Source organism: Magnolia sinica, chromosome 1 (assembly GCF_029962835.1).
Source record: "Magnolia sinica isolate HGM2019 chromosome 1, MsV1, whole genome shotgun sequence".
In the NCBI taxonomy this organism is placed as follows: Eukaryota; Viridiplantae; Streptophyta; class Magnoliopsida; order Magnoliales; family Magnoliaceae; genus Magnolia; species Magnolia sinica.
In genome coordinates, this window is record NC_080573.1 from 110,994,836 (window position 1) to 111,063,721 (window position 68,886).

A 68,886-nucleotide genomic window follows, 5' to 3' on the forward strand; every position below is an offset into this window, starting at 1 on the left:
CCGATTCTCATCGTAGAGTGCAAGAATTTCAAGAAGGAGACTATGTAATGGTGCGAATAAGGCCAGAGCGATTCTCTCAAGGATCTGCAAAGAAATTACAAGCGCGTAGTGCTGGACCATTCAAGATATTACAAAAGGTTGGGTCCAACGCGTATCAGGTTGACCTTCCATCTGAAATGAGCATTAATCCAACTTTTAATGTGGAAGATCTAGTCCGTGCCCATACTCCCATTGTTGATACATCGTCCCTTTCATGGCTTTTTTCTGAGTTTGCTACCCAACCCCTTCCACCCCCTCCTCCACCCATTACCCATAAAGAAGCAATTGAGGAAATCTTGGATGACGAGATAGTATCCACGAGAGATGGGGGTTTCCAAAGGTATCTTGTCAAGTGGAAGAACAAACCATCGTCTGAATCTACGTGGCTGTCGGGCGACGCATTGCAGGATATTGATCCAGATCTACTTGAGTGCTACAAAAGTTTCAACTCGTCGGGGTCGAGTTTTTCTCACCCGAGGAGAATTGATGCGGACACAGGTGCATTCAAGGTGTACCAACGAAGAAAGCGCCAACCACAAGTGCCGTCCTTGTGGATAGGCGAATATTGAGGAGCTGAAGACCTTTCACATGTGATTGGACATATAGAAGACCCCACTTAGGGAAGACACATGTGAAGGAAGATTGGAGAAAGAGGACCGAGCGCCCAAACTTTCCCATACTTATGTTATTTGCACATTTTTTAACTTAGTTAGCGGTCATTTAGTAATCTTATATCTTTATTTGCTTATCCTAGGGGTATTTTAGTAATTTTATGTCTTTATGTGCTTATTTAAGTGGGGTAAAGCCCTAAACACGAATTTCAACGATTGATGAATGAAAAGCAAACCCTTTGGTTGCCTCCTTCCTCTCTTCTCTCTAATGGTGCTTCTTCTCTCCCCTTGATCTTCTTCTTCTAATTTCTTCTTGTGCCCCTCTAACTTCCTCAAAGTAATAACTTTTTTTCTTCTATTTTTTTGTTTTGGCTAATTCCTCTTTGATCAAAATCTTGAGAACCGATCTAAACCCTAAATTCCCAAATTCTCAAATCCCTAATCCGAGAAACTTCTTGGTTCTTCGGACTAGTGATCTTCATTGATCGATTGGGTGTGACCATGCAAGATCGGGAGGTCTCATCCCTCGCCGGATCCAACCTAAGTAGTAATTGAATTCCATACTCCATGGTTGTAGTGATGGCCCGCTCCATTGCATGTTTCCTTTATGATTTTCTCAGTTATGATGATTATTGTTAGAATTTTAGATCATTTATTCCTTTTATTTCCGCTGTTTAATTATCTCCATGAGCATGCATCATAATTAGGGCTGTCCTGCGTCATACATTCTCTGGATAACATCCTACACTTGTAAACATGAATACTCTCAGTCTTCTTCGAGCAAGTAGGTTGTATATTACACCTTCTGTAGGAATCGCAAGGCAATACCTGTATTCACCAAATCACTCACAAGAATTTGTGGACGGAAGGAGGACAAATGAATGGAAGCTTCAGAGATTTTCGACGATTGTTATGTGAATTATTGACCACATACGCTGGTGGAGGTCTCTGGATAATTGTACTGCAGAACGATCTTCAACATCCGAGGCTGTGAGAAACAGGAGAAAACCATGCTGCAGAGAAGAGAGAGTAGAGCTGTGAAATGATCTGCTAAACCACGCTGCTGAAAAGGAGTTTTTTTTATTTTTTACTCCTCTCTGTTGTGGCGGTGCAGTACAATAAAAGCACTGCATTGCGGCCTGCATTGTGCGCTGACATATGAGACGTGTGGAGTAAGAAAAATGGTTCGGTGACGTAGTCGGCCCGCCAACGTACCACATGTTGATGTTTGGATAGACATGCAGTGAAATATATATTTTATTAAAATATACAATGTTGTACCATCTAGACTCGACATCCAAACACGCCCTATACTCACATGTCGTAAATCATGTGTGGATGCACAATTCAACCTCCAACAGCACCGTATGTACCAATGTTTTGCCAAAAGTAGAAACTTCATTCATTGACGTGCTGACAATCCGAACAAGCTAGCAAACTTCTCGTCATCTCAACCATCCATCCCGACAGATCTCAGTCTTCCACCCTTAGACTTAGTGCTTCTCCCCACTGTAAGTAAGAAAGCGAGGGAATCTTTCCGTTTTCACGCTGGTGCGATCCCAGCCTTACCTCGCTTTCTAAAAACCTCCGATTATTCATTTAAGGCGTCGTCTTTAGGGAATCTCTCACCCACAATTGTTCAGGGTGAGAACTCATGCAAGATCTCGCTGCCCGTTGAGAAAATAGAATCGATATGAAAAATCCTGCACATCTCAAGTATACAAATCGTAAGCCATCGATTGGTGATCCCCACAGTGATCATTGGACACATCCATACCATCCACCTGTTGTGGTTCATAAGATTAAAGCATTTCTCCATTAATAGTAGGGTTATCTTCTTCATTTAGCTGGAAAAACCCATCTTCTTGGATGGGTCCCATTTTGCTGATCGAAGACGTTCAAATGGTGGGCCGAGTGATCAGAAATTCATCCAAGTAGTTTGTTCATGTCCATACATGTAGGTTTCATTAATGCAAGCAATTATTACATAATGAAGGCTTAACTTTAATCGGATTAACCCCTAACCTCTGTAATTAAACCGTGATTGGTTGCCGGTCCTTCTAGACGTCTAAGAGGCTATAAATAACTCTCTTTCCTTTTAAGTTACCTCATCTCAAAGATAAAAAGAGAGAAATAGTGAGTTAAGTGTGAGTCAGTATGTCAGTGCCGTACCATATTGACTCTGTCAAGTAGCGGCTCGAGTTTGGGCCGAGTCCAGAGTTCCATATGGTCTTTCTAACGAAAAGAGGGAGAAGAAGAAGATAGAGGAGAGGGAGAGATAGAAAGATGGGTGGTGTTGCACTCCTATTTGAGTTTGTGTCGAGTCAGTTAACCAAGTTTGACTCACTGCTAAGTCAGGAGTGTTGATCTGAGTTGGGTTGCAGGACTATTTGAGTCCAGACCCTCTCTAGTCATGAGAGAGAGAGAGAAAGAGAGAAAGAAAGTAAAAGAAGAAACGAGAAGAAGAGAAGAGAGAAAGAGAGTTGGCTGATGCCGAGTCGGGTCTTGTTATTCGAGTTGAAGTGACTCTCTGAGTTATGGAATTTTTCTGATCCTAAACTAGCTCCATTGTTCAGTGTTAATCTACAAACAGAATTAGAAAGGTGATAATAAAACAAGTAAAATGATAAAGATAACGAAGATGGTAGTAGGAAGAAGAAGAAGAGCGAAAAGTCAATAAGTCGACTTGGTTCAAAACCGAGTCAAGTCGCGGACTTACTATTTGGTTACGTCCAGAAACCCTGCTAGACGAGTTTCAGAGAAGTGGAAAGAAATGAAGAAGATAAGAGGTAAAGAGAGAGAGGTTGGGAAGACGATCGAGTGACTCAATCAAGTTGACTCACCGAGTCCATTCTGAGTTGGGCTTAATTTTTGAGTTGTATTGTTGCCATGACGAATCGTCAAGTTGCACCGGGCCTTTGATTTCACTTGTTGAGACCAATTGGTAATATGCTTTTGTCCAGCCATTGTTTCCTTTTTAATCTATGAGTTGATCTCGATTAAATGAGTTTAGGCAGTTGTTGTGCATTTATGTCAATGAGTTATTAACTCAGTACCTTATGATAATTATTTTGGAATGTTTAGAGTAAAGTTGGATTCTTCATAAGTCTACTAATCAAATTGCTACAACAATGAACTTGTATCATATTGAGTTAGGCTTAGGAGGCTAGCTAGTTATCGAGTTAGCCCAAATATTCATGTTTAGTTAATATAATTGGTTAACTAATAATAGTCATTAATTCTACAACATAACAATTGGTATTATGGTGCATTGATCGGCTAGGTTAGTACCAAGTCAATCCACATAGGTTGGGTAATTAGGGTTAAGACTCGATCAAATACTCACACCCTAAATCACTTTTAAACGAAAATTCAACTGAAAAGGTGAGGTTTTCCCCTTTAAGCTTTCCACTTAAGTTCGTTAATATTGTTATAAATGATATTTTAATTTATTGTATTTATAACTTTTTGAGTTACTTGAATAATAATTTTCTTGTCTCACTACACGAATATGTTAATCTTTTGTGTCAATGATTCTTGAGTGGAATAATTGACATGCCTCTTTAATTATAGTAAGAATTAATGATTTGATTGTCACATGTTATCTCAAGTTGAAAATTGATTGATTAATCAAATGGTTGTCACTGTGATTAAGATTTTAAATTGTTAGATTTAGCTAATTCTCGAATTCTATTACATGAGGTTGTGATATTGAATGCTCTTATATATATATATATATACATATATATATATATATACATATATATATATATATATGTATAAATATATATATATATATATATAATATATCATTGTGAATAATTATTTAGCTTAATGAATCAATTGTAAAACAATATTTAAGGATGAACTATATTAAGATGAGTACTGGAGTTTGGGGATGAATTAAAGTACTTTGTAATATGTGATAAATTTGTATAAATTGTTCCTTTGAAGATTGATTTTGAATGGTACGGATTATTATTTGATCTCATAGTGAGTTATATGAAAATTTGTTGATTTCCTAGTCATTGAGTAGAGATCTTTATGATTTCCGGATGATGTCGGAGTTCACGTGTTAATTTTCTGTTCACCTTAGAGAGTTCACTTGTATTGTGATTTCCGGATGAAACTAAAGTCCACTTGTTGATTTTTTAGTCATCTTGTAGAATTCTATATGATTTTTGGTTACCACTGAAGTTTGCTTGTTAGTTTATAGTCATCTTGTGGAATTCACATACAATGTGATTTATGGGTGAAGCTAAAGGTCACATGTTAATTATCTGATTATCTTGATATGTTCACTTGTATTGCGGTTTCTACCATATTTTTTATATGGTGGAATTATGTTAGTTGAATATATCATTTTTTATGTTTTGCAAATTATACTTGATTATGAATGTTGAGTGTATAATCTTGAAGGGTATTCCTCACAGCAATAGCCATTGACGCTATCGAAATATATCGGTTGATGTAGGTATAGAGTGATTTGACGCCGTTCACCTGGTTATTGGAAAGGATCAGGTAGTTGAGGAGCTAGATGAGGTCTCAATAAGGCATATTAAGCTTCATCATTAGTTAATAGATTTTCATTTTAGATTAGGGTACTTTTGATATTTGATTTGTATAAGTTATTTATGGGCACTGCATTTGATTTTTTTTGTTATAAATGGAAAACCCTTACTCAATGCACGGTTTACTCCACTAGTAATTGTTGTTAACTATAAATATTGATAAGATTGTTTGAATTTAGACTTTGAATTTTAAGGTTAACACTTGAAATTTCAGAAATTAGTTGTATACTCATATTACGAAAACTAAGGTGTTACATAAATTATAATGGAAATAAGGTTTGTATCAATGAAGCTCTGCTTAATTCAAAGACTAATAAAGCTCGTATAGTAGAACTGAATATCCTCATCACCTTGATAATAGTTTGCAATTCTTCACATCATTTATCTGTTAATGACCTTATTGAGATAATTCCACATGATTTAATATTAATATAAGGACACACTCTCGAGGCAGTCATGGCTTCCATAGAGTTCAAAATCTCCATAATAAATTTGAAATATTGGCTTTCCGAAGCCCAATTTCCTTTCACATTATCAAGCATTTCAATAGTACTATCGACCACTTGACGTAAAATTGTTATATTTAATGAATTCTAAAATTGAAATTGCCACGAGACATAATTCTTATATTGAATATAGGTAAGAAGATTTTATTTTTTGAAATTATTATACTAACTAAAAAAATAACTAAGAATATACATGATTAAATTTTGCTACTTTTGGCGCAACAACATGCATAAATTTGTTAAAAATTATGTTTATGTTAATAGTGTTGTTGATGGTGTCAAAGAAAATAATCTTGTTATATTTCTGGTGCAACTTTTAGATGATAGTAGGAAATGTAATATAAATTATCATGCTCTAAGGAACAAGTAGGGTTGTCACTGGGTCGGGTTGACTCGATGGGCTTTTGGACCTAACCTGGCTCGAACCAAAAGCCCTTAGAGCAAAAATGTGATATAAATATATTGATTATTAAAAGTTTTCATAAATAGAGTGTATAGTCAAATGGTAAGAAAATAGATTTTTGTTTCTGCAATAAGGGTTCAAATCTCCTCAAGGACGGTGTCGTACCATCAATGCTAGCGCATATAGCTGCTTGGGCGCTTTATTAGGCGCACTTAGTACATGCATATCGTCGCATGGCATGATTGATTGAGAATGACTATGACATGATTGTGCATGTGGCACCATGCCACCTATCACTCAGGTGGCAATAATTAAGATGATTAGGTCATGTGACTATAGTTTTATATTGTTGGACAATTGTTTCTGTCTGAAAGGGTACATAAATAATCGCCATATGACAAATGGTGATATTATTTCATGGAATAAAATTATTTATTGTGAATGGGTATGAATGTCTTGAAGAGTCACATGAGCATATCTTTAGGAAGAACTCCATGAACCTTCAATTACTGCAAATCAAGGACACTATAATCCAGAGTAAAGACTTTTCATTTTTTAGATAAAAATCATCTTTTATGCAGTACTCCCGAATCTGACCTATTGCTATGTTTTTTCTAAACATCTTAAGAGCATGTTGGTGTCAAAACTATACATTTGATCAACAAGTAAATGTGTAAAATTTTGGGTTGAAATTTGGATTAAAAGTTCATTGTATCCTGAAGATAATTTGCAGATTTCCTTCATTTGCACTTGCTGGAACTACAAGAAAAAACGGCAACAAATTTGTCTTGAGAAATTGACCATTCAAGTTGAGCCTTGAACCCGATAGATCTGATTGTCTCATTATCATTTTTCTCTATCCTCCATTGTGTACAAGATTCATCATTTTTTCAATATTCGAGATAATTTTAAATTATAGTCACAATAGACGCAATTCATTTAATTCAAGTCACAAACAAAGAATTTGTACGACTGTATTGTTTTGACGGTCAATCCTTCTAAAGATGGCAACAGAAGATGTTTTTCTTTATTACAACTCTTAAGTTATCCTATATCCTGGACAATGAGCTGCCTTCTCCGCCCAATCCAATAGATGACGACTCGAAACAAGTGAAGGCAGAACGGAATAAAAGGAGGAGGATGATTTTTTATGCAAATGTCATATCCTAAACGTCCTCTCTTATTCCATATATAACTTGTATCGTAAAATATCCCCTGTCAAAGACCTGTGGACAAAATTAGATTAAAAAAATATATAAAAATGAAGAGATTAACACTCAGAAATCTCTTGTCGACAATTATGTCTACTTCGAGTTTAAAAAATGATCAGTCAATTCTCTCGCAAGTAATCAAACTACAGAACTTGGTTGATGAATTGAAGATTAGTGGTATAGATCTTCGTGAATAATTCTTGGTTGGTGTAGTAATTATAAAATTACCTTCATCGTAATTTGATTATATAAAAAAATTGAAACATGATGAGAAGAAGTACACTCTTGAAGGGATTCAACGACATATTTATATAAAAGAAGAATCCAGAAACCGAGACCAGAGAGAAGATACTTCAGAAAATCATTCCAAAGCAAATATACTAGAAGATGACAAGTCAAAAATTCATAACTCCAAATCCATTCTCTCAAAGAATGATACAGTTTAAGAAAAAAAGGCAAGTGTTACTTCTGCAAAAAGCCAGGATACTACATAAAGGAATGTTGACACACGAAAAAGTAATTGAAAGCTCAAATTAACATGGCAAAATACCAACTTATAGCAATGGTTACTGAAGCCAATACAGTAATATCCGATGGTGGATAGTGGCTAGATACTGATGTAACCATTCACATATCAAATAACCAAAACATTTTCAAGACCTATGAAGGTGTTGGAAATGAACAAGAAATGAAGATGGCTCATAACGTTCATGCGAATGTTATCGGGAAAGGAACAATGGAGCTTTAATTTACATCGGGCAAAAGACTGACACTGACAAATGTATTACATGTACCTGATATGTCTAAAAATCTACTTTCAAGCAATATTCTCAATAAGAGAGGATTCAAGATACTGTTTGAGTTTGATAAGTTGGTTATCACCAATAATGGTATGTTTGTGGGCAAAGGATATTTATATAACGATATAATTAAACTAAATATCAATAATAAATATGATGTTTCCGTTTATATAGTGAATTTTGTATCTTTATAGCATGCTAACTAGGTAATGTTAATTATTATTCAATAAAAAGAATAATGATCTTATGACTTATACCAAAACATGAAATAGAATAAAAAGGGAAATATGATGTGTGTATCCAGTCTAGAATAACTAGAAAATCCTCTGCGAGTGGCATGAAAAAAACACAACCCTTAGAGTTAATTTATTCTGATATCTGTGATTTAAATAATACATTAACTCATGGTGGAAAAATGTATTTTATCATATTTATCGATGACTTTGGTAAATTTTTCTATGCATACTTGAGAAAATCTAAAGATGAAGCTTTTAAAATGTTTAAGCTTTATAAGGACAAAGTGGAAAATGGTATAATATATGAATTTATGACTCTTTACACACCTCAACAAAAAAAAAAAAAAGACATTAATTGATATGATCAACTATATGGTATTAAATTTTGAATTACTGCTGAATTTGTAGGGGGTGGGAGAAGCATTATTAAAATCAAACTGTATTCCAAATATTATCTAAAAAAAATTTGAATATCTCAGCATATGAATTGTTGAAAAAGAAGAAACTCAATCTTCATTACTACAAAGTACAGGAAAGTATAGCAGAAGTCAGGATAATTGATTCTAAAATAGCAAAGTTAGGTCCTAAATGAATTAAGTGTTCCTTTGTGGGTTATGAGATTTATAGTCCCGTATATACGTTTTTGGTTCTATAACAATTTACTTTCGCTGATAAAAATATGATTATAGAATCTATAGATGCTATATTTTTTGAAAATATGATATACAAGGAATATATGAATGATCATACAAAATGACATATTAATGAAAATAAAGTATAGTCAATGGATAAAAAAATCTAGCAGCATTCATGATAACACTCATTCTGATTGTCTCATTATTTATTTCCTCTATCATCTGTTATGTAGAAGATTCATCATTTTTCTAACATGCATGACAGTGGCTTGCTTCTCGAGGTCATTGCTTTTGTTCTCCAATGGATGCTTTTGGAACTCGAAGGTTTTTCGGTTTGCAGCTCCTTTAATACATCCGAATTCAGTAATCCGTAGTGTTATTAACGATCCACTATACACATCAACAATCAATAGTGAATACGATGCACATTGGTGATCCACAATGAACATCAACGATCCACAATAAATATCAACAATCCATACTGTCTGGCCTTTAAAAATAAACCCACTATAAAAATTATATCCACCTTCCATAAAGGGGCATGACTACAATCTCCTCTCATTCCCATACACCCACTATTCATATCCAATTAAAAAACTCCTTCTATATTGGAGTGTGTGATAAAAAATGTTAAAAAACCTTATTAAAAGAGAAAAAGTCTACCACGTATCGCTCTAACATCGGCAATTCACAATCAATAATGGGGACCAATTTGATTCGAGGGACATATTTTATCACACACGCTCTAACATTTGTCGGTGTGTCTCATTGGCTAATATAAGGGACTGGGTACACCGATTCCAATAATCTCCATTGTGCATTTTTTACATGATCCCCATCGAACTTAGTCCAAGGATCTCATAAGTTTTTTATAAGATCACCGTTGAGCTTAGCCCAATGATCTTTGTTGTGCATTTCTAACAGGATCCCTAATGAGCTCGGTCCATGAATCTCTATTGTGCATTTTCAACATGACATTGTATGAGTGTTGTGTATTTTTTTTAACAATGTTAATATAATTATTTTTTTATTCTTTTATAATAGTTCTTACATTTTGATGGGTGTTGAATGAATTTTGATGAAAGTCTCGCATCATAAGTGTATGTGCGATCCATGCCATGATGAACTTTACTACTTTTGAACTATTAAATGTTGACCAAATGAGATGATTTTAAATCTATTTGAAAGTTTATCAAATTATCTTTCCAACTAGCATAAGATCACCCAATCGGGTATGTAACGAGGGAGTTATGACCATTTTCATGAGATTAATGACCCACAACCATATAAACTTTAGGCCCACTTTTAAGTTATCAATTTTTGTCTAAATGAGATGATTCAATTTCATTTAAAAGTTCATCAAATTATCTTTATAATGAACATAAGATCACTATAATCAGACATGTAATGAAGGAGTAATGACTGTTTTCGTGAGATTGGAGACTAATAGTGATTATCAATGTTCTAAAGTGAGTATCGGTGATCCAAGGTGAATGTCGGCGATCTACAGTACAACATTTGTCCATTACAATATTATTTCATCTCAACATTTATCTATTATACCATTCTTTATCACGGTATTCTTTCATTACAAAAATTCATCCATACATTCATCACAGTAATCCATTATAACATTTTTTTTCATTATAAAATTCATCAATTACAACATTATTCCATTATAAAAATTCATCCATTACATCATTCTTCCACACCCTCATCCATTTCATAAACTCTTACCATTCACACCTAAAAAAAAAAGAAGAAGAAAAACACCTACAAAGGGAACCACCACCCCCTCCATTTCATAAAATCCGACCATTGATAACCATCTTTAAAAAATAAACATAACACATAAAAGAACGTACCTTTAATAGACATAGTTTTTATGTCAAAGTGTATGACCGAAAAACTTTCAAAAAATCATCAACTTCAACTTAGAGAGTGTATTGAGCTCCACTAGAACTTCAAAGGAGTTTCAATGGAGATTGTTGTGGTCTCCTAAAAAGTTGTGGCGATCTATATAACTACTAACCATCTAAGAAACTTTAACTCTTGGTATGGTACCTTGCCATAAAAGAAAAATGAATAAGAAAAACAAAAACAGTCAAATGGTCTTCCCGTGACAAGGTCCCATCATAAGAATCAATCACATATTTTATATGGGGCACATTGGCTTGTCATGAAGCAAATCCAACTCTTTCATATAAAAGGAGTTTTAATTTCATGTCACTAGTTAAAATTTTAAAACAAAACTCATTTAAGATAGACTGCATCGAAGGAAACAATTTAAAATTAATAAACAATATCAATGCCATTATGGGTCACAGAGAACTTCTCTTTGAAAACTGAAAAACACTCTTTAATAGTTTATGGCCATCTAATTAAATTGAATGGATGAGATCGAATAAGGAATGGAGCCCATTCATAATTTAACCGGACCCAGAGGATGGAACAACTTATATGATGGCATTTTGGTGATATAAAAAAATAAAAGGTGCCATAAAAGCAATAAAATTAGTGTTTAGAGAGAGAAAGCTGAAGCCATTATAATAAAAAAGCAGAACGTCCACACGTATGTACAACTCAGTTCATGCACACGCTACCATGTATGCCAACGTGGCAGACACGTGCAATATCCAGCCATCCATCAAAAAGATCCACTAGTTCAGTAGGCCACAATTAGTAGAAAAAATAAAAATAAAAATCTACGTTGTGAAAAATTGACCAACCTACTGAGGGAACCACCTTTATCTTTCGGCAGTAGCACGGCAGGGTAAGGTCCACATGATGGATGGCTAGGATATCTCACCAGTGTGCCATGCTGTCATAGGTGGTAGCGTGTGCATTAGCTGGCTGTACGGCTTTTGAGGAATGCTCCAATGATCTCAGAGCACTATAAGCTGTAGTACTCCTAGCTGTATTGGGACTCTTCAACAGCCCAATCAATTGATCTAGACCGTCCACTAGGTTCAACACATATTTCATGGGACACCATGTAAATATCACGTTGACTTGACATTCATAATCATATGATCTCTCACCTTTAATATGGACGGTCAAGATCGTTTCAAAAAACCCCATCGGCAATTCGATCCATCCATTCATAGATTGCTTATGACTAGGAAGAACCTCTTTGAACCAATCCATCCATGGCTTGCTAAAAGGCTGGCTACGAAAAGTAAAACCAACCAAGGGTAGATTGGATTCCAATCGGTGATCTTTTTTCCAAGGCATGCCATGGAATGTATTTTGGACTGAATGGACAGTTCAGATCGTTTGATTGGACCGTGCAACTGACCCTATGCAAATAAGAGCAATATATCTTACGGTGCTCTGAGAGCACAGGAGCATTTCTCTATTGTTTTTAGGATCCGTTGGGCATATAGCCGTTGGATCTAGGATCATCTTAGACCATCCAAACCATTGATCTAAAGAGATGCACAAAAGAAGGTGGATACCTCGAAAATCTTTAAAATCGGAAGATTCTAGTTAGATCAGTGGCCCACAAAACAGAAGTTAAAGAGAAGGCCATATTCAAATGAAAATTCAAAGTGTGAAAATATTCCAATGTGGGTTTTCCTTGTTGGTTATCCACCATCCACACAAAGGCCCATCATGTAAACGGTTTCGATCGTCCAACCGGACCCAGATCCAACCGCTACAGTCCACAATCAACATGTTATCTCATCCCAATACCTGGGAATGTATTGTAGGCTCTGGCAAACCTCTTTTGGCTAAACTACGCCTACTCATCGCGTGTGCGTTTGGACGAACCTCAAATCAGAAATGATATCAATTTAGAAAAATGCCATTGTAGGGTGTGGATAGGTGTAGGTGTAAACTACAAATTTTGGCAGAGGATGACCAGAGGAGAGAAAATCACAAGCGGTAGGAATTCCTCTGTTGGTCCCAGGTGGGGCCCACCTATGATCAATCACGGCCATTGGATAGGAGGGTTCAACAGTGGATTGAACTTGGACACAGAATCACCATGATCGGACGATCTAAGCCATCAAACCAAGGACACCCAAATTGGGCAATAATAGTAGAAAATTTCCTACCGTCCGTTTTGCAGGCCCTTAATTGGGTAATTCAGACCATCTGATCTGGGCGATTTTTGGGTCATGTTTGTGGAACCCTCCTATCAGATGGTCTGGAATGATCATAGGTGGGCCCACCTCGAACCCATAGTGGAATTTGCATCTGAATAAGTTAAGAAGGATCATGTCTCGTTTCAATGTCTTCAAATAAAAAATGTCACTGAAAATTCCAATTGCTTAATTATTTAGAACTGATCGATTATCAAATAAGAGGTTTTCAAGAATACATTCACATGTATGCACATGAAGACTTTAACCACTAGATTCGAGGTCATCTTTCAATGATCAAAGCCGTTTACATGATGGGCCTCACCTTTTAAGGGGGTATCCAAAAGATAATCTCTTTGATTGGAATATCTCAACCCTTTGATTGTTTGGCTCTTTTCTTTTGAAAAAAGTCAAACAATCATGAGAATGTATTCTAACAAACCTCCCTCAAATAAAATACTCTACTGAGTTTTTTAATTACTTAGATAATAAATAATTAAGTGAGCCAATAGAGATTTTTAGTGTTATATTGTATTTGATGACATTCAGACTAGCTATGACATGGGACAAATTCCTTTTAGCTTATTACTGCATGAATTCTTATACAGTTCCCAAGTGGGCCCATCTATGATCATGATGGACCATCAGATAGGAGTCAGAAACAGGCAGTACATGGACCAAAAATCACCATGATTAGATGATCACATCCATACAATTGAGGAATGCAGATTGGTGGCAAGAGAGAATATGATCTTACAATCCATTTTGCAGGTTCTTATTCGAATGCTGGTAATCATCCGGTCGGGATGATTTTGAGGTGGCATGCAATCCATGAAAGACCCATCATGTCCAATGATCCATAAAACCATAGGTGGGCCACTTGGGCCCACGGAATTTTGGATAAGGTAAGGAGAACCAGTCCAACTACCTGTAATGGAAGAGAACAAAACTGCCTCAGGTCATTTTCCTCCTTGTCCCATTCCCTCTAAATACAAGCACTAATAAAAGCTTTCTAGTAGGATTTAAATCCATGACCATGACCCAACAACTTCTTCTCCATCCCTTCCTTTTGAAAATGTCCCCATCATCCCCTCCATCATATACCATCATATGGTCATCATCATCCCTCTTGTGGTAGAACATGAGCAGGAGCATGGCCGGCCCCTTCGACGATGTTTGTGACTATCTATTTAAGTCTGTGCTGGTCGGCGACAGCGCTGTTGGTAAGTCAAACCTCCTCTCAAGGTTCGCTCAAAATGAATTCCGCTTCGATTCTAAACCAACCATTGGGGTTGAATTTGCTTACCGGAACATGAGCGTCGGTGATAAGACCATCAAGATACAGATATGGGATACTGCCGGCCAAGAACGGTAAGCCTTCTGTCTTAACTTAGTGATACCATTAACTAGGGAAATTTGATGTATGGGCATTTCATGTACTTGCTGGCCTTTTTTTTCAGTTCCTCTAAATCCTTTGATGATTATAAAAGAAAAGGAGAGAGCGACAGGTCACATTAATTTGATTAAGAAAGAACAATGGACCTGATTAATGCTAATCTTACAAACACATCTCTACATGTCAGAGCACGTGTGATCGGGACACGTTTGGATGGAACCACTCATCAGGAGGGTGCCACTATTTGTCTTGGTGAGGAATTTTTTTTAAAAAGGGAGTTGGACAATCCTAATTTTTGGACTTGAGCAAAAAATGGATGATTAAAAGGAGTTGATTTAATGGTCATTTAATGATCCAATTCAATGCTAGGACTTGGGCCCACGTTTTGGACAAGGTCGCTACAATGATGAGGTCCACCTAATGCACAGCTCGGATTGCATACATGTGCCTTATTTGTGGGGATGTTGCATGTAAGTTTGGTTTGTAGGGACGGACATCAAGATAAGCATTCTGATCCAATGAGAATCAACCACAACAAAATTCAGCATGAGTCAATGTCACAACTGCCTGATCCCAATCAAGTAGTTGCCAGTTGTGGGCCCTCCCACCAGATTACATCACGTAATCACGGAGCTCATCCCGGCAATTTCATAATGGCTGCAGTTTCTAAGCCCTAGAATCACACAAAATTTGCATGGGCATTTGGATCTTTTTCAATCACTGATTATCAAATACCTCTAAGGGAATTTTTGTTTGTACAAATGCATTCTTTCCACAGATTTAGAGCAGTCACCAGCTCTTACTACAGAGGCGCTCTCGGCGCCTTGCTAGTCTATGACATAACACGGCGTGTGACGTTCGATAATATGAAGAAATGGTTAGAAGAGGTAAGGAATTTCGGCCACTCCGACATGGTGATTGTGCTCGTTGGGAACAAATCAGATTTGGGTCACATGAGGAATGTTGGTGAAAGAGAAGGGCAGGATTTCGCAGAGCAAGAAGGGCTTTGTTTCCTGGAGACATCAGCATTGGAAAATATAAATGTCGAAGAGGCTTTTGTGCAGCTGATCACAAAAATTCATAACATCAAAACCCAAAAGAGCATCGAAGCAAAGACTAGTGAGGCAACAGCACCTCGTGCCGGCCAAACAATACTCAACAGCCAAACAGAATTACTCAACATAGACAAAGCATCAGCAACTAAACGGGTAGGGTGTTGTTTTCAGTAAGCCACGTAAAGGCAACATTTGAAGACGAAAACAATGGAATCAAACAACATGAAGTATTGATGGTATTGTATGCTCTTTTTTTTGAAAGGTCTGAGAAATGTACGATAGTCACATGAAGTTGGGGTGGATATCTTCTTCCACTCTTTGATCATTGAACTGGCTCTGTAAAACACCTTCGCCGTTCCATGAATTGTAAGGATTTGGGGAACCTTTCTCTATTTCGAACATCTTGTCGTTCTCTGTTTCCAAGTAATCACTCCATTTGCATGCCTGTTTAGCCATTTTCTTTGGGCATTTGTTCGACTCATGGTTGTCTGCCAAAATCAAGTTACAGCATTACACAAATATAATGGCCATGGAGGGTTACTGTTATGTAAACAGCAAAAGGAACCATAACAAAATGTAAAAAGAAAGAAAAACATGAAAACATTATACTGCCCTTGTGAAATTTCAATGGCTGATACCTTACACACACACACACACACACACACACAAATCGCTATGGAAAGAAATGGCTCTTAGCAAAATCTTGGAAAGCAATGCTAGAGATGGTTGATTTTTTCATCTTTAGCATCTCCACTGTGCACATGGTAGAGTTGTCTAGCATAAGGAGATACAGAGAGATCTGTGGACCACCACATGCACAAGCCATAGCACAAAAATCATGGGCCACTAGACTATCTTAGCCATCAGATCAACAGCATGCAAATGGCCAGATTAAGGGGTTGCCACTTCTTGATGAATCATAGCCCAAAAATGGTGCAGGTTGGGGTTTATAACTCTCTGATCCATCATCTGCAAAAGTTAGAGCAACATGAAAAGATTGTAGGTGTAGATACAATCATTTAAAACATCCAATTACTGTAACTTTTGTCCATGGGCCCATCGATAAAGTGACCAACAATCGGTCCGTCCTGATTGGTTCCATGGGCAGTGGATGCAGCATCTTGTTTAGGTCAAAGAAACTTTTATTTACAGTGATACAGTGATTAGATAGGCCCTGGAGGATGACATGTTCCTTGGCCCAAGTATGAGATTTGGGCCATTCATCAGGGCGCACTGTGAGGATGCCCTAGCCCAAAAAATAGACAAATCTAGTCATCAAGCAGGCCATGCGGCCCAAGACTGTATGACATGAGAAAAATGCACAGCTAGAGAAATGGCCAACAGTCCATCTTCAACACAGATTGATCCTAACTGGATGATTATGAATACAGAGTGCAGATATCTAAATTTCACCCGATCCGATTGGATCCATTGGAATAAATTATACACATGTTGCCCGCCTGATATGTGGATCAACCTGATTTTCGGGTGAGGGAATTCTTTGAGTGCGCCCTACCAGATGAATCGCATGGACCTTGCTCGAGTTCACCATGTGAACATGTGTGCTGCCTGCTGCATAACATCTACATCATCTCTCACTTCATTGACCTAACTTAGATTTTGGGCTCTGGGATTTTTCAGGAACGGCACATCATTGTGGGCTCCATAAGATCAATGGCTGGAATTACTAAACTGCAGGCCCCATCAGTAGGAACTAAATGACTGGTGATACTTACCTACAGGTATCCTCGAGATGGAGGATTCCATAATTCCAGGCCGTCCATCAAGTGGGCCATTCATATGGGGAAAGAAAACGGTTGGTCAAAAATAATCATCAATTGGCCACATTCAGCATACAGATATGGGGTGTGACCTGAGTGACAACCAGAGCTGATACATGGGGAGGCCCACCTGATAAACAGCTAGGATTCTGCTCTCACAAGCGACACTGTCACGTATCTTGAGAAGGAAATAGTCGTCATTCAGCTATTCCCCTACTAGATTACAGAGAAGGTGTAAACAAATACAACCTCAACAAATAATGAGGGCATTCTATCACTTTCTTGCATGGTTGTAAGAGTAGAGGTAAATCTGTTGTGAAATATGTTGGAGACACCGAAAAATAAAAACAATTAAAGAAAAGTTATTTCTTTGTTATCACCAGGCTGTCCTTAAAGCGTGATTCGCCCCCTTATGAATTGCTGATGGGTTACTTTTAAAAAATGTTCCTTACCGTTGATAATAAATTTGGGCCATTTCAGATCGTTGGATCGAAATATCTTACCATTGGATCATCATTGCCCGTCCATTTTTGGAACGTGGCTTTTAAGGCTGCTAGCCATTCTCAAAACGGGTGACCGTTTCGGATCAATAATCCGACCATTCTCTGTAGCCTATAAAACCCAGGCTTATCTCATACCACTCACACCCTCTCGCAACAGTTCACATGAGGTCGCGAGAAAGTGACACGCTGCGCACGTGCGCCACTATAGCCACATTGCGCACGTTACGCAACCCGAGCTTCTCAACCTCCAAGACTCCAAGTAAGGATACTACACACACCACGCATAAACCACAAAACTTATTTTCCCCATTTCCGATGTGGGACTAAAGAAAACCACAGTTTTCTTTTGAAAAATTTCAACATCATTTTGGCGGCAAAATGAAATTTACGAATTTTTTATTTTTTCAAAACCAAAATTTCAACAAAATCAGGAAGAAGAAGAGGAATTTACCTTGCAGTTGGAGCACAGGCCTTTGTTTTCTCTTCCTGAAAACCGGCTTCAAAAGCTGCTTCATCTCCTTCGGCAATTCCGTCACAATCTCAATCTCAGATTCAAAACCAAACCCTAAAATTTCAAAATATGATATTAAAAAAACCCAAATCAATATTAATCAAAACTAACCCAAGATTAGCCTCTTTATCGATCAGATAATACCTTCTTCTTCTTGGAAGCTGTGCTCTTCGTGGCCCAGATACTCGGCCCAGTCGCTTCTCTTCTTCTTCTGGAAGCTTCCAGAAGGAGATGAATCAGAGCCGATTCGGGATTCTGAAGAAGGGGCTGTTAGGGTTTCTTCTCCGTTTTGGCGGGAAAGGTTGAAGGACTGAACGAATTTGCGGACATCCCTGGCGAGGAATCCACGCGCGAACACCTTGCGCACGGACTGCTTCTCGTTGCAGATGACGCAGGTCCATTTGTTGCTGCTCTTCTTCTGCTGCTTCACCTGCAAGGAGTAGGACGGGATGCACGTGAGGAGCACGTGAGGATAGAGAGAAAGGGAAGGAGAGAGGGGCGGTGATGTAATTTTCCTGCATGGTAGAGCATTGGTAGCATTGGACGGCGATGAAGATCGTCGACATTGATCGAACGGTAGAAGAGATTCTCCGCAGGCTGGCGCCTTCGTTTTTGAATGAGAGGGAAAGCGAAAGAGTGATATGATGCTCCGACTGCGTAGGAACGCTCTATATCCAGGCACTTGAAATGGTTGACGTGGCGTGTATTAATTAGAACAAACCGACTAAATTGTGCGACGCACTGTCTCTAAGCTATACTCTGAAAATGATATTTTTTGGATAATTATATCATCTGATTCGTGGACACTTATTGTTTTGAAATTAGACCATTGGATGACCGCCCAATAAATGTCCTTAAGTCCTATAATTACATAACCAGATTAGAGTAATTTTTGGTTCACGATGCATGGAGGCGGCTACCTACGGTTGGACAGTTTATTTTAAGTTATTTGTTTGCCACGTGTGCATCATCCATCACTTTATATGAGCAGGAAAAAAGTGTCCCCTGTTCAAATGGCCATGTAAACCCAGTATTATTGAGCTCGAGTTATTTTAGCCCGTTCGGGTCTAACCCTACTTGACGTATACTTACAGAAAATTTATATTTTCCCAGTAGAGTGATTGGTCCGGTCACCCACTAATGTTATCAGTACTGGTGTAGATACGTGTTGTGTGACAACCAGAACCATCTTCCGAGTTGTACTAACTGTTCAAATTAGATTAAAGTTGCCACGCGATGATGTATTTATTATATTCATGCTGTTCATCCATTTTAAAAGATCATTATAAGGCATTAGACCAAAATTGAAACATATCCACCGTAAGAAAATTTGCAAGGCCCACCATGACATTTATTTCCATCCAATCCGTTAATAAGGTGAAAAACACATGAATGAAGAAAAAAAGCAAATTTCATATTGATACGAAAACTTCTATAACCCCAAAAGAGTTTCAATGGTAGATGTTCAATCTCTCATTGTTGTTTGCAGTGTGGTTCACTTGATCTTTAGATCTGTCTTATTTTTTGGCTCAAGCCTTAAGACTAGCTCAGAAAATGGATGAACGGTTTGGATTTAACACATACTTATGATGGGACCGACGGAACTGGCTAACGCCAATACACCAGCCAATCCGCTTCCATCAGCGTGTGATGATTAGACCCGATCATATCACGACAAAAAGCATTCTCTCACCTGTGGCAAAGAACGGATCCGAACATGTCCACGTGACATTGCCCCGTCATGCATAAGTGAATTGTATGATAGGTAGCTCACTGCCCACTTCCATGGTAAAATGATGCGGTGAGATTCGACCCAGAGGTGTACACTGTCGAAGATGAGCCAGGACAGGGCTCAGCTGAAAATCAAAAAAAAAAAAGAGAACAAGAAAAGAACTCACTAACGCTATCAATCAAATCTCATCACATTATCTCACCACCAAAGTATTAGCGTAGCCATTTATTGTACCCTAAACTTGGCTCGAGGAGTGGGCCTACGTTTTGAAATCCAGGCCAGGTGCTTAAGCCCAGCTGGGTCACCCAACCTAAAAAAGCCAATGTCATAGTGGCTTCAATACGAGAGAGGCAATGCGCCAACCACCCTAGCTGTTAACCGCCAGTGCTTAGACCTTAGAGCTAAATTCCAAGGGGGTGTTTGGATTCACGTTTGCGGTATATAATATTGTATTCGGGTATTGTTCACAAATACGTTAGGTGATTTTCAGAATACATCTATCACAAATATGCCTCAACTCAATGTTTAGATAGGAAGTATTGTCCAAGCATGTATACAGAATGTACAATACAATGTTTGGAAAGGACGTATAATGGACATTCATTGTATACACATTTAAATATGGGTAGGCTGTGTAGTACTGTCATAATTTGTAAGTCTCATACATTCTATCCCAGGCGGGGCCCAATGTGGTTGTTGTGATTAATCTTATCCATGTATCATATTATAATTGAACAATTATGATCGTTAATCCATTGTAAAACATGGAATGATGACGTCATTAACGGTGTTGATGTAAAAAGAAACTTGTAAAATCGTCCAATAATGTAGCACCTCATGTAAACAACAGAATACTTTGTCCCTCAACCCGAATACTTTGTCCAATAATTTTTGTCGCCTTAGATGAATACTTTGTCCCTCAACCTGAATATTTTATAAATTGTCCAATAAGATTGCCCCACCATTGCCCCTATACGTATAGAGATGGGAAATAGGGTGTATACGCCTGACCGTATAAAGATAGAATCTGATCTTGATAAAGGTCGTTGGATGAATTCAAACCGATTTTCATATAATGGAGGATCACACCCGAAGCAAGTGCACTGCACAGTTGGACTGAGAAGCACAAACAGCCGGTTTGCAAAAAGGAATGTGGCAGCAAGGTACTGGAATAATCTCAGTTCATCTTCGACATGCAGGGTAAGGGAGGTGATCTATAGAGAAGGAGTATAGTATCGCCCGTTCTCTCAACATCTACCTTGAAATGGAAAGTTTTCGACGTCTATCTCTCTTCAATACGATACAGCGAAGAGATAGGACCGGATGCTACATAGTCGTCACCAAATACTCTACATCGATGAGGAAAATTGGTTCCACATAGTATTCGCGCACATAGAATGCGTCGCCTAACCGTTCGAAAACAAACAAAGGACATGTCTCATCAAGGTGATTAATACAATACTATACACTTGCAAACGTGAATCCAAACACGCCCTAAGTTTGATGATTGGGTTGAGTTAGCATAGGCTGGTGACTGATACCTAAGTCGGCCCCACCAAACCCTGCCCTTATGTCCTATTATATATAGGATGTAATATATGAGAGTTCAGTTCTTTTGTTCGTCACAAATAGAAATTTATATTTTCTATATTGTGATTGGTCCGCATCATCATTGAGGTTGTTAGTACTACTACAATAAATGCATATTGTGATGATAAGGCTCAATCACATCATAACAATTTTATTATTATTTTTCTCTCTAGTCATGGCAGGTATGGAATTCAAATTCAATACATAAACTAGTGATATTTCGGCCGTGTGGTAGCTAATACACAAATATGAGCACAGGGATAATATATTCAATCGAACAAGATAAACACAAGATATTTGAAATGGGCCTTCATCCTTTTCCATGAGTATCCATGATAAAATAATAAATCAATTTATTTTTGGATGTTTGGAATGGGCCTTGAGCCTTCTCACCGTTGACAAGCTCCTTTTCCAAATCACATATATTAAGATGTAATTATTCAAATTAGACTTATTAAATTATGGACCTCAATTTAGATATGTTATAAAGAAGTTACACATGTTATCAGCTAATTATATAATTGTCGGGTGTCTATTGGACAGTTAAATATGAAGAGATTCTAATTAATTTGACTAAATTCACCTTGAAGATCCCACACTACATTTTACTGTGAATCTGCATTGCATTGCATTGCGTGTCTTTTAGCCCTCACATGAGCCACAAGTACACAGCCCATCGTCAAGGCCTGCACGTGCATCACAATGGCCAGCCGAAAATTGGTAAGTGGTTCACACGTGCCGCCTTTAAGCGCCCAAAAGATGGACACCATCTGAGCCTCCTGGAAGAGTTCCGTGATGGGACCCCATCCAAACGGTTCTGAGGGCATTTTGGTAAATTAAGTCAATATCAGCATCACCTAAATATCTGTTACCTATTTGCAGGCTTGCAGCAGCAGCAGCCGCAACAATCGAAAAGGGAAGCCATGGGAGGAAGAACACTCCCCAACCTCTCCTTCTCCTCAAAAACCTTCCTCTCTCAATCTCTCTTCTCTTCCTCCAAATCATACTTCACCTACAAGCTACCATCATCACCATTCAAATCCATGCCCCTCCTATCATCATCACCGTTCAAATCTTCACCCCTCATAGCATTTACACCCCGTTGCTTCTCCACGACAACCACCACCACCACACTCGACCCAGACCTCCAGCTCCAGCCCATGCGCCACTCTCTACTACTTGAAAAGCTCAGGATCAGACACCTCCGAGATTCTGCTAAAAACCCACAGCCCCATCGAACAACTGCTTCCGCTCCCGTCGGCAGGGAGAAAAACGATGCAGATAAGAAGAAGAAGGGCGCGGCGATGGTCTTCTCCAGCTTCGGGGAGCTGGGTCTTGAGGATGAGGTGATGGGGGCCGTCGAGGAGATGGGCATTTCCGTCCCCACCGAGATTCAGGGCATCGGAATTCCCGCCGTTCTAGAAGGGAAGAGTATCGTGTTGGGGTCTCACACCGGCTCTGGGAAGACTCTTGCTTACATGTTGCCTCTTGTCCAGGTTTATACTACTACTACAGTATTGGAATTTGGGATTTTTTGATAGAATACGGGGCTTCTGCTTCACAGCTACTTAGACTATGAAACATGTCCGGGACCAAGAAACTATGCTGGTCTGCTGATCACGAAGATCGCACTTGTATGCGGAAATGGATGGTTTTGAAAAAAAAAAAAAAACCAGTCCAAATTCAACATACATGTGTGGCTCACTTGACGAGTGCAATGCCTGATTTCTTATGTTTGGTGTATTTTTTTCTCAAATGTTTGAAGATAACTAAAAGATGCATTAATCAAAGATGTAGAATGGAATCCCCTGAAAAAAGGAGATGGTGAGATGCCCCTTCCTCAGCTAGAACAAGCACAACTCAGACCAGCAACACTAGCTGACAGAGCAAAAGAAATGTTTGGCTCAGTGGCTAAGGCCCTGAGTTCCTGAAAAATAACTGAAAAAGAAAAAAAAAGAAAAAAGAAAAAGCAAGGGGAGCAGGCGTTCCCCAAAACCCAATTTATAAAATCAGAGTTGAGGCCGTCAATCTTGATCTTGTTTTGCTGAAAATGATTGTGAATTACTGTGATGACTTCCCCGAGGGCCACTGCATTGGAATGAGGCGTAGAGTTTTCTTTGATTTGCCTGAGAACACGTAGGTGATCTTCTCTTCATTATTATATAGGATCCCCAGAATAGCAGACTTCTCATTGGGCCTGCTGAAGTATCCTGCAAAGAGGAAATGCCACGCCTCTGGAGCTTTAGAAGTTCTGTTGCCCACATTGCTGCTTCTAACCATCTTAGGATGTATGCCACTTAACAAACACCTTTTGAAAGTGTTGTGATTAAGATCCCATAAACAAAGAGAGGCTCTGATTCTTTCGGTCAGTTCCACATCATTAAAATTTTTTCTGCTGGGCTTGAGCCATAGATCCCAGCACAGAGCGAGCAGCAATATTTTCATCTTTCCTCTGCATCTAAATGGAGCACTTTCCAACTTTGGAGAATTTCTAACATCTTCCCTCCAATAGGCCAAACAAGATCAAACGATCTTAAAACATCCGTACCGCAGGGCACTGCCAAAGGGTGTGTTGACAGTGTGCACTTCTGAAGGAATGGTCCATATCCATCACACGTGTGTCACCCAGCGGTGGGGACGAGCCCCACACTTGCTTTCCATCAAAACCCCGTAATTTGTTAGGAGTTTGTTTTGCTTATAACATGACTCGGGATCATCAACATGTGTTGCCCCTTTTGGGCCAGTGTGCAGAGATGATCGGAACCTGTCCATGTTTTGGATGCTATACTAGACGACATATTAGTGAAGAATTTACAGTAAAGAGATGATTCTGACCATTGATATGTGGAGCTGAATGTGGACCATTGACCAGTGGATACAAACAGTCGCTAAAAGGCAAAAGTTAGCAATGGCTGACAACTAGTGAGAAAAGGTCTGGGGAAAGTTCCATTTACTGGATGGTTGGGGTAGTCAAATGAATAAAAAATTTCACCAGTGACCAATCAATGGCGGAGCCCACATACTGCTTGGTTCTAATTGCCATACCCATGCATGGCTTGTATGATACATGCATATGGTACCCAATCTGGAGGCACAATATTGTTGTGCCACCAGAGGTTGTGGATAAGCTGCCGTTGTTAAAAAAATATAACTATTTTTTGAAACGCATATAAACAAATAACTGCACTAACAATCATCTACCATCCAGTTTTGAAAAAAGAAGAACTAGAAGAGAACAACGACAACAAGAAGAAGTAAATACAGATAAAAAGGGCATGGATTCAATGCACCTATCAAGCACTGAGAGTCTGTGCGGCATGTTTTCTTTCGCCACTAAATGACAGTTGATTGGAGTCTATAAAATGTTTTCATTTTCTAATGAGCATTTCAAAATGCCCGCCAAGATCCCTGTTCACTGTAATTGGTTGGCGTGGGAGAAGTGTGCACATTGACTTTTGATGCACACCACATCCCACAAAAATTTCCCACCTTTTAACCTATATTTCTATTGGTGTATGGTAGATGATTGTTTGCCCAGCAATTTCGTTTGTATTTTTTTTGGATTTGGTTGTTTATTCCTGTCCATCTCTCCCCATCTTTGTTTCTTTAGAATTTTAGGTGCTAGATGTTTGCTTAGCATTCTTTCTGCCTTAAAATTTTTTCCTATGTCAGGGAAAAACAATGACTAAAGACCTAGTGAACATAAAAAAAAAAATACTAAGGGCCCGTTTGGATACCACCAAATAAGTTACTTTTTCTACTTACAGCTGTAGATAAGTAACTTATTTCAGATAAGTAAGTTTGGTTTATGATTAGTTATAAGTAGTTTTTTTTTACTTAAAAATTACTTGATCACTTCAGTTAATTTTTTAAGCTTTTCTACTTTTCAGAAGTTGCTGAAGAGAGGCGTTGGGAGATACGGAAGAGAGGAGAAGCTGATAAGTATGTTGTTTACCAAACATACTTATCTGCTTAATAAGTAGAAACTAAGATAAGCTACTTGAAGCATAAGTAGCTTATCTTAAGTAACTTACGATCCAAACGCCACATAAATGATTTCCATACTGAAAGTGGATTAGCATTGCTATACATAAAAAAAGGCAAAAAAGAAAAACACTAAGTGATCTTCATACTGAATGTTGTTGCAATAATTTGCTTGGGTATCACAGCTGAGAACAGAGAAATCACTCCTACACTGCCACAAAATCTCTCCGAAGCATTAAAAAACCCAAATTCTTCAATTAACAACCATCAAAGGGACTCTCAGTACACATGCATTTTCCTAAGTAGCTAAACTCCAATGTAGCCTTTACTACCCATGGAATCTTATCCTAGCCCATAGAAAAACTCATGCAAAAGAGAGTCCCTTAATCAAAATATTTCCATTTTCTAAAATGGAAATAAAACCCAACAAAATACCTTTTAAATCTACCAAACAACCCACTACAGTAACCTCACACCTTATATTCCCATAATCTTGCAGTATAATCACCATTTCAATAGTTTATGGCTCAAGGCATGTCGGAGTTGCATGATCTGAGGCTTGTTTGAAAGTTAATCAATAGGCTTTTGTATGGGACCAGCTTTTTTTTCACTCTGATGTTGTCTGGCACCTGAAAGTGGTCCACAACATGTGCACAAAATCTAGGCCTGGCAATGGGCGTGCCTCGGGCCTGGCTATTGAACTGTTCAGACTGGGCCTATTGAAAATATTGACTTTGCCTGGCCCAGGCCTGGCTACTGCACATTGACCCCTGACTCTGCACTTCTTAGGTGCTCTCACATCATTCTCTCCTACTCATCCTCAAGTTGAGAGCCTGTAGGATGCCTTCCTTTTCCATTGGTACTCTGATGTCTTTTCTTGGAGAGTAGTCATCTTCACTTTTGTTTGTGTTTAGTAGAGCAGCAGGGCTGCACTTTTTTTTCTTATTTCTAAAATGATCTTCATGTTCGTACTGCAACTTTTGCACTTGCATCAATTGGATTTCATGATTTAGCCAAACATTTATTGTACTATATATTCTCTCAGTTTCCATACTAGGAAAGTAATTCTCAAATGAAAAGAAGATCCCCGTTTTGGCTTAGTCATATTGCAATCACTTGCAGACCAATACTTTTAATTGGATTGTTGCCAGAAGATACTTACACAGTGCTGTTTGTTTGTAGTTATTGAGACAGGACGAAGCATTTTCTGGCATGCTGATGAAACCCAGGCACCCTCGAGCTGTTGTATTGTGTCCTACAAGGGAGCTGTGTGAGCAGGTCTAGATTCATTTTCTTAAGTAGACTCTGAATTGAATTGCTGTTATCAGAAATGCTCTTTTTGTAACTGTTTATCATGGACTATCCTTGTAGGTGTTTCGTGTAGCGAAGTCTATAAGTCATCATGCACGATTTCGTTCTACCATGGTAAGTGGAGGTGGTCGCTTACGACCTCAAGAGGATTCATTGAATGTCCCAGTTGACATGGTGGTTGGGACTCCAGGGAGGGTTCTTCAACATATCGAAGAGGGGAACATGGTTTATGGTGACATAAAGTACTTGGTGAGTCCTGATCTTCAAGCCATTAAGTGTGCCGGTTTCAAGAACCCTGGGATTGGCATCTTGTGCACTGTCCTTATCTGGCGTACTAGATGACAGTATTTTTTTCCCCTTTCTTAGGTGTTGGATGAGGCAGACACCATGTTTGATCGTGGCTTTGGTCCCGACATTCGCAAGTTTCTAAGCCCATTAAAGAACCGTGCACTGAAACCTGATGATGAGGGATTTCAGACTATTTTGGTCTCTGCGACCATGACAAAGGTATGCTGACTTTCATTTTCCTTGTGGAAAAATTAAGTTGTGCAGTGGCGAAGGTTGTTCACGGAGGATGGGAACTTGCTTGAAATTCAGTTATTTATAGCTAGCTACTCTTGTTCTGGACCATCTTTTTTGATATTCAGAGCTTTGCTATTCTAATTCACAACTCTTGCATTCACCTCCACAGATGTGCACCACATCTGCAAAGGTCTAAGCTGCTCACCAGGTGGGTCCCACCATGTAGATTATCTGGTTAAAAAAGTGGGCCAGTGCGCTTATCAGGTGGGACACATTTGAAAGTGTCTCAGACTCCCAGTTGATAATTGGATTGGCCTGATATCAGGCAGATGGTCAGGTCATCTACATGTTTACTGGTGTCTATATCCTAGTTGATAGTGTGCCACTTTCCTGACTGCATAACCCGGGATCAATTCCTACCATGGGTGTTTGGTTATGCGGTGGCCATGAGGCCTTTTCATTATTGCAAATAAGATAAAAAAACAGGTCCTATGAGCCTTGACGAGCCAGGTTCAGGCATGGACTCCTAGGCGCATGAGAAATGCTCACACACAACTGGTTGGATGTCCAATTAGTTGCCTAATTTAATTACTAATTAATGTTAATAAATGCTGCCGAAAGAAAAGTTATTCAAAAAAGGAAAAAGAGTTTATTGCTTGGGTGGGCCCCACAATGGTGTTAATGTGAAATCCACCCCAACCATCAGGTGAGTCACCTCATGATAGACCTAGGGCCCAAAAATGATTCCTATCCGTGTTTTAGGTGGACCACAAAATTGGAAACTGTTTACATAGAAAGCTCACCCTCCAAACTGTTTCCCTTGGTGTGGCTCGCTTGAACCACGTATGGGCCTAATTTTTGTGTCTCAAGCCTAGATTTTGGTGTGGCATCTTATGGTTGGAATAGATTTCACATGCTCATCACGGTGGGCCTTGTAAAAATCAAGGGTGGATGTCTTTTCCAACTGTTTCCATTGGTATGGCCCACTTAGGATTATGCATCTAATGGTCAGACTGGATCTAACATACACATCATGGTGGGCCCCATAAAAAATGGTGGGTGGGCATCTGTCTTGCACATGTTCGTTTTCAGAATAGTGATAACGGATGAGGTGTTAACCAGGTAACACCGAAGTGGGTGTTTCTCTGACTGTGGGCCCACCTTGATGTATGTATTGTATATCCATGCCGTCCATCAGTTTTTCCTTCTCACTTTAGGGCATGGTCCCAAAAATGAAGTAGATCCAAATCTCAAGTGGACCACACCATAGGAAACAATGGTAATTGGCCATTAAAAGCTTGTTGGGGGCTACAAAAGTTTTGGATAAAGCTGATTTTTGTGTTTTTCCTTCATCCAGGTTTGTGTGACCTTATCAATATGTTGGGTGGAAAATAAACATTATGGTGGGCCGTAGTAAGATTTTAATGGTGGGTGTTCAATGTCCACTGTTTCCTGGAGTGTGGTCCCCTTGAGATTTGGATATGCTTCATTCTTGGGATCATGTACTAAAATGATATTTAAAAACTGATGAACGGTGTGGATATACAACACACACACATCAAGTTGGGCCCCATGGTCAGGGAAATATACCCACGACAGTGTTACCTGGTAATAATTGATATGCTCCCTATTGTTCTCAGGACTCGGATTGCTTATGGTAGAACACATCACTGAGGTCGGTTCATGTTGACCTGACAAAGTTATTTGGGCCCCGCCATGACTTATGTGTTATATCCACACCGTCCATCCATTTTGCAAGATCAGTTTAGGGCATGGGCCAAAAAGTGAAGTAGATAAAAAGCTCAAGTGGACCACACCAGAGGGAAGAGTGGGAACTGAACTTCGACCACTGAAAACTTCTTGGGGGCTATCAAAGTTTTGGATCAAGCTGATATTTGTGCTTTCCCTTCTTCCAGGACTTTGTGATCTTATGAACAGGTTGGATGACAAATAAACATCATGGTGGGCGCTCTATTAAAAGAGAAAAGCACAAAGGCCATTTTTGATAATTTACAACATGTTATGTTGACAAGCACACTAAGAGGCTTGAACGGAGAGGGATGGCACATACTAGAGGACTGTTTTGATAATATAAGAAATGATGGTGGGGCAAAAGGAAACGAACCTTTAGATCAAGCAATCTAAATTCCTTGTGAGGAGCATGGTGTGCTGTAAAGGCCGTTACGTGAAGGTAACACTCGCAACAGTCACATGTTATGCGGTCGTAAAGGCTATAATGGGCATTACGGAAAAAATGACCTATAAAGGCCGTTACAGCCCCCATAACTGCCCATTATGCCCCTCATAAAGGCCGTAATGGTCCATTAGGGGCCCGATATAGGTTTTTTCGGATTTTTTTCAATAAAAAAAGAGACCGGGTTTTTTTAATAAATAAAAAAATAAAAAAGAGAGACCGTAACAGCCGTTATGCCTCGTATTGTAAAGGTAATGGTGGTGGCCATTACGGCCATCATTACCGTTACGGAACACCTTGTTTGGAATGTATAATTTTTTGTGGGAACTAACTATAGTGAGATGGGCGTACCCTTCATTTTTTTAACAGAGCCTCATGAGGTGAAGGTGAGATCCACTCTGATCAATAGACATGTAATCCCATGCTGGGCCCAGAGCCAAAAAATTTGGTTGAGTGATTCAAGTGGGCCATACCAATGGAAATAGTTGGGAGAGACTTTTGCCCTTAATTTTTACGGGCCCGCCGTGATGAGAATGTGAAATCCATTCCAACAATCAGATGTCATACCAAAATCTTGGCCTGAGGCCCAAAAAACAAGCCCATACGTAATTCAAGTGGGCCACACCAAGGGAAACAAATTGGAGGGTGAGCTTTCCATGTATATTGTCTCCAATTGTGTGGTCCACATGAATCATGGATGAGGGTCATTTTTGGGGCCCCGTGTCTAGCATGGGGTGACTCACTTGATGGGTGGGGTAGATTTCACATTAACACCACTATGGGGCCCACCGAAGCCGAAAGCTCCTTTTCCTCTTTGGAATAACTTTTCTTCGGGGCAAAATTTATTAACATTAGTTAGTAATTAAATTAGGAAACATATATATAAATACACACACACACACACACACAATGTTCGAAATATTAGTATCGCTGCAAGTTTCATTGGTCGGGGATACGGAAACAATATCGATATCATCGATAATATCGCTGATAACCAGAAATGCGAGAAAACATGGGAAAATGGTAGAATTTTCAGTGAAACTTCAGGAGATGCTAAAATACACATATTTGCGTATTTAGGAATAAAAATTTGGAAAAAGAATGTATACACAATACGTTTCCATTTAATGGGGGCTTAAAAACATGTGTGTCGTCGTAAGAACCATTTGCGGGCTTTACTAACCATCCCATCCATCTGACCTTCCATCCAAATATCCATTGATATTGTAGAATATCAACAACTCATGATATTTTGCAAAGAAATCATCAACAACAGGAAAGAAACAAAAGATTGTGGTCTTGATATCACGCATGTTGCGATAATGATAATATTGAGATATTATCAATATTAGCAATGACAAATTGAAAACTGCATATAAAAATGAATTCATAAAAGAATTTGAAATAGATTTTTTTTTTTTTTAATAAACACACTTTCTATGATATCTCTACGTTGGCGATACTATTGAAATATCGCCAATGCACTTGTGATACAAGCATCACCTAGAATTTATACAATTGAAAATATCGACGATACATTGGCAATATCAATACATTAGTAATACAAACGATGCTTGGAATTTAGACGGTTGAAAATATTGGCGATATAGATTCGTTAGCGGTACTTAGCAATACATTGTTGATGCGTGGAATTTCTAATACTACCGGTGTTATCGGTATCGCCAATATATATATATATATATATATATATATATATATATATATATATATATATATATATATATATATATATATATATATATAGCCCACCCAGCAAGCTTCGCCAAAGGACCCAGCTCAGAGGTCAAGCCATTGCCCTCTGCCTTGTGGGTGGGAACCCCAACGCCAGTGGTAGGCTGGGCTCCCTCCTCCGCCCTGCGGACCGGAGCTCCAACATTAGGAGCAGAGCGAGCTTCCTCCTTAGGGGCAACTGGGATCGCCCCCTCAGGCCCCTGAGTAGGGGCTTCCTCCACTAGCACACGATCTAGTTGTGGAGCAGCAGAGGCAACTTCCTCCTCGAGCCAATCAGCTAGTAGAGGGATGCCGGGCGGAGGCTGAACTATGGCCGGGGCTAGCCCCTTAGCCTTGTGAGGGACTACGCCCTCCTTCATCCTATTCCTGAGCCGATCTACCTCAGTAGGAGGAAGAAGCTTCATCTTCTTGGAAGGGCGAGGATTAGCCGACATGCCTACAAAGATGAAAGCATCAACAAACAGATAAACCGGAGCTCGACACCAAAAAGAAAAAAGAAAAAAGAAAAGAAAAAGCATAACTACATACCTTGCGGCCTAGGAGCGACTTGGGCAATCCCGGGCTGAAACAAAGTTAGAGGAGTGATCGCACCTTCCAACTCCGATCAGGAGCCTTCACCAGCCGTGCACGGGCGATGTGGTAAAGCTGAGAAGAGGAGAGCTCAGGTTGAACGTGAGAAGAGCCAACTGCATAAAGGAAAAAGATCAGCAACAAATCCGAACTCCATTCAACTTAACTACAACTCAACGATTCCCGACCTGGAGTCATGAACTCAGCGGGAACTCCGATCGCTGGGTCTGCCCACTCCCTGTATACGAAGAACCACTTATCTTTCCACCTTTTGTTAGACGAAGGGTTGCCGGTGATGAGCGCCTTACCTTGATTGGCGCAGGCGGAAAAATAGTACAACCCCAGGTTCGATGGTTGACCTTAACTTTACAAATACAAAAATTCGGTTATAGACAACTCAGGAAAGCCGAGCTGCTGCCAAAGAACACAAGTCCCGACTAAGGCCCTCCATGTGTTTGGGATCAACTGACTAGGGGCCAACCTCACATGAGCAAGGACCCTTTAGATCATGGGGTGTAAGGGTAAACGAAGACCACACCGTAGAGCCATGACATAGACGGCCAACTCGCCTGCACGAGGTTGGCCAGGCACCTCCTCCAACTCCGGAGCTCGAAGTACGATCGACTTGGGGATTTGGTAATCCCCCCGGACCCGAATTAGGTCGGCCTTAGTCATAGTGGAGCAAAAAGTACCAACCTCTATAACTTCAACATTAGGACCCCCTGGTCCTGGCTAGACTCCCTCGTCACTCAAACCCTGGAACCCGATCTCTTCATCCCCCATGTCCAAAGAAGAGGGGACAACTCTATTCAGTCGAGTGTCCTCGAGGGAATAATACGAGTTGTTGTTGAAGGCCCCCAACACCGACCTAACTCTAGACTAGTCTGACATCCTGATTGAACAAGAAAAGAAAAAAGCACGCCGGAAAGAGGAAAAAAGGAAGCTGGAGAAAGGAAAACCGCTGGAAAGAGGGAAAGAGAGAGGATTTCCGACTTACCGAAAATCGCCTGGTCCGGTGAAGAGCAAAGGGAGAAGAGGAGAAGTGAGGAGCTCTGAGCGTACCACCCCCTCTGATGCACAGCCAGCCTGCGCATTAATGAGACCCAATCAATACCTGAGCACGAGGAGCTGTAGCGTCGCACAAGAACGCCTTCTCCACAGGGCACGTGTCATGTAGCGACCTAGGGTGCTGAGCCACAGACAGCTGGCACTCGACCGTACGTCCGAAGACCAAGCGATGCCGTCATCCGAAGATATGTCGTCATCATTACTCTTACCTCGAGCTCTGCATCCACCGCCCCCTATCATCCATTGCGGCAAACGGACAACCTGTCCTCCTTGACTTCCCGACCTGCTCAGCAGTATAGCTCGGTTCGATTTCAAGTTCGATTTAAGATTGTCTAACCTGGCCAAATTCATACTTATCAAGTCCACTACGCAAACTAGTAAGTAGGGGAGACTTACTGTTATGGGGAAAATAGACCGACCTACTATTAACAGGCCAGGTCAGCAATTCAAATAGCAACTGGTGCGATCCAGTGGTCCGACCTCCGTCTCCTTGACCAAGTATGGAGAAAGGCCGAGCTCTACGTCCTTGACTAAGTACGGAGAAAGGCAGGCCGAACTCGACCTCTAGGCATAAGGTCGAGACAATTATTAATCAATTACGATATGAAGGAAGTGAGCTAACTCACCTCAGGTCGGCAAGACCCGTCTTTAGACGAACACAATACTGACCTTGGTTGTGAACTAGGTCGGACTACTTCAGGATAGCTGAACCCGCCCTCTATGTGATCTGACCTGACCTCAATCAGGTCTGTTCGCATTCTCAGCCGAAGATTGTGGAAACCGATTCCCACATGGATCACCCTGAGGTTCTAGCCAAGGATCTAAAAAGATCCACCGTGCAAGGAGTCCGAATCCTACGATAATCAGTTCCTACCAAACAGGGATAGGTGCCCTCTAGAACACCGCCTCTCCTCACCTATAAATTCCCTTACCCCCAAAGGTGAAAGGTATGCACAATCTCTAGCCCTAAACCCTCAATATACAACTAGACTCAAATTCCTTTCCTGACTTAGGCATTAGAGGGTCCCTTGCATGAGCCAGGGTCTTCCTTGTTTGTCCTTTGTGCAGGTTCACAAGCCCAGGGAGGGCTAACTAGATTTCTGCATCAACAGAAAATATCGGCGATATCAATACATTAGTAATGCAAGCAATGCTTGGAATTTCTAATACTACCGGTGTTATCGGTATCGCCAAGCTGGAGATAACGATAATATCAAAGATAATTCAAACAATATACATATATATATATATATATATATATATATATATATATATATAGAGAGAGAGAGAGAGAGAGAGAGAGAGAGAGAGAGAGAGAGAGAGAGAGAGTCATGCTCACCTGCGCACCTGCGCACGTGCGCACCTTTGCACACGTGTCATGGGTGTCTAATCTGAACGGTCCATGTGATGTGGAATCCCATGAAACCCCATGTGACAAATTTTCACCCTGATCTAAAATTCTGGTGGGCCATAGCAAAGAGAAATGCAAATCAAGGGAGGAAATTGTTTTCATTTTTCTTGGCCCATCAAAGTTTTAGATCAAAGTAAAACTTGAGCCTCGGGGGTTTCATGAGGTTCTGCTTCACATGAACAGTTCAGATTTTGGATCCACATCACGTATGATGGGTTCTCAAAAAATTTCGTATGTAGTACGTACGAACTTTTCCCTATATAATATATATATATATATATATATATATATATATATATATATATATATGTATATATAGGGGCACTCTCAAGTCCAACAAGGTTGGAATTGGGGCAGCAGTTAATGGTGTAATTAATGGTAAGAAATAAGTTAATAAATACAAAGGAAAGAAGTAACAGGGGTGGCGGATTAGGTGAGCTCCACCACGGTGTTTATGTGAAATCCACCTTGATCATCATGTGCGTCACTCCATGTTAGGCACAGGACCCAAAAATCGACCTCATTTGCGATTGAGGTGGACCACACAATTAGAAACAATGTACAAGTTAAAGCTAACCCTTCAAGCTGTTTCCCTTGATGTGGCCAGATTTTGGGGCCCCAACACTATATTTTAGTTTGACATCTAATATTTGGAGTGGATTCAATATAATAATCACAGTGGACCCTGTAAAAATTGAGGGTGGACGTCTTTCTCCCAACAGTTTCCATTGTTTATGACCCACTTGAATCACAGGTTAGCATGAGTTATTACACATCTAGTGGTTGGTATGGATTTGACATACACGTCACGGTGGACCCTGTCAACAATCATTGGAAGGCATCCATAAACTCACTGTGGAGGTAATGAGGAGGTTTAAGGTCCAACTAGTTGGAGCATAGCCTAAGGTCCAACCAGATATAACTTTCATCCTTTCTTGTACATGCAACATCCAACCCACATAATGGGTTGACCTTATCATGATCATCATCTTTTGAAAAACTTAGTAGCAGCCACTCATTTAGTGGACCACACTTACGTTTTGCTATTTACCAATGTCTAGACGATGCTTTATATGGTGTGGCCCAATTAACGTGTAGATAGGAATGACAATTGCACTAGGCGATCCTCGTGGTGGGGGAAAGGGCTGGATGTCACATGCACTTAATACTTTTGAAATTATCACATGGGCTTGCCATAGCTTGTGGTCCAGCAGGTTGGACCAAAGAACTACTTTTTTGGCTAATAAATAGTTGTTGCTTGGGAACCAGCCAAGATGGTGGCCCAAACCTTGATTTTTGACGGGGTCCACCATGACATGTATGTGATATCTGTACTGACCATTAGATGTGTAATTCTGTTTTAGACCCAGGTCAGGCTGACATGTATTTCAAGTGGGCCACAACAATGGAAACGGTTAGGAAAGATACATCCACCATTGATTTTTACATGGCCCATCATAATTATTATATTGAATCCACTCCAACCATTGGATGCCACACCACAACAGAGTCTTGGGGCCCAAAAAATCAGGCTCAATAGTGATTAAGGTGAGTGGCACCAAGGGAAACAATTTGGAGGGTGAGCTTTGACTTATACCTTGTTTCTAATTGTGTGGCCCACCTTAATCACAAATGAGGCTGATTTTTAAGTCCCGGGCATAACATGGAGTGACACACATGGTGGTTGGGGTGGATTGCACATAAACATCACGGTGGAGTCCACCCATGCTGGGGAAACATTTTCCTTCTCTTCCTATGCATTCATTAACAGCAGCTAACGTGAATTTCTATGCTGGTTGTCCAACCAGTTGGACTTGAGAGTTGAGAGTGCCTCACACACACATATTACACATCATTGACATGCATTTAGAAATTGCATAATGGACTGGGCTCAAGCTTGACAAACTTATATATCTAATCAGGTTGGGCTTGGGCCTAGGAAACTTTTTGCTTGATTCAGACATGGGTCAAGTTGGGGTCAGGCTGACTTTGCCCGGCCGGGGGCATTCCTCTATGTGGTAGGGCCTACCGGACATGTTGCTTGGATCTCGAATCTGGTACACGTTAGCATGTGCACTTTCATGTGGGGGTTGACTTTAGAGAGGGTACTGTGATTTGTGAGAAGATATTCGACATTTCTAGTTGAATCAAGTTGAATCATCACCCAGATATTTTTTGAGGGCATTATATTGCTCTAATGCTTTGCTGTTGAAGAGATTCAAAATGGAAGAGGTTGGGGTCCACGTGGCATAACTCAACGCTATGATGAATTACTAATTGTTGGAGGTCCATTATTACTGGTATACATGGGCTTATTATTGGTGGGCCATCATATTGTAATGGTTATCTACTCGCTACTCAGTGTCTTGCAGATATGATCTAAGTGGGATCAATATGCATAGTTTCTAGACTATGTGGGACAGTGTTGAGCAATGAGGATGCCATGTGAGCAGATCACAAATGTTGCAAATATGCAAATTTTGAGATGGATGTGTGGAAATACCAGGAAGGATTTAATCATGAATGAGGACATCTTCCTTCAATTTTGTTTCGTTTGGTTTTGTTTCTTTTCTTTTCTTTTCTTTTTTAAGTATCCTAAGAGTAGCTCTAGTAGGGAGATATGATGTGGGGAGCCAATTGAGATGGTTCTGCAAACATGTGCTATGAAAGCCAAAGATGGCCATGATAAGGCGGAGAACTTTGTTGACAGCTAAGGACCTGAAAGGACTAGGCCTGAGATGCTGAGTAGGGTATGAAGGCTTGTATACTTACAGAGTATAGAACCTTAGATGGCAGATGATGTGAAATAGGAGGATCCACAAACCCAACCCAGATAGCTGGGATAAGGCTATGATGATGCGTAGTTGTGGTCAGTGTTTTAAATATTGACGATATCGACCGATATATTTCATATCCCACCTGTGCGATACGAAACACACAAGTAGTGGGATATATCCCCCATGTTCGATCTGGTGAGCATTTTTTTTTTTTTCCGATCATTTTTTCTATAAATCATGTTAAATCAGTGTCAAATTGTTACAAATCCATGATTTTTCATGTTTTGTATGAAAAATCATGAATTGGGAGCTTCAATTTCGAGATTTGGAGGAGAAGGACAGAGTTGCAGAAAATTGAAAAACAATCAAAATCAAACATGCATGTAACTTAATCTAGTGATTCTTCTTTTACTTTTGAATGTATTGCCTATGTTTCCACATGTCTTCTTACGCTTATAAATTATATGAATAGACTTTTGATTTACTTGTATCAATTCAGTTAGACAACGCATAGATTAGGACCCCATACAAAGAAAACCTATCATGTGTACTTGTTTTTTGTAATGTTTTGATTTGAAAGTGTATATTGATGTCTTTTTTAACAATCATTGAAATTTCATTGAAAAAATCGACCAATTTCCAATGTTTCCTCTTGCTTCCAACAATAGCAATACATTACGTGATACAACCGATATATCCCATGTGATAACCGATACGTATCCGTATCCCAAGGGTGCGATACGTAACGCGATACCGATATTTCGAACACTGGTTATGGTTGCTTTTTTTTTTTTCCTTCAAAATTTAACATTTATTGCAAATATGCATTTGCTTCCAGATTATTCTCCTGATATCCATTGGCTTTGAGATTATTATTGACCTGCGCGCGTGGGCGCGTGTGTGGGTGGGTGGTTGGGTGACTGTGGGTGGTTGTACACACCCAATTCTGTATGCAGTCCTTATATTTCTCTTTGTACCATATGCAATCCTTGCACTGGTGTTCTATTTACAAGCGGGAGGATGTTAATAACTTTCCTTTTTCACTTTTATTTTAAGAATCTTCGTATTAACAGGGTAATCAGCAGTATCTTTATGTTTGCTTTGGTGTATATGTTGAGAGGGGGAAAAAGCTGAAATATCCTTTGATAACCAAAACATTGTGCACATGCTTTAATTCGTATCATTATGCTTTTACATCTTTCTGGTTTTAGACTCGAATTCTCCATGTGCTGCAGGCAGTGCAAAAGTTGGTTGATGAGGAATTTCAAGGAATAATCCACTTGCGCACATCAACACTGCATAAGAAGATTGCATCTGCTCGACATGATTTTATCAAACTTTCTGGCACTGAAAACAAGCTGGAGTCACTGCTTCAGGTCAGTGTATAGCCATTCAATGGTCTTATGATTTGATCTGCTTGTACATGCCAACACTAGCTGAACATTATGCTTGCATTTGTGCAACATATATTAAAGTTGAGGAGGGCACCTCTTGAAAGCCGATTTGTTGAGAGTATTGTTATGGTGTGGACTCATAGATGCTCTGCCCATGCTACAGAATTCCTTACAATCAAATTACACAGACACTTTAGTTTTTGCAACTTGCCTATGCTAAGAAGTGACGTAGGCTACATGCATTGGACAACCAGTGTGTACGTGGCTAAATTCATGATACTCAGACAAGGCTGAGTGATCATTTTGCGTGCATTCACTTACTAATTAATGGCTAATGTAAAGTCAACCTACCATATGTTTCATGATGGTAGTAAATAGTAGCACAACACGAGAAATGCGTTGTTTGTTTATGTACGTTAACATTCTATGTACTTCTGATTTTATCAATTAATCTTTTGCATGCAATCATGTCCAACATCTATGATGACTTTGTGCACCCTTGTAGGGAATTGCTCGTACTTGTACTAGTTGTAACCAGTGTTCAAAATATAAGTATCGTGTTACATATCGCATCCTTGGGATACAGATACGTATCGGTTATCGTACATGATATATCGTTTATATCGGGTAATTTATCGCACTTTTTGGGAAACATGAGGAAACGTTGGGAAAATAGTTGAATTTTTCAATGAAACTTTAGAGATTGTTAAAAAAGACCACAATACACAATCATAACATCTAAAAAAAGTGCACATAATAGGTTTCATTTATATAGGGTCTTAAGACATGTGTTGTCTGACCGAACTAATGCAACTATATTCAAATTGAATGCATAGCATTTAAAGTGTATGCGATGATCATTTCATCAAGCACTCCTAAATACTTTGAAATTAGTCTCAATTGACAGCTGGTTGAAGGGAAATTTTGGGAATTTTAAAAAAAATAATTTTTAATTAAAACTTATTTTTATTTTTTTAAAAATGACAAGGACTTAACAAATCAGTAGATCAGTGCTCATACATGCTTGATTTCATCTTTGGTGTGCAACATTGCAAGCAATTTGAGAGAAATTAGGGAAATTTTGATTTTGATTTTTTTCTAATTTTCCCCAATTCGGACCACCTACAATCAAATTTCAAAATTAAGGTGCCTGTGATAATCATTTCATCAAATACTAGTAAATACTTCAAAATTAGTCTCAATTGACTGCTGGTTGAAGGAAAATTTTGAAAAAATCATGGAGAACATGAAGAACCAATGGATATTGAAATCAAAGCTCCAACTCCATAATTTTTCATGCAAAACATGAAGAACTAATGGATATGTAATCATTTGACACTGATTTAACATAATTTCAACAAGAAAGGGGATTGGAAATTGAAAATGCTCACCAAATCGAACATGTAGGATATATCGGCATTGCTTATGTGTTTCGTATTGCACATATGGGATACAAGATATATCGTGGGATATATTGGCCGATATCGTCGATATTTAAAACAGTGGTTGTAACCAAACAAGGGGAAATAACGATGTGAATTGTCTCCTACCTTGCGAGGATGAACTTGGTCCCGGCAATGTGTTTTATCCACACCGTCCATCCATTTTGACAGATCATTTTAGGGCATGTGCCAAAATTGAGGTAGATTCAAGGCTCAAGTGGACCACACAATGGGGATTGAATGCCCACCAATAAAAACTTCTTGGGAGTTACAGAAGTTTTGATCAAGCTGATATTTGTGTTTTCCCTTCATCCGGGTCCATGTGACCTTATGAACAGTTTGGATGGCAAATAAAATCACTGTAGGCCCTAGGAAGGTTTCAACGGTGGGCATCATTATCAACGCTACGTCCTGTGGCGTGGTCCAATTGAGCCTTGAATCTGCCTCATTTTTGGGCTCATGCCGTAAAATGATCCGTCAAAATGGATGGATAGCATGGATAAAACACACATCATGGTGGGGCCCGCAAAGCCCCTGCCTAGATTGAGTCCGTCCCGACCCGGGCAGGACGCAATCTACGTCCGGAAAATGAAGTAATAACTAATGTATTTTCTGCTTTTAATTGCTTTTATCATGCTGTGGTGATCAGATATGTTTCTACCTTATGTATTATATTCCCCTAATGGGATAGTGTCTTGATAGGTTCTTGAGCCAAGTTTGTCAAAGGGAAACCGGGTGATGGTCTTTTGTAATACTCTGAACTCTAGTCGTGCTGTGGATCACTTTCTCACAGAAAATCAAATTTTTACTGTTAATTACCATGGGGAGGTACCAGCAGAACAAAGGTGTAATCTCTCTCTCTCTCTCTCTCTCTCTCTCTCTCTCTCTCTCTCCTTTTTTATGAATGCTGTTTTTCAAGTATTAAAATGGGAATGACTATCTGCAGATAGTGCTACCCACAAAAATAGGCTTATGAAGTGGATTCCACATTTAGGTGACATGGAGGATTTGGTGTCATACTCCCCAGCAATTCATACATGTGTGCATTGAGAACCTGTTATTTATTTTGGTTCTTTGTTGGTGCCTTCTATAGTTTTAGTTCATATTGTGATTGTCTTTTGGTTATTTATCAAAGGCAGTCTGCTTTTACACAATTAGCTGTGTATTATTATTATCATTGTTATTTTGGCATGCCAATCTCATCTTCTCTTACTTTTGCATCAATCAGGTCTTAAAATACGCCCTCCAGCAAAACTTTCTGGTCACTTTTGCCATTCCTCCCTGTCATTAACGCAATGATGCTAAACAACACCTTCTCTTCACTATGGATCGAGGAGTTATGCCCAATGCTTCCCATTTGTCAGTACTGGTGACTGACTGGAATTGATCAGCCTTCTTGTTGGTGAGATCATTAACACCTGACTGCACGGCAGATCATGGGAAGTGCCAGATGCCTCAACATTCGGGTGACTGAGCAGTCTCCGAGTGGGATTGGAGTTTTTTCTCGCATTGTTACTGATTTTTGGGAGGTAATCTGATCAGTGCTTGGGAGAAAGAGACGATGAGGGAAAGCAAAGATTTCATGCACAATGATATAGGAAAACTGGCTGTCGATGACAGTGTTGCAAATATATGGGGGAGAGTTTCTCGAGTGCATACCCTCAGGCAAAAATGACCAAAAGAAAATCTTGGGATAACATGAAAGTAGTGCCTGATGCTATGGCAATGAGAAAGGAGAAAGGGTTTGAGAAAGGCTTAGAGGGTTCGAGAATTGGCAGACAAGGAAGATGGAGATCGTCTTGCCGCATTTAAAAGGTGGTTCACCAAGCATGTTGTTGGACACTAAGAAATAGGGTGGATATATTAATGATGGTGGGTTTAGATATCAATTCCCTTTAAAAAAATGTTGCAATATACTTACATCAGTAACAAAATAGTAAAATATTAAATCCATAGTGGTGTCCTTATACCATGAGATTTTGGGGCTAACACCTAGGCATCCTTGCCCAACACCCGTATCTGCATGGGAGTAGCATAGGTAGCTTTGTGGGACGCATCTGGACATGATGGCATCACAAACATGCCACTATTAAATTTTAAGGTCAAAGCATGTAAGATTCAGTTATAATGTGAGAAAGGCTTCTTGGGATGTGATTTGCAGTGAATGTAAGAAGCATGGTTTGTGATGTGGACATCAGAGCACCATTCAGGGTCTACTAGAGGAGGAGGAGATCATCACTAGTTTCCCTTTGGATGGATGACCACTACTTGGGCCCGAGTAGCCTGTTTTGAAGACCACACGCATTTGATGCATCTTCGAAGACCCTACACTAGGAAGATGCATGTGGGCTGCATTTTTTAGGAGTCTGGACCGTTGGATTGAGTGCACACATCGATCGGACCGTTGGATCACGCACGATGGGCCTTTAGACCACTCTTGATCGCGGACTACCTCGTTAGCCACGAATAGTTTAAGATAGTTTAGATTTATTTGTTTTAAGTAGTTTTTGTCACTATTTTATGTTTTACTTGAGATATGAATATTTTTTTTAATGAGAATTCTTTCTTGAGAGATTTTTTGTAAAAGTCTTTTTTCGAAAAAAGAACTTTGTGTTTTCTCTTTTTCATGTGATTTGGAGAATACTCCATGTGATTTTGAGCTTGGGTGTGGTGTGATTGCATTCCCCATTCAACGGAGGTATGGGGCTTCACATCCATCATCTTCATTTTCTCTTCATTTCTATCCACAAAGAGGTCTTTTCTCAAAAACTTCATCTTTCTTCTTCCCTTCCCATCCAAAACCATCCTAATCATATTTTTCTTCAACTTTTCATCATCCGATTTCAACCCAAATTGAACCCAACCATTGAGGACCCCAAAACCTTAACCCTAACCCTAACCCTAGATTCCCTACTTCCCAATTTTTTTCAAAATCTTCCGAACCCTAGAATCCCAATTTCCCTAATTAACCTAAAACCCAAATCCTCCAACCTCTCAAATCCTTAATTCTCCTCAAGTAAGGCCCAAGCCCCAAAATACCTAAGCCAATTGAACCGTTTAAACCCTATTTTCACCTTTTCCCCAAATTCGTTTAACCCTAGGTTAGCCTACATTCTAATCGAGCAAACCGTAGGTAGTAATAGTCATTCTCTTTGAAATAGACTTATTCTTATGCTATTTGGGTGTTCTTACATCCATTAGATCTTAATTTCTAGTATTCAATGATCATGCATGGCGTAGTTTCTTGATTGTGGCTTAGACCATTCATAGTTTTTTGTTGGATTCTTGAGATATTTGATGATTTTGGTGTATTTGTGATTTTGATTGTTTAATTTAATTTGCTGATTGATCTCACTTCACCGTTATCCACATGCATGCATCCTGCATCAGTTTGCTTGCCACATTAAGGTGTGAATGTATGCTTGTTGGGTTGTTTTGGCTTATGGAAGATGATATCTTCTTGCTGACCAATGCTTGATGGTACGCTATTCTGTTGTGTATGTTATTTCTCTTAGAAATTTGCAGCCTGCATGCATTTACTCATGGTTGGATGTGCAGAAATCCTAGAATTTGTTTGTTTCCATGAACTTTAAAACTAACTCTAGTGGAGAAAATGTGCCTTGCACCCATTGTTTAAATTATCTCTGATATTATCGAAATATCTCTGATATTATCGTTATCTCTAGCTTGGTGATACTGATAACAATGGTAGCGATACCAATAACACCGGTAGTATTAGAAATTCCAGGCATCAGCAATGTACTAAGTATCGCCAATGTATCTATATTTCCAATATTTTCAATTGTGTAAATTCTAGGCATCGCTTGTATTGCCAATGTATCGATATCGCCAATATTTTCGACTGTGTAAATTCTAGGTGATGCCGTGACACTTGTATCACAATTTTTTTATGAGCACATTATTTCGTGCATTTTTCTATTTGTCGTTGCTAATATTGATAATATCTCAATATTATCAATATCGTAACATGCGCGATATCAAGACTAGATTCTTTCATTTCCTTTTCAGTTGTTAATGATTTCTTGGCAAAATGTCGTGAGTTGTCAATATTCTGCAATACCGATGGATTGTTGGATGGATGATTGGATAGTTGGATGGGATCGATGGGATGGTTAGACTGTTTCTTATGACGACACATGCTTTTAAGCCTTCATTAAATGAAAACTTATTATGTATACATTCTTTTTTCAAAATTTTATTCTTAAATATGAAAATATGTGTATTTTAGCATCTCTTGAAGTTTCACTGAAAATTCTACTAATTTTCCCATGTTTTCCCGCATTTCCTGTTATTAGCGGTATTGATATTGTTTCCATATCCCTAGCCAACAAAACTTGTAGCAATACTGATACTTCAAACGCCACCACATATTTAAAAAATTTATTCTTAAATATGCAAATATGTGTATTTTAGCATCTCTTGAAGTTTCACTGAAAATTCTACTATTTTTCCCATGTTTTCCCGCATTTCCTGTTATTAGCGGTATCGATATTGTTTCCATATCCCTAGCCAATGAAACTCGTAGCGATACCGATACTTCGAACACCACCTAGGTTTGAGAAGGGCCTACATCATTCCCTGCCTAGCCTCTCTCTAATGTCCTATTCAGTGCTTCAATGAGTTCGATTGCATAAAAGTGAAGAACATGTTGGTGAAGATGATAGCAAAGTGATTGTATATTGGATGCTAACTGTTAATTTGATTTTTTCATCTTGCTGATATATCGAGAATTGTTTCTCATTCTAGGGTTGAAAATCTCAAAAAGTTTAAGAGTGAAGATGGTGACTGCCCCACATTGGTTTGCACAGACTTGGCTGCTCGAGGACTGGACTTGGATGTTGATCATGTTATCATGTTTGACTTTCCATTGAACTCTGTAAGTTTTTTGCAAGAAGTTCGTTGAAGTTTCTAATTATACATCTGAATTATCTCCTTTTTCTTCTTCTGCTATGGATGAAAGAATAAAATCTATTGTTTCTATGTGATTTAGATTGACTACCTCCACCGCACTGGAAGAACAGCTCGTATGGGAGCGAAAGGTCCGTAACTAGCCTTTTGTTTGGTTCGTGTGAAATGCACTCATACATACATGCTTCTATGCACCATGGATTTCTGCATAATCTGATCGATTTGGTATCGTCCTGGTCATGTCGGTTTCAGTCCGCAACAAAACGATTCACCAGACCAATACAGGACTGAAACCAACCAATAAGGGTTCAAAACAGACGAGTCAGGGCAAGTTGTGCTGTTTTTGGTCCCCAGGTGAGTTGCGCTCCAAAAACCGCTATTTAAATCCTTGCCATGCACCCCTGTGTCCTAGACACCATACCCACTTAAGATCTTCCAAATATAACACTTATTGCAAATATCGAATGATCTTGCAGATTAATGAATAATGAAGCATGTTCCAGACTCTAATGTGCATATGCGGTATGCCACAAAGTTTTACATTGTGGTGACTTGTAATCAGGCAGCTGCTTTCACTGGTATTTATTGGAATAGTCTTACAGAAAGATCTGCACTTCCTGATCCTGATTCCTAAAAATCCTTTCAAAATGGAGTTGCCTCTAAGAATTTTGTAAGACAAAGGGTGGTTAGAAACCCATGATCTACGTTTTATTGCTTTTCTTTTTAAACGAGACAATTTTGCAAAGTGACTCCGATTCGCTCTTGAACCGAGAGACTTTGCATAAGGACCACAGTGATAGGGAAGGTGTTACTCACCCTTCCCTACTGTGAAGAACATGATCTCTGCTAGTGCTTAGAAATGAAATTTGCAAGTGGAGATTTCAGCCTGGTGAGTGTACGTAACCATAGAGAAGAAAATGAATGAGAGAAGAAGGGGAATAAAAATAAAGGGTGGAAAATGTGATGCTGCTGTCACAAAAGCTCCATCTTCTTTAGATGATTATGATCTTTATTGGAGGGCCATCTATGCCAAATTTCTAAAAATTCAAGAAAGAAACTAAGTATAATAGGAGGTTAGTAAATTTCCTTTTCTAGGAGGTTCAGAAGTTGTTTGCTCGTACTTTGGCACAACTGGCTGATGAGAATGATCCACCAAAATGTAGGCACATTCAATGTAAGCAAGAGAACCACAAACAAAGTAGAAGAAACGATCTAGATCTTTTATTCCATTCAAAGATATCTTAAGACTACTCATGTAAGGCCAAGGTGTTCCAAAACGGTAACGGTGGCCGTAACGGCCACCACTGTTACCGTTATGATACGGGCCGTAACAGCCATTATGGCCCCCATATTGGCTGTTACGGCCCTTTTTTTATTTTTTGAAAAAACTGTTACATGATTGTTATGAGGCCGTTACGGCTATTTTGACCCCGTAACGCGTAACGGTTATGACCGTTACTGTTACGTAATGGCTAACGGTCGTTACGTAACCGATTTTGAATACCTTGTAAGGCTCTTAAACAGCTTCTTAGACATACAAAGAAGGTAGGTTCATAATGTCATTGATAACCAATGACTTATTGCAAAAAATGGAAAAGTAATAAAGAGATGACTAAGGGATAAGAATGCATTTAAGAAGATTTGATTGATTGATTATTGCATAGCTAGCCGATTGATTTTGCTAGCTACTTATCTAAATAGGGGGCTTGGGCCTCCTTTATTCATGGGCTAGTTGTGGGGCCTGGCCTTGGCCCATGGATCTTGGGCCTAGTTTATCATACTTCTTAGCCTCTTACGAAGGGGAGTTTTCCTTAGCCTCCCAAACTAGAGCCATGTTTCCTTTTCTTCCAATTTCCTATGGTGAATTGTTCTGATTTTTATTTTTTATTTTTTATTTCTTTATTTTTTTATTTTTTTTTATGATTTTTGAAAGGGGTAAAAGGGCTTTTGGAAGGGAAAAATATTTTAACTATGTGATGGAAATTTAACCATCTTACTAAGTTTTGCACTGTGTAGAACGTAGCTTGTTGTTCTTTTCCTTTGTCTTTTCTTGGGGCTCTTTCTTGTTGGGCCCTTCCCTTGTAGGCTTTTGCATTCCTTTTTTTTTTTTTTTGAAGAAAATCATTTCATTTAACAATAAAAAAGAAAAAAGAAAAGAGGATGAAAATTTATGATCAAGACCACTATCTTGTGTGAGGGGTGTCTCCATTTATAGCGTTAAAGATGGATGACAAGGGGATTATGCCATTTAAAGGCTTTCTTTGAAGGGTAGAATGGGTTCTAGATAGATGACAACTGGCATGGTGTGGGTTGTTGATGCAAAGACAAGAAGGTAAAGTATGGGGGTAGATAGTGTTTACACCCATTTTTTGGCGCCTTGATGTGGACCAATGAAAGGCCACCACATGTTAACACTACGAGGGTTAGTGCTGGCAGAAATCCTACTCACACTCGAGAGTATCTTTGCTTGATCTTACTTTGGCGCTATGCATTCTGTTATTAATGTGCAGGTACAAACCCTTACACGTGCCTTTAGGAGAACAAATCAGCTAATGCCACTTGGCCACGACTAACGTGTCAATTAATAAGGTAGCATACCCATCACATTTATAAAAGACCCACTGAGAGAATGGATCTTATCACATATCTAGCTATGATACACTTGGTGAAGCCATCTCTCACAGTCCTTCCAAAATGGGAGATCTTCCAAGACACATTCAAAGAGTTCGTACGTTCGAGAAGTTTCCGAATATCGAGAGATCGGACTAGTATCTAAGCAAATCTGGTTATGGTTTGGACCCAAATCAGGAGAAAATGGACAACGGCTAGATCGGGTCCCAAGCCATACACTGATCGGAATACAAGGAATGGGAGAGCTTGAGGACCCGATCATGTGGCCATGGTTCAATTGGAATCAAGAAAATGGGAGAACTAGATGGAAGATTCGATTTGACCCTTCTTTGATAAGAGATTGATATCATGCGGATCATGTCCATTTATCCTCTCCAGCACTCCAAACCATCACGTTGTGGATATGGTTAAATGCAAGTGGTTATTTGATTTGGACCATCCAACCCCTTGAGCAGAAGAGACAGAGTCCGATCAAATGAGTGACCATGATCGATTTCAGGTCGAGAATTAGCCCTTGAGGTTCCCCAGATTGATCTCGAATCCAATTAGTGGGCCATGAAGATCTCCATGAAGGGATCAACTATAAGAAGAAGATCCTAGAAAGCCAGTGGTTTCGGATCCGTCCATGATAATTTCTTATACGGAAAGCGCGTTGTAAACGCGAAGGATTCAAGATCAGTAAGGAAACCTAGCGAGCTTTTTGCTGTCTCGACAAGCTATAAAAGGAGAATATGAAGAAGAGCTCGAGGCCCTATGCTAAACACATCTATCTACTTTTCAATTTATCTTTCTTAGGTGGCTCCCACTACAATATCATAGGAGGAGGTTAAATGTCCACAACCTTAAGTTGTTGGATCGTGATCAACTGAGTTTCGATTAAGGTGATCATACCAATCTAGTCACATCCTACCGACCATTCGCCTTGATCGTCTGTTTCGATAGATGAATCAGGTATTTATCTCTCGTTTATTTTATTTGTTTGGTTGTTTGATACTTTGTCGATTATAATGGGCCATACATTCAAACATTAATAAAATCAACATTGTTTAGTCATCTTTTGTTTATCCGTTCATCCCTATTCATTTGAGAAATATCAAGCTAAAGTACTGTTGAAAGAACAAGTCCTTAAGTCCATTAACACAAGGCAAAAAGAATCCATTTGGAAGGGCTAACCCCTACCTTTTCACAAATCGCCTGATCAATAATCACAATCGGTGGTTGAGAGGATAGTTGGATCATCGTGTCCAGTCTCTAATCAGTTTTTGACTCAACGCGAGGGGCATCGGCGGTTCAATCAAACATTGAGCCGAGTAGACTTTGGCATGTTTGCACATCATACACACACACAGGCATGAAATCCGAATATAGGCCCTTGATAACACTTGTGGCCTCGTGTTTGATTGAATTGACACAAGAAATAGAATAAATTTAGGCTTTCTAGGAGGTTTCCTATGAGTTTTGATAGAATTAAATAAGTTCTGACAAATGGCATGATCCTATTGGTTCTACTAGCAACATGCTCAATTGGGGCAATTATGTAGCAGTATGGATGATTATGATCTATCTAGGTTGTATTTGGTCAAATAGTTAAAATTTGGTCAAAGAATTTATACAAAAAAAGTAATTTGGTTTGGGTTTTTATCTCTGGGCTGTAGTTGGAAATTGTCACATTGTTTCATACATGGGTTGTCTCTTTTCTTGATTGCGCATGTTTTAGAGTTCGATCGAAGCTCAACACTCTTGCATTAAAAAATGGGTGTTTTTATTTATTTTATTTTTTTATTTGTTAGAAAGTTGACTTACTAGGGCTAACTAATGGTTTTGGTTTGGGTTAAAATTCAAATTGGTTTGGGAGATATGGGGTTTAGAGTGTTGCGATTTTTTAGGACGGAATCATAGAAGCTTTTGGAAAATCATATTTTAATCATTAAGGATCAATCCCCATCTAAATATTAACAAATTTACCTTTAAAAAAAAAAATACAAAGTTCTAAAATCTAATATTGACAGGTTAGATCATACCTTAATGTCACGAGATTCTTGATGTAGGAGATCAATGTCATTCATTTACAAATCAAAGTCTCTCATTGATCTATCCCTAATTAAAGAATAGAAACAAACCCATCAATTTTTTGCACTATAGGGCTGCAGAGATGAAGGGAATAGAGAAGAGATGGAGTACTCTCTCTTCTCTCTTTCTTTCTTCTCTCCCCATGCATGCGGATGTCACCAGGGGGAGGGAGAGAGGCATGACATTTTAGGGCTGGTCCATCTATTCATAGGGGGAGCTCTAGGGCTTGTGTTGCACATATTATGGTGCTTTGCTACCCTACGGACTATGGTAATGCCCTACAACATCAAAGGGCTGTCATTTGCTTAATCCACAATTCCACAAACAAATAGACCGTGCCTTTACATTTTTCTGCGGCAACCAATTCAGGCCTCAAAACCCAATGGAAGGCTCAAAATTGGACATTAAAAGATCAGACCATCAAATTTCCATCAAGCTTCATAAAAGCAAATCTATGTTGAAAATAAGCAATCCAATGTTCAAAACCTCCATAAAACCTGTTGAAAGCATATGATGGTGCTTTCCAACTATTTTGAGCTTTGATGGAGCATCCAAAGGATTAGATCTAGTTATTAAGCTTAGTCTTGGGTGGCAAGTGGATTCTTTTCTGAACTAGATTGGGTCTCAATTGAATCTTAACATGAGAACTAATGATACTTATGTGTCAGCCACTAATGTAGCATCAAAAGGTGTATCAAAGCCCTTGAAGAACCTTTCAAAATAAATACATAAATAAATAAAATAAATTACAAATACAAATAAAATAAAATATCAAAGCCCTTGAAGTCCCTTTGGAATTTTGGGTTTGAGGAAAAGTCAAAGTTCGTGAATGATCAAGTCGATTCAATTCAAGCATGTTCAATACTCTTTGCTAGGTGTTGATGCAATCCCTCCAACACATATTCAATCGGACCTATATCTAGACCTCGATAAACAAATGAACATCTGTACTCTATGTGAGTAGGGTGTCGGCAATTGAATGCCCAATTGTGGAGATTAATCCAGCCTAGCTCATCATAGATTCAAATCACAAAGGATGGCTATAAGCAAATTACTGGTTGCCTAGAGCTATTAGGAGCCTAGGATGGTCATGGGAAATTTTGGGTACTTAAAGATATGGAACATCAACTCTCCAATAACCTACCTAGGCCATTATGTCCATTGCATTTTTTCCCCAAGGCACAAAAGAGATGCATAGGGAATCCCTGTAACCCATTAATTTTTCTAAGTTTCCCATCGCAACTAATAACAAAGCACATAGAAAAGTGGATCACTTATGGCCTTGTTCAATTAATCATAGAGGTCACTAATGACCAAGTTCCAATCAACAAAACTATCAGACGAGTCAAATTGGCTTTATAGGGCACATAACACCAACATGGAGGATAGGCCTTTTTTTTGGAAATGTCAGCCCTGATTGTTTGTCTTTTGGCAATTTGATTAAATCTCGATGCTTAGAGATTCGATTGGGTCAATTTTAGGCTTGTTAGAAAGCTAACTTGATAATCTAAATAGTGATATAAGAGTTTTTGAAAAGTTGTTAGTGGAGGTTGAGGGTATGAGGATCCGTCGATGTAAGTACAGAAATGGAGAACTCTCTAGGGCATGGAAATGGCATTTCTCTGTCCCAAAGGTTTTTGAAAATAGAAAGCCTCTGAAGGGTGGAAATGGGCTTTCCACACCCTAGAGGTTTTGGTGTGGGTCTCACTCTGGGTGGTACTAGGTAAGTTGGGTCACACACTACTACAACTATTAGATTGTACACCCAAGTGCAGGTAGCGAAGTAGTAAAGTACTTGGTGAATCCGAGGTTGATCCATAGGGACCGAGAATAAAAACACTAAGTAGAACGAAGAGAAGGAAGTTGATTTTCGCTTTAGCGAATTAAAGTGCTTAAAACAATAATAAGATAAACCTAAGACTTCAAAAATCCCTTTTTAATCAATCCATAATGCTTGATTCATTGATTCAACCTTATAACTCAATTGGAATCAAATAATGATTTGTCCCAATTGGAAGATGAACAATTAATTCAATTTATAATTTCCAACAAAGATGTAAATCTCAAATGATTGATATAAGCATGAAGAACTAAGCAATTGATCACAGGGAATTTCAAGCATCGAATATACTTGTAGTTAACAATAGATCAAAGGATTTTACAGATCAACGACTTTCACCAAACTAATAATCAATTAAAATTCATCATTCAAATCTCTATTATTGAATCAAAACAAACCAAACATTAAGAATTTGTCAAAAGGTTCACCCCTTAGCCTTATCTAAGAGATTAGCCAACCATTGTGCTAATTAGAACTAATCTCAAAGAAGAAAACATTAAAAACCTAAACTAGAAGATGAAGAGGTAGAAGAACAATGAAGAAGAAGAAGATTTCGCCTTTGCTTTCTCTCTTGGTCCTTATTATTATGCCCTAATTGTGCTTAGATGCGGATTATATAGTATTCCGCTTGGATTATAAACAAAAACCCGCACTTACGCAAATCCGTGCGTCCGTTCGGTCGACTGAACTGGACCTTCGGTTAACCGAAAACTATACAGCGTTCGTCGGTTGACTGGAACATACCTCGGTTGACCAAAGTCTTCACAGCATGCTTTGTTTGATCGAGAAAGATAGTTGCATGAGATTAAAGGTATTCGATTAACAATATTCACTATGGAAAGTGACCGATTCTTTTGATCTTCAAAACTTGATTTCTCCAAGACTTCAACATACTTGATCTTTATCTCCTTTGGGCTTTTAAACTTCATGAGTGGCTCGGATCATCTTAGACTTCTAACAGTCTTTTGCACAATGAAAATTCATTGAATGAGGGCCAATATATCATTGATATGCATAGAGCTGTACAAGAGACGAGTTAGCTCGGTCAGCTTGGTCAGCTCGCTTGACTTAACTTGAAAAAGTTGGACTTACCTCGGCTCGAAATTGGATTCAGATCGAGTCGAGTTGGTTTTTGGAGCTCGAAAAAAATTTCGAGCAGAGTTTAAGCTTGCTCGAGCTCGACTCGGATCGAACCTCAACTCGGATCAAATCGGGTCGGTGACTCGGTTATTTTGATATTGATGTTGCTCGCCAAGTGTTTGATGGAATGACTCAACGAAGTGTTGTTTCGGGTGCATACATTCTTCGTGGGATCGGCTAGTAGCGAAGAAGGAATGGATACAAAATAAATCATCACACACAAAAAAAAATCTTTACATTATAAGACTGCCCTCATATCTTGATTTTGATGTTGCTCGCCGAGTGTTTGATGAAATACCTTTTAAGTGCTGTTAATGTTTTGCATTCTGTGAGAAATTGAAGATGCATTCTATGTGTTTGAGAAAATGTCGCATAGGCTCGAACTCGGCTCGAATCGGCCCGAGCTGCCGACCAAACTGAGCCGAGTTTGAGTTGGGGTTAGCTGCTGGCTGAGCCAAGCTGAGCTATGCCAAGCTCGACTCGGTTCGACTTGTGTATAGCTCTAGATATGCATGAGAAAAGAATGTGAAATTGAGGATAATCATGCACAATTAGGCAATTATCACACACCTTGTGTTTAGTTTAGGGTGTTGTTTGAGGCCTTAGTGTGGTTTTGAGCAAGTGGATTTTGATGTTAATCTAGTCGAGTTCTTGTAAGTTTGGGGCTGCCATAAATTGGATTTTTGGGGCTAAGGTGCCTAAAATGATTTCCATGCCATCAATTTTGTAGAATTTAAGAAATAAGGATAGAACTCCCTAAAATAGTCCCTTATTCCAATTTGATGTTATCGAGGCAACCTACCTAGGATGGGATGTCTACACAATTCATCCAACATTTGTGAAGCATTCATGCAAGCCAGTCCAAACCAAAAAATTATGGAACCATTGAGGATCATGAACAGGCCGAATCACACTTATTAGATGATCTTAACAGGTGTTATTGGAATGACAGATAGGTGAATTATCTTTTTTACCTATTGTCGGTTCACATGGATGTGTAGCGGAGCTTTATCAAACTTTTATGGTATGGAATGGTTGATGCCAAAGTTCATTTCTGAGTTCTTCGAGTCATGGAATTGTGGGGTCTGGAAATTTGGGGGGATCCTGTGGAGATTGTCAATTGCTATTGTGTTGTGGATATTTTGGAAAGAATGGATCCATAGGCACTTTAACAATGTAGCAGAATCCTTAAATGATGTCGTCCACATGGCCAAAATAAGCCTGATCGTGTGGTTGCTTTTTTGAAGGCTTTTACGGATGTTAAAAGGGTTACGGATATTAAAAGTAGAGCTGTACACGAGTCGAGCTTGGCACAGCTCGGCTCGGCCAGTGGCTAACCCCAGCTCGAACTCGGTTCGGTTTGGTCCTTGAACCTATCTGGCTAGCTTGGCTCGGTTTGGTCAGCAGCTCGGGCTAGTTCGAGTCAAGTTCAAGCCTATGCGACATTTTCTCAAACACAGAATGCATCTTCAATTTCTCACTAAATGCAAAACAGTAACAACTCTTTACAAGTATTTTATCAAACACTCAGTGAGCAAAATCAAAATCAAGATATGAGGGCAATTTTATAATGTAACGTTTTTTTTTAGTGATTTGTTTTGTATCCATTCCTTCCTCGCCACCAGCTGACCCCATGTAGAATGTATGCACCCTGAAACAACACTTCGTTGAGTCATTTCATCAAACACTCGACGAGCAGCATCAATATCAAAATAACCGAGTCACTGAGCTGATTCGATTCGAGTTGATTCGAGTTGAGGTTCGATCCGAGTCGAGTCGAGCTCGAACTCGGCTCGAAATTTTTTGGAGCTCCAAAAACCAGCTTGACTCGGTCCGAATCCAATTTTGAGCCAAGGTGAGTCGAGCTTTTCCGAGTCGAGTCGAGCGAGCTGACCGAGCTAACTCGACTCGCGTACAGCTCTAATTAAAAGGGATAGGCTTTGATAAGGGTTTCGCAGTTGTATTTTGAGTTCTATAGGTGGATGAACCCTCATCATCCCTCTTTTGCTTGATGTTGCAGCTCTCTTTCCTTCTCAATAAATTTCGTTTCCTATAAGTGCCTGTTTGGATTTGTTGAAACACAAATTGAATTGAGGAAACGTTGTTTCTGCAGAAACATGCTTTTTCAAGTTTGTTTTTTGTTAATTTCTGTTTCCTCCCCATTTCCTGAAATTGCCTTATTTTCTTTTCCTCGCCCTCACTTAGAAATGGCGTTCCCTGAAATTTTGGCAAAAAGAGAGAATGGCCTTTGGTCTCCAATGAAACTGTACACCACCTGTTACAGGAGCAGTGTGAAGTGCTTGAACTCTGTGGGCCCACCGTGATGCTTTCGTGACATCGACTCTGTCCATCAGTTGTGACACCTCATGCTAGAACCCAAGTCCAATAATTAGGCAGATTCAAAACTCAGATGGGTCACATTGTAGGGAACTGTGTGGATGGGGGGTGCCCACCATAAAAGGCTTTTTGGGGGTCCCATCGTGTTGTTTATATGGCATCCTATCTATTCATCAGATGAGCCAAACTAAGATTAAGTGGAGTGGCACCCCAAAATTCAGCCTCATCCAAGAAACAATACAAGACAAACCACACGAATCTAGAGTTTGTAGGTGCGATTTTATATTCTGTGATGTGGTACTGTGACCTAGCCCAGTTTAGGATCAAGATAATTTTTGTTATGTACGTTGAATATGAGGTTTTTGCACTTGATTGTAATCAACCTGTGTAATAATCTATTACATTGCACCTGTGGGAGTTTTGTGCTCTCATTGGCTCATTGCTGGTCCCAAGCCAGATAGAGGGTTGCATCTAGTCGGCAGCTGGCTTCAAACTTGTGCCATAACTTCCAACATCAATCCAAACAATATTGACCTATGCTCTAACTGGATTTATGGCCCTTGATTGAGTGGAATGGTGGAAAAAAATTCATGTAGTCAACCCCAATTAGCTGGGATAAGGCTTAGATGATGATGATGATGCTTATGTTGTTGTTGAATATGAGCTTTATCAACTAATGAACCGATTGTATTTCACATACGCATCATATTGGGGAATGGTGGGGCTTCCATTTTGAATGTGCAGTTGATCCTTGCCCACTGCAGCAGACGGAACACTACATCCTTCATAACCATTATAACATACAGGAGAGGCTCGTTCTAATAGATTGCTATTGCCGTTTTCTTTCCATTTGAAATAGTAACTTGTGAACTCTTGTTATGGAGTTATCATCTCCAATCAAAGTGTCCGTACTATCAAGCTGTTTGCAATTGCCATGAACATGTTAGCGACTTGTTAGCCATTCTCTCTGAAGACTAACAACTCCCCGTCACAGGCAAAGTGACAAGCCTCGTTGCCAAGAAAGATCTGGCTTTGGCCACCCGAATCGAGGAGGCCATGAGGAAGAACGAAAGCCTGGAATTGCTGACGGCAGATAATGTCAGATGGGAAGTGGCCAAGACTCGAATGAATGATCACAAGGGAAAGAAACCAAATCTAGTGAAAGTTTCAAATCAGAAAACCAAGGGTAAAAGTGTGCCGACAAAGTCATCCAAATCCAGCGGGAAGGCAGTTCAAACATCAGCCCGTAAAACTTCAGTAGTAACCAAGACGGGGAAAGCATCCGCACCGTCCAGAACAAGGAAAGCAGTCACAGTTTCAAAGCCATTGAAGTCTTCGGCAAGTAGCTCAAGGAAAGAATCTATGAATGGGAAGAAGCGAACAGAAAGTAGAAAATCAAATGCTGTGAAGTCTACCCCATCAAAGCTCAACATTGTTGGATTTAGAGGACGCAGTTCATCTATGAAGAAACAATCGTCGCGGCTCAGCTAATGTGAGTAGAATTTTGAGATGTTTTCTGCCTCTTTAACCCATGTAAATGCTCTCATGCACTTGGTTGTGTTTCAGTTGAAAGAATGTTTTATTTCTTCTGTAGTGTTTGCCTTTGTTTCTGCATTTTTTGTGGAACAGTCACACATGCATGGCTTTCACACATAATCTCATACCACTCTCTCTATGATGAGATATGTGACTATGGGCTTGCAAGGGATGGGGTTTTTCGCTCGGCGCAGCAACCATACAGGTGGGGTTTATCATATCTTGTGACCATATTGTGGATAGGTCATGTTCAATGATTCTAATCTTCTTGGCTAGCGTTTTCACCTGAATGGATCTCTCTCTCTCTCTCTCTCTCTCTCTCTCTCTCAGGCCAAGCATGATTGGATAATCGTAACCATACAAATACGAAAAAAGATGACAAGGTAAAAATGGTATTATTGTGGCTTTTCTAGGCCCTTATTTGAGTGGTCTTGATTATCTCGACAGGGTGGATCCCTCCAATGGTCCAAAGGCGGGCCACTTCGGTTTCACATGAATTCAAACCCTTCCTGGCTCTCAAATATGATATCAAAAGGTTTATACTACCATCAATAAAGGGTGCGATGCCCACTTTTCATCCCTATCTTTGGGCCTTGAGTTTGGACAGATTGGGACCGTTAGATTGGTTATGTGAACTATTGGACGGAAGGAGCTCTGTTGGTGGGGATTCCAAAAAGTCATTCGGATATTAAAATCCTAACCCTTGTATTAGTGGCCTTAAAATGGACGGTTAGGAAGAAGATCATGATGATTGCAGGAAGAGTATACAGCAAAGCAAAGGTCCGTATTTGACCAGAAAAAAAGAGTAAATATTGGATGGCTACGAGCTTCCGATCTTGGGTTCTTTTTGGGGGGTTGCCCCATCTACGGTTTAGCCCATCATACCAATAGTCTGGATCGTCGATCCGTGAGCCCCACTTGTCCAAACTCAACTCAACACTATCCTCAGTCGAGGATCATATAACTCCTCGTTCTTCCAATGCATAAAATACCCCCTCTCCCGTACAACTGCCAAGGCGGACCGTTGGCTTTTACGGTCCACCTAGTGTTGAATCTCTCTACACTGCTGGACCGAGTTAGGGCTGACCCGACTAGATCCGGTTTTGAAATAGGCCTGACCCGTACTCGACTCGACTCGGTACCAAGTCCAGCATGCCAGAATCAATCCAAATCCGGGTGGACTAATCCGGACTGAATCCGACCTGGTAAAAAGTATTGAGTCGATTTGAGTTGGTATATATATATGGAGAGAGAGAGAGAGAGAGAGAGAGAGAGAGAGAGAGGTGATGGTGGTGGGTGGTTGACGGGCTTGGAAGAGGAGGATGAGGAAAGAAGAGAGTTTGGGATCGGGTCGGGGTGGGGTTGAGTATAGGGTTAGAAATACTCAAAATTAAAGGTTTTTTATTTTTATTTTATTTTTATTTTTTATAATTATATATATACCCGAATCCAAGTTGAGTCGGTCTCGAATCGAGTCGAGTTTGATCAGATTGAGTTTCGGGTCGAGTTATTGGGTAACTCAAACTCAACTTGGTTTGAGTTCAGATAGGGCGAAACTTACTCAGTTTGGACTAACTCACCCATTCGGTTCGGATCAAGTCGGGTCCAAATGAGTCGAACAAGTCGAGTTAGTCGAGTTGATTCGTCCGGTGAGTTGGGCATCGAGTCGAGTTGGACCGAGTTAGGGATGACTCGACTTGATCCGACTCGAGATCGAGTCCAGCATGCCTGACTAGATTCAAGTTTGGTCTGGCCTGGATTGATCCGGACCGAGTCCGATCCAGTCAGAAGCATCGAGTCGGATTGAGAGATGAGGAAGGGAGGGAGTGAAGATGAGAGAGAGGAGGAGGAGGAGGGTGATGGTGGTGGGTGGTTGCCGAGCTTGGAAGAGGAAGAGGAGGAAGATGAGGGAGGGAGGGAGGGAGTGGAGATGAGGAGGAGGTGGATGGTGGTGGGTGGTTGTCGGGCTTGGAAGAGGAGGAGGATGAGGGAGGGAGTAGAGAGGAGAGAGTGGAGGAGGAGGAGGGGGGTAATGGTGATGGGTGGTTGCCGGGCTTGGAAGAGGAGAAGGATGAGGGAGGGAGTGGAGAGGAGAGGGAGGAGGAGGGTGAGGATGAAGGTGGTGGGTGGTTGTTGGGCTTGGAAGAGGAGGATGAGGGACGAAGAGAAAGAGTTTGGAATCGGGTTGGGGTAGGGTGTGGCAGGTTAGGTTAGAGAGTCGGGTCGACTTACCGGGTAACTCGAACTCAGCTCAATTTGACTTCGGATTGGGCTTGGACCGACTCACTCATTCGGTTTGGGTGAGTCGGATCTGAACGAGTCTGACAAGTCAGAGTTGGCCGGATCGAGTGGGATCGCGCCCCGCTCTGCCCAGCTCTATCTTTCTCACAGGACCGGAGTGGTCTTCAACATTGTAGGTAGTGACTACAATACCCTAGCTCTACGAGGCCCACGTTGCTCTAAATTCAAAATCCACTCCGTCGATCTGATGAGTCTTCTCATTTTCACCGTACAGACAAAAAAGATCATTCGGTTCCAAAATTCAGGTGGTCCAAATCACGCGGAGTAATGTAAAATCACGCCTGAAACCCTAAGTCCATGCGACGTGGGCTGGCTGCTTTTTGTTGCTTCCCTTCTTCTAGGTGAGACGCACCGGGCGAATGGATTGGATGAATATAAACACCATGCCTGATCCACACACCAACCACATCTGTTCCTTGTGGTGTGGTCCACTTGAGTTGTGTATGGCGCTGATCCCATGGACTAAACACCAAGGACGCACCTTCTGGACGGCGTGGATGTCACACGTATGACAGTGGGCCCGACGGGGCTCGAGTGTTGTATCCGCGTGTGCACAATCTCAGCGATCACTCCCCGACCTTTCCAATGAATGTCAACCATTAATCATATTTTCTCTTAACCGTCCGTTTGAAGGCCACTTTCGGAAAGCTATGATCTTCCATTTTAGGTGAATTTTCATGTGGGCTGTCAGTATTAGGCCCGACAGGATGGGACGCGGATTGGGCACTACCCCCACCAGTACATAGCTAGAGACGGACGGTCCTGTCGGGGTCTCTGTGGTGCCCACCGAGATATATGTATTTTATCCTAGCCGTCCATTCATTTTCAAAGATCATTTTAGAATATGATACTAAAAAAGAAGCATATAGAAGACTCTAGTGTACCACACCACAGGAAACAGTGGGAATTCAACGGCTACCGCTGAAAACCTCTCGAGGACCACAGAAGTTTTGGATCAAGCTGAAATTTATGTTTTTCCAAAACAAGGTCAGGTTGGATGGCAAATAAACATCACAGTGGGCCCTAGGAAGGTTTCAACGGTGCGGATCATTGTCACCCCTGCTTCCGGTGGTGTGGTCCACTGGAGCGTTCGATCTGCCTCCGTTTTGGGCTCCTGCGCTAAAATGATCTGTCAAATGAACGGAGCCCCTGACAGGACCCTATCGTACTAGGATACAGACGGCTCTAATCATTTCCATAGAAATACCGTGAGTTTTTGATCGAGATATATATATAGATATATATATATATATATATATATATATATATATATATATATATATATATATATATATATATGCTCACACACAACTAGTTGGACCGTTCAACTAGCTGTCGGAATTAAATGCTGATTAACGTTAATAAATGATGCGTATGGAAAAGTTAATTAAAGAGGGAGAAGAGTTGCTGGCTTGAGATGGCCCCACCATAATGTTAATGTAAAATCCACCCCATCCATTAGATAAATTACCCCATGTTACATCCACGGCATGAAAATCATATCCATATATGGTTCAAGTAGACCACACCATTGAAAATAATGTGCAGGGAAGCTAACCTTCAAAACTGTTTCCTTTGGCATGGTCCACTCGAATAATGTATGGCCCTGCATTTTAGGCATTAGGCCTAGAATTTGGTGTGGCATATAATGGATGGAATGGATTTTACATGCTCATCACTTTGAGACCGGTAACAATCAAGGGTGGACGTCTCTCTCAATTGTTTCCATTCGTATGGCCCACTTGAATCACATATCAGTCTGATTTTTTTACTCTGAGCCCTTATATAGATTTACACACCCAATGATCGGAGTGGATCTAACGATAAACACCACGATGGACCCAGTACAAAATATAGGGTGTGCATTGCTTTGACGGTTATTTTTCTTAAATGTGGGACCTTACCGAGAAGGTTGGGACTGGATCCGTGTTACCCTGATTACAAATGCTTTCCAGACTCTAGAGCCCACCTTCATGTATGAGTTGTACTTCCACACCATTCATCAGTTTTTACCCATCATCTTAGCGTATGGTCTGAAAAATGAAACAGATGTGAATCTCATGTGGACCACACCACAAGAAATAATAGACATTGAGAGCCTGCCATAAAAAAAACTTCACAATGACCATCGTAGTGATTTTTTACCATCCAACTTGTTGAAAAGGTCAGAGATACAAGATAAATAAAGGGAAAACACAAATATCTGCTTGATCCAAAACTATTGTAGCCCCTATGAAGTTTTTAATGGTTAATCACCCATATTTCCTGTGATGTGGTCCACTTGAGATTTGGATCTACTTTATTTTTGGAATTATGTCCTAAATTGATCTGGAAATACTAATTGACGTCCTGAATATATAACACATACATGAACTTGGTCCCACGGTCAGTGAAACACCCGCTCCAGTGTGACCCAGGTTACAAACTGGCCAGGATTGAGCAGCGACACAGTAACCCAGGCTGGTGTTGTGTTGATGTGGCATGTGAGCCAACCGTGATGCATGTGTTATGTCCACATTGTTCATCCATTTTCTCAATTATTTTAGTGTATGAGCCAAAAGACCAGTCAATCCAAAACTCAATTGGACCGCACCAAGAAAAGCAGCCGTGACAATGACCCTACTGTTAAAATCTTCCTAGGGTTGACCATGATGTTTATTTGCCATCTTACCAGTTCATAAGGTCACAAAAGAAGGGAAAACACAAATATCAACTTGATCAAGAACTTCTAACTCTCGAGAAGTTTTTAACGTTGGACACTTAATCCCAATTGTGCAATCTACTTAAGCCTTGGATCTGCCTCAATTTTAGGTTCATGCTCTAAAATGATCGAACAAAATGGATGCTTAGTGTAGATAAAACCCATACATCATGGTGTGCCTCACAAAGCCCTCTCTAAGTTGAAGAGTCTATTAATTTCCATTCTTGCAGTAGGGAGAGAGAACATTAAACAAGAGATAAACATTTAATAGAGAGAGAAGAGAGGAAAATAACTTTTTCCAAAGAAAATGGGATGATTAAAAAATTGTACACATGTGATGTATTTGGATGAAGTGCCACATATGTAAAAAAATCTGATATGTTAATTAGGTAAGGTCTATTGTAAGCAAGTGAATACAATTTTTTATTTTTATTTTTGCGATAAATAATATGATATTTTTGTAAAAACATTTAGGCCATTAGAAATCCATTACAATAGTTCATATTTAACTTACATGTATGACTACAGATACGAGAATCATTTACTAATTTTTAGTAGATAAAATTTAATTAATGGACTCTATTTGATGAACGAATTTGATCTTTAACACACAATTTCCATCACACTTATATAAGACTTGAGGTCACACATCCTAACGTGATGCATTTCATTGAATTAAAATAGAAATTTGTAATATTTAATACACATATAGTTGGACCAATTTAAATTGTGCAACTAGTTGTGTGTGAGCATTACACACTCTCTCTCTCTCTCTCTCTCTCTCTCTCTCTCTCTCTCTCTATATATATATATATATATATATATATATATATATATGGAAATGGTACTATGAGGTCGACCTCGTGGGAACTTCCCATCAGGTCGAGCTGTGTGGGTCCCACCATGTATGGAAATGATTAGATGGTATGGCCCACCTGAGTTCTGTATATAGCTGATTTTTGGGATATCCCATAAGCTAAAGGGGACCCATCAAATCAATAATGTTGATGTTGAGACACATCATGGTGGGGCCCACACAGCGATTGTATGCTTTTATTGTAGGAGTAAACTCAGTTGGGCCTACTGTGAATGTGTGTGGGTTATCCATGTAGTTCATCCGTTTTTCCAGCTCATTTTAGTGGTTGAGTGGAAAATTAAAGCATGCCCAAAGCTCAAGTGGACCACACTACTGGAAACAGTGGGAATAATGACTTCCACCGTTGAAACCTTGGTAGGGCCCACAGTGATGTTTATTTGTCATCTAACCTATTCATAAGATCACATAGACATGGGTGAAGGGAAAACACAAATAATAGATTGATTCAAAACTTCCGTGGCCCCTGATAAATTTTCGACGGTAGAATTTCAATTCACACTGTTCCGTGGTGAGGTCCACTTGAGATTTGGATATACTTCGTTTATGGGCTAAAGCCCTCAAATTATCTGTTAAAATGGATGGATGGGGTGGATAAAATATGTAAATCATGGTGGACCCCACGAAGTTTACTCCTTACTCTTAGTGTCATTACCAATTTACGTGTGTGTGTGTGTGTGTGTGTGTGTGTGTACACGTGGTCGTGGCGGGAACTCATATGAATTAACTTAAGATTTTTTAATCTTAAAATCATATTTTTATTTTTTTGGAGGATGAAAATATCTCTCAGTCACAATTGTACATTTTTAAAATGGACATAAGCCCCACGAAAAATTAAAATTCAGTTCATTTCTTAGCTAATATGATCCGTTCATTTTAACCAAACAATTGTGAACCCACGGAAGAAATTTTTAAATTTTCGTTTGAAGATGATTGTAGCCCAATACTACACTAACTCTGTGTTAATTTTAAACTCTTTCATTTGGTGTGGTTCATCTTTGATGAGATTTATCTTCAAATTTGGTCTAATGACATGAAATTAAAACCCCTTACATGTGAAAAGTATGGATTTATTTCAAGACAACCTAGTGAACCCCACAATATACATGGATAGGTTGGGGTTCTTTTTGCATGAGAGTCATTTAGTCGTTTTTTTTTTTTTTTTTCACTTCATAGGACCACACGAAGCTGAAGCTTCTACGAATGTTGATAGTTGTATAGTCGAAGTCCGCATTCTCTGGGCAATGATAGAAAACTCTGGTTAAGCTTCAGCGAAGTTCAGACCACTCTCCGACGAAAAAAAAAGGTTTTCTTTGATGTTTTCTGTCCACAATCTCCGAAGTGGAAGCTATGGTAAGTAGAAATAAGTTTTTTGTGTTTATTTGTTTTGTCTTTATGTTGTCCTTAGTCTCTGCCGGCCATCAGCCGTAGCCCAATCAAAATTGTACGATTTCTGGATTGAAAGTCAACTAAAGTGGGAAAATATAGGGCTCTACCAATTTATTTATTTATTTATTTTTATTTTTACAAATGCACAAGTAAATTAAAATATCACCTCAAACTTGGTTTGTTCATATTACATTTCAATGCTTTTGACATTACATACATATTGCTGCAAATTAGTGGCGAACTCATCTCCACAGTGGATGAGGAAAATACCATCGCTCTGGTACGAAATAAAGTGGTCCAGAAGAGAGGGGTGGTGAAGGAGAGGATGACTATGAAGAAGATGGAGGTGGGTGAGAGGAAGAATAAGAATGAAGAGAAAGAGCCACTATCAAACTTAGATAGTGGAATGAGAGGGTCAGTGGAGGAAAGCGGGGGGCGAGATGGAGTCGTTGAAGGTATTTAAATTTTCAATTGTTATCATATTTAAGTCTTGTTAATTACGATATAACTAATATATGTGATGCTCATATAAGATGCACGTCCCATGTCAGCAAGTGCCCACCACAAGTTTGTATTTATGGACCCGATAAGAAGGCTTAGTCCCGAGGAATATGAAATTGTTAAGGCGGCTTATATTAACGATGCTCATGTTTAGTCAAAATATCTATGAGAGAATGCATGGGTTGATAACAAGGTAAAATTTTGAAACGAAAGTCTTTTATATGCTTCATTTTATATTATATTTGTTTACTGATAATTCAGAACTTGCATAGGGAATCGACCTTTTTTTAAAAAAAAAAAAATTAAAATTTTATCGGTCGACGTCTATAATATCCTAACGTGCATTATCAGGAATGCATGTTTGTAATAAGATTGTTCTGGATAATGTCCATTTACTGATATGCATGTTTAACTTATATTGAAACTAATCTAACTTATAATATTTTGATTCATTCATAACAACAACTTTATAAGGATAGTGTTGAGCTAGTATAAGAATATGATGACAAACTACATCTTTATAGAGCTACAGATGATATCTTAAAGGACACTAATCCTTAGGTTTCAATTATTATTATTATACAACTTTTTCAAAAAGGATATGTGAAATTTTAATTGTGTAAGTTTGTCATTGTACTTCTATTTGTCTTAATTGACTTAAAGTTATAAGTTGTGTTTGGTTTAGATATACTCATAATACTATTTATGTGTTTTGTAGGTATACTTTTCACACAATATCCAAAATCAACACTAAATTTTGATTATTATGCGGCTAAAAAGAATATTTGTTCTATTACTCGATAACATCCATACTAAATGGGGGATGAAGTATGATGAGTTTATAATTGGCTTCATAGAAGTATTGAGATGGTTGTTCCATCTATGTAACGAGGACAATAAACATTGGGAAGTCGGATGTCTTTTTAAAATAGTAAGCGGGATCCCAAAACAGACTGGTGGAAATGAATGCGGGGCCTTCGTGATAAAATATATCAATTTTTTTATGTAACAACTGGGAGATTGTATTTAACCCGGTAAGATTCTTATAAAATATTTTTTGGTCTGATTCGTTATTATTTACTGGTCATATCATGAATCATATTAACTTGTAAGTTAATATGCACGACGAAGTCTCCTATTTTAGAAAGACATTGTCTTTTGACTGTCTTAAAAAATTTAGAAAGATTAGAAGACAGAGATCTGAACCGGTTGAGGTTGAAGATGAGGATATTATATAAAATTTATATATTCAAGACCTCCTGTAAGACGCCAACCGCACATATATTCTCATTCCGAAAGAGGAAGCCAAAAAGTAGTGATGTATATCTATTGCATTCACTTTTTGTTTATGGGTTTATGAATTTAATCGGAAAATGTATGTATGGTTGTTGTAAGATGACACGGAGCTCAGAGTAGGGATGTATCCTTTTTTATTTTTTGTGTAAATGCATAGTGCAATGCTCACTTATGACCATTTTTTAAAAAGTAACGTTGATCAAGTCAGATATTATCATATTGGAAAGTATACGGATTAATGTTTTCATTTATCATATTGCAATGTATATAGATTACACTTTGCATCGCGGATATTAATAAATGACCGCTAATATTCATTGTGTATTGCAAATATGATTAGAGGACCGATGATATTCATTGTGTATCGCCGACATAAGCAGAGGGGTGCTGATATTAACTATGGATCGTAGATATTAACATAAGACCGTCAATATTAACTATGGATTGTAGATATTAATAGAGGGCCGCTAATATTCACCTTGGACCACAGATAATATTAGTGATCCTCTATAAATATTAACGATCCACAGTGAATATCAATGGTCCTATGTTAATATCCACAATTCAAGTTAATATCCACGGTCCCATGTTAATATTCTTCAATTACACATACTTTTATTACAACACTCTTCCCTTGCAACATTCATCCATTTCAACATTCCTTCATGTTAACATTCTTTCATTTCACAGTGGATCGCCAGTATTAATAGAGGACCGCCCATATACGCGATACACAATAAAATGAAGCGGTTCTCTGCTAATTTCCGTTGATGTTCACTGTGGACCGCATATAATATCAGCGATCCCCTATTAAGATCAACGATCGACTATTATCCACAATAAATGTCAATGATCCACCATACAACAATCATCCACTACAATATACTTCCATCTCAATATTCTTTCATTATATAAATTTAATAATTACAACAGTAAACCATTAAAACATTCTTTCATTCTAACATTTATCACATCATCCATTACAACATCCTTCCATTATAAAAATTTATCTATTATATCATTCATCCACACCCTCCTCTCTTTCACAAACTCCCACCATTCAAAGAATGAAAGAAGAAGGAAGAAGGAATGAAACGAAAAAACATAATCCTTCATTTCACACCCTCTTCCCTTCCGTAAAAAAAAAATAAAAATAAAGATGAAGAAATGGCCAAATGACCCTCATGTGGAAAGGGCCTCATGTTTTAAACACGTCCACATATAATGTGGGGCTCGTTGGGTTATTTTGAAGCAAATCCATCCCTTCCACATGTAAGAGATTTTAATTTTATGTCATTAGTCCAAGTTTAAGGACAAATCTCATCACAAGTTTAAGGATAAATCTCATCACAAATGGACTACACCAAAGGAAAGAGTTCATAATTAACGCACAGAGTTAATGTAGTATTGGGCCACATACATCTTCAAACAAAAAGTTGAAAAATTTCTTCTGTAGGTTCACGGCTGTCCGAATAAAATGAATGAATTAGATCGGCCAAGGGATGGGCCAAATTTTAGTTTTTGGTGAGATTCCACGTCCCTTTTTAAATGGACCTTTCATTTTTTAAGACGGAGAGCATGTCATACGAGAGACAACTATGATAGAGGGGCATTTTCATCATTTAAAAAAACAGAAAAAGTAATTTCGGGGCTACAAACGAGCCATTTGGACTAAAAACCCAAATAATACAAATAATGTGGGAATGTTAGTTTGTGGAGTCATTTGATACTCTGGCTGCCTATGACGCTTGGTAAGCAGGCACCTAGAAACTATACCCGTGGCATATGTGAACTCAACCTAAACCCATCAAATTGTGGAAATCAATATTTCTAGATCATGTTCGCAGCATCAAATTAATTGAACATCCCAACCCTAGATCTATAGACCCTTCTTTGCTAAAACGGAACCATTTGATACTTTTCATTTTAACCATCCAATCATTTGTGTGCGCGCGCGCGCATTAATGATTAGAGGAACCACCGAGGTCAATAGATCCCTGGCTATGGGTCACACCATGATGCATGTATCTCATATCTATGCCCTCCATCCGTTTTAAGAGATAAATTTAGGGTATAGGCACGTCGACGAAATCAAAACAACCCTCGATTTCAGTAACAGCTTTGATCAAAAGTACAACACGGTCAACACTTGTAAATACAGTCATACTAATTTGACAAGGTGCGGCCTATGATGGGTTTCAAAGGTAACTAACGATCCAGATCAGTCGATCGGGTGACCCATCTATCTATTTCCATGCACAATTGTCGAAGCTCTGGGACGGTTAAACATATAACATCTTGATAAAGTTGCTCTAAGGCGGATCATAAAAAATCTAAAAGGCTAAAAAAAAGCCCAGGGAGGATATCAAAATGACCTGGAAACGTTTAATGGCATGGATCGACAGAACCATATCCTGCTTGGTTTGATCTCGGTCATTTACCCAAGGTACGAATAAGCTACTAACCAATCAAACCACATCTCCTTGACTCTAACGGCATCTATGTCACACAAAAATCCAGTTGAGGGATCCCTGAGATATTTTGGAAACAACCACCGGATCAGAACAACTGTTGCTAGAGCAGGCAGATAACAGGGCAAAGAAGAAGTATTGCGGCTCTGAAACACAACAACGAGCTACGAATTTGAATAGTTAAGGAAAAAAAAGGACCTTTCACAAAACAACACATTAGTAAAAGACTCAAATTTCTAGTAGCTTTTGTGAAAACCCTGCAAAATATATATAAATGAAAAAAGAGAATACCTAAAAACGCCCCATAAATGGCCGTTATTAGGCTCTTTCAACATATTTAAGGGTAACAGCTACAAACAGGCTGGAGGATAGAGTGCAAGAGAAGGTAGAGGCATTTGGAAATGTTTAATCTCTACTAAAGAGCTACTTGGGAGCCGATTTTTGAGCTTTATTGTAGCCACAGTGCATCGTTGCTTACTTAAAGCTTTGTGTCTAAACTTACCCGATCCTCTACCATCTTAAAAAAGTTTTTTCTGCAAGGTCACTTTGTCTAACTAAAGTATGAGTCATCTAAAGCCAAAAAAGATACTGAAGTAAATAAGTATGGTTGATATTCAGGACATCTGACTCTTAATAAAAAAGAGTATTTGATTTCTCATTTTCCTTGTCGCATTTCGAATCAAACAGTATTCTACTCTGCACATTTCAAAAACATTAATGCTTTCTACACATACATATCTTCAATATACTCTTCTACTGCTTTTATACTTTTCTTTA

General features: G+C 39.3%; 3 protein-coding genes across 3 annotated transcripts; 2 read left to right on the top strand and 1 right to left on the bottom strand.

Annotated features, from left to right (window-relative positions):
- Window positions 1-14,151: 14,151 nt before the first annotated feature.
- Window positions 14,152-15,725, top strand: LOC131253958 (ras-related protein RABA6a-like). The gene is made up of 2 exons (XM_058255046.1): window positions 14,152-14,471; window positions 15,275-15,725. The coding sequence occupies exons 1-2, from the start codon at window positions 14,242-14,244 to the stop codon at window positions 15,723-15,725; spliced, it is 681 nt and encodes a 226-aa protein (XP_058111029.1). The 5' UTR covers window positions 14,152-14,241.
- On the bottom strand, window positions 15,655-20,089 carry LOC131248364 (uncharacterized). Its single transcript, XM_058248631.1, has 4 exons — window positions 20,040-20,089; window positions 18,491-18,999; window positions 18,287-18,400; window positions 15,655-16,039 (listed from the first exon to the last, which is right to left on the bottom strand). The coding sequence occupies exons 1-4, from the start codon at window positions 20,087-20,089 to the stop codon at window positions 15,834-15,836; spliced, it is 879 nt and encodes a 292-aa protein (XP_058104614.1). The 3' UTR covers window positions 15,655-15,833.
- A 2,457-nt stretch (window positions 20,090-22,546) lies between these two features.
- LOC131253969 (DEAD-box ATP-dependent RNA helicase 39) lies at window positions 22,547-56,629 on the top strand. The gene is made up of 9 exons (XM_058255048.1): window positions 22,547-23,164; window positions 26,835-26,930; window positions 27,024-27,212; window positions 27,330-27,470; window positions 38,493-38,633; window positions 40,796-40,938; window positions 44,861-44,990; window positions 45,105-45,153; window positions 56,035-56,629. Exons 1-9 carry the CDS (start codon window positions 22,592-22,594, stop codon window positions 56,529-56,531), a joined length of 1,959 nt encoding a protein of 652 aa, XP_058111031.1. The 5' UTR covers window positions 22,547-22,591; the 3' UTR covers window positions 56,532-56,629.
- Window positions 56,630-68,886: the final 12,257 nt, after the last annotated feature.

What these genes read in the sequence shown, in the direction of transcription:
- LOC131253958 (XM_058255046.1), top strand. Translation starts at nt 14,242, where the DNA reads ATGAGCAGGAGCATGGCCGGCCCCTTCGACGATGTTTGTGACTATCTA. An exon ending in GATACTGCCGGCCAAGAACG is followed by an intron (nt 14,472 to 15,274) that starts GTAAGCCTTCTG and finishes TTCTTTCCACAG; the next exon opens with ATTTAGAGCAGTCACCAGCT.
- LOC131248364 (XM_058248631.1), bottom strand. Translation starts at nt 20,089, where the DNA reads ATGACGGGGCAATGTCACGTGGACATGTTCGGATCCGTTCTTTGCCAC. An exon ending in GGATCCGTTCTTTGCCACAG is followed by an intron (nt 19,000 to 20,039) that starts GTGAGAGAATGC and finishes GTTCCTACGCAG; the next exon opens with TCGGAGCATCATATCACTCT. An exon ending in GCCTGTGCTCCAACTGCAAG is followed by an intron (nt 16,040 to 18,286) that starts GTAAATTCCTCT and finishes TGATTTTGGCAG; the next exon opens with ACAACCATGAGTCGAACAAA.
- LOC131253969 (XM_058255048.1), top strand. Translation starts at nt 22,592, where the DNA reads ATGGGAGGAAGAACACTCCCCAACCTCTCCTTCTCCTCAAAAACCTTC. An exon ending in CAAGGGAGCTGTGTGAGCAG is followed by an intron (nt 26,931 to 27,023) that starts GTCTAGATTCAT and finishes CTATCCTTGTAG; the next exon opens with GTGTTTCGTGTAGCGAAGTC. An exon ending in TTGACTTTCCATTGAACTCT is followed by an intron (nt 44,991 to 45,104) that starts GTAAGTTTTTTG and finishes TATGTGATTTAG; the next exon opens with ATTGACTACCTCCACCGCAC.